Source organism: Halichoerus grypus, chromosome 5, assembly GCF_964656455.1.
Source record: "Halichoerus grypus chromosome 5, mHalGry1.hap1.1, whole genome shotgun sequence".
NCBI classification, from domain to species: domain Eukaryota; kingdom Metazoa; phylum Chordata; class Mammalia; order Carnivora; family Phocidae; genus Halichoerus; species Halichoerus grypus.
In genome coordinates, this window is record NC_135716.1 from 83,618,673 (window position 1) to 83,690,761 (window position 72,089).

The 72,089-nt window shown below is 41.3% G+C and overlaps 3 protein-coding genes and 1 long non-coding RNA gene across 4 annotated transcripts; 1 reads left to right on the forward strand and 3 right to left on the reverse strand.

Annotated features, from left to right (window-relative positions):
* The first annotated feature begins 8,177 nt into the window (after positions 1-8,177).
* LOC144381748 (late cornified envelope protein 1B-like) lies at positions 8,178-10,082 on the forward strand. Its single transcript, XM_078071693.1, has 2 exons — positions 8,178-8,329; positions 9,410-10,082. Exon 2 carries the CDS (start codon positions 9,431-9,433, stop codon positions 9,767-9,769), a length of 339 nt encoding a protein of 112 aa, XP_077927819.1. The 5' UTR covers positions 8,178-8,329; positions 9,410-9,430; the 3' UTR covers positions 9,770-10,082.
* Positions 10,083-25,305: 15,223 nt separating this feature from the next.
* LOC118526166 (uncharacterized) lies at positions 25,306-27,037 on the reverse strand. Its single transcript, XR_004912492.2, has 2 exons — positions 26,945-27,037; positions 25,306-25,932 (listed from the first exon to the last, which is right to left on the reverse strand). It is a non-coding gene; the product is annotated as an uncharacterized LOC118526166 (long non-coding RNA).
* Positions 27,038-49,465: 22,428 nt separating this feature from the next.
* Positions 49,466-51,353, reverse strand: LOC118526148 (uncharacterized). Its single transcript, XM_078071696.1, has 2 exons — positions 51,233-51,353; positions 49,466-50,123 (listed from the first exon to the last, which is right to left on the reverse strand). The coding sequence occupies exon 2, from the start codon at positions 50,100-50,102 to the stop codon at positions 49,764-49,766; it is 339 nt and encodes a 112-aa protein (XP_077927822.1). The 5' UTR covers positions 50,103-50,123; positions 51,233-51,353; the 3' UTR covers positions 49,466-49,763.
* An 11,389-nt stretch (positions 51,354-62,742) lies between these two features.
* On the reverse strand, positions 62,743-66,772 carry KPRP (keratinocyte proline rich protein). Its single transcript, XM_036077179.2, has 2 exons — positions 66,750-66,772; positions 62,743-65,269 (listed from the first exon to the last, which is right to left on the reverse strand). Exon 2 carries the CDS (start codon positions 65,239-65,241, stop codon positions 63,472-63,474), a length of 1,770 nt encoding a protein of 589 aa, XP_035933072.2. The 5' UTR covers positions 65,242-65,269; positions 66,750-66,772; the 3' UTR covers positions 62,743-63,471.
* Positions 66,773-72,089: the final 5,317 nt, after the last annotated feature.

Consider the following 72,089-nt stretch of genomic DNA (forward strand, 5'->3'; position numbering starts at 1 on the left):
CAGGCAACATGATGATAATTAATTCATATCTTTCAATAGTCACTCTCAACGTGAATGGCCTAAATGCTCCCATAAAACGGCACAGGGTTGCAGATTGGATAAAAAGACAGGACCCATCCATATGCTGTCTACAAGAGACTCATTTGGAACCTAAAGATACATCCAGACTGAAAGTGAAAGGATGGAGATCCATCTTCCATGCCAGCAGACCTCAAAAGAAAGCTAGGGTAGCAATTCTTATATCAGACAAAGTAGATTTTAAACTGAAGTCTGTAATTAGAGACACAGAAGGACACTATACCATTCTTAAAGGGTCTATCCAACAAGAAGATCTAACAATCCTAAATATCTATGCCCCCAACATGGGAGCAGCCATCTACATAAGCCAACTGTTAACCAAAATAAAGAGTCATGTTGATAACAATACGTTAATTGTAGGAGACCTCAATACTCCACTCTCAGCAATGGACAGATCATCTAAGCAGAAAATCAACAAGGAAACCAGAGCTTTGAACGATACAGTGGACCAGATGGACCTCATAGATATTTACAGAACATTCCACCCTAAAACAACAGAATACTTATTCTTCTCGAGCGCACATGGAACTTTCTCCAGAATAGACCACATACTGGGTCACAAATCAGGTCTCAACCAGTACCAAAAGATTGAGATTATTCCCTGCATATTCTCAGACCACAATGCTCTAAAACTGGAACTCAATCACAAGAAAAAATTTGGCAGAAATTCAAACACTTGGAAGCTAAAGACCACTATGCTCGAGAATGTTTGGGTCAACCAGAAAATCAAAGAAGAACTTAAACAATTCATGGAAATCAATGAGAATGAAAACACATCGGTCCAAAACCTATAAGATACTGCAAAGGCGGTCCTAAGGGGGAAATACATAGCCATCCAAGCCTCACTCAAAAAAATAGAAAAATCCCAAATTCACCAGCTAACTCTACACCTTAAAGAACCAGAGCAAAAGCAACAAACGATGCCTAAGCCACACATTAGAAGAGAAATAATTAAAATTAGAGCAGACGTCAATGAATTAGAAACCAGAAACACAGTAGATCAGATCAACGAAACTAGAAGTTGGTTCTTTGAAAGAATTAATAAGATCGATAAACCACTGGCCAGACCTATCCAAAAGAAAAGAGAAAGGACCCAAATTGATAACATTATGAATGAAAGGGGAGAGATCATGACTAACACCGAGGAAATAGAAACAATTATTAGAAATTATTATCAACAACTATATGCCAATAAACTGAGCAATCTGGATGAAATGGAGGCCTTCCTGGAAACCTATAAGCTGCCAAGACTGAAACAGGAAGAAATTGACAACCTGAATAGGCCAATAACCAGTAACGAGATTGAAGCAGTGATCAAAAACCTCCCAAAAAACAAGAGTCCAGGGCCTTTTGGATTCCCTGGAGAATTCTACCAAACGTTCAAAGAAGAAATAATACCTATTCTACTGAAGCTGTTTCAAAAAAGAGAAACAGAAGGAAAACTTCCAAACTCATTCTATGAGGCCAGCATTACCTTAATCCCCAAACCAGGCAAAGACCCCATCAAAAAGGAGAATTTCAGACCAATATCCCTGATGAATATGGAGTCCAAAATCCTCAACAAAATCCTAGCTAATAGGATCCAACAATACATTGAAAGGATCATCCACCACGACCAAGTGGGATTTATCCCCGGGATGCAAGGGTGGTTCAACATTCACAAATCAATCAGTGTGGTAGAACACATTAATAAGAGGAGGGAGAAGAACCATATGGTCCTCTCAATTGACTCAGAAAAAGCATTTGACAAAAATACAACATCCTTTCCTGATTAAAACTCTTCAGAGTATAGGGATAGAGGGAACATTCCTCAAGTTCATAAAATCCATCTATGAAAAACCCACAGCGAATATCATCCTCAATGGGGAAAAGCTGAGAGCCTTTCCCTTAAGATCAGGAACACGTCAAGGATGCCCACTCTCGCCACTGTTGTTCAACATAGTACTAGAAGTCCTAGCAACAGCACTCAGACAACAAAAAGAAATAAAAGGTATTCAAATTGGCAAAGAAGAAGTCAAACTCTCTCTTTTCGCAGACGACATGATACTTTATGTGGAAAACCCAAAAGACTCCACCCCCAAATTACTAGAACTCATACGGCAATTCAGTAATGTGAAAAAACTTCAAATCAGTTGCTTTCTTATACACTAACAACACAACTGTAGAAAGAGAAATGAGAGAAACGATTCCATTTACAATAGCACCAAAAACCATAAGATACCTCGGAATAAACCTAACCAAAGAGGTAAAGGATCTATACTCTAGGAACTACAGAACACTCATGAAAGAAATTGAAGAAGACACAAAAAGATGGAAAAATATTCTATGCTCATGGATCGGAAGAATAAACATTGTTAAAATGTCTATGCTACCCAGAGCAATCTATACCTTCAATGCCATCCCGATCAAAATTCCAATGACATTTTTCAAAGTGCTGGAACGAACAATCCTAAAATTTGTATGGAATCAGAAAAGACCCCGAATCGCCAAGGAAATGTTGGAAAAGAAAAACAAAGCTGGGGGCATCACGTTGCCCGATTTCAAGCTATATGACAAAGCTGTGATCACCACGACAGCATGGTACTGGCACAAAAACAGACATATAGACCAATGGAACAGAATAGAGAACCCAGATATGGACCCTCAACTCTATGGTCAACTAATCTTTGACAAAGCCGGAAAAAACATGCAATGGAAAAAAGACAGTCTCTTCAATAAATGGTGCTGGGAAAATTGGACAGCCACATGCAGAAGAACGAAACGCGACCATTCTCTAACACCATTCACAAAGATAACCTCAAAGTGGATGAAAGACCTCAATGTGAGACGGGAATCCATCAAAATCCTAGAGGAGAACATAGGCAGTAACCTCTTTGACATCGCCCACAGCAACGTCTTTCAAAATACATCTCCAAAAGCTAGTGAAACAAAAGCAAAAATGAACTTTTGGGACTTCATCAAGATAAAAAGCTTCTGCACAGCAAAGGAAACAGTCAACAAAACAAAGAGGCAACCCACAGAATGGGAGAAGGTATTTGCAAATGACACTACAGAGAAAGGGCTGGTATCCAAGATCTATAAAGAACTTCTCAAACTCAACACCCAAAAAACAAATAATCAAGTCAAAAAGTGGGCAGAAGATATGAAAAGACATTTCTCTGAAGGAGACATACAAATGGCTAACAGACACATGAAAAAATGTTCATCATCATTAGCCATCAGGGAAATCCAAATCAAAACCACATTGAGATACCACCCTACACCAGTTAGAATGGCAAAAATGGACAGGGATAGAAACAACAAATGTTGGAGAGGTTGTGGAGAAAGGGGAACCCTCTTACACTGTTGGTGGGAATGCAAGTTGGTACAGCCACTTTGGAAAACAGTGTGGATGTTCCTCAAAAATTTAAAAATAGAGCTACCCGATGACCCAGCAATTGCACTCCTGGGTATTTACCCCAAAGACACAGATGTACTGAAAAGAAGGGCCCTATGCACCCCAATGTTCATAGCAGCGATGTCCGCAATAGCCAAACTGTGGAAAGAGCCGAGATGCCCTTCAACAGACGAATGGATAAAGAAGATGTGGTCCATATATACAATGGAATATTACTCAGCCATCACAAAGGATGAATACCCAACTTTTACATCAACATGGATGGGACTGGAGGAGATTATGCTAAGTGAAATAAGTCAAGCAGAGAAAGTCAATTATCATATGGTTTCACTTATTTGTGGAACATAAGGAATAGCATGGAGGACATTAGGAGAAGGAAGGGTAAAATGGGGGGGGGGAATTGGAGGGAGAGATGAACCATGAGAGACTATGGACTCTGAGAAACAAACAGGGTTTTAGAGGGGAGAGGGGAGGGGGGATTGGTTAGCCCGGTGACGGGTATTAAGGAGGGCACGTACTGCATGGAGCACTGGGTGTTATATGAAAACAATGGATCGTGGATCACCACATCAAAAACCAATGATGAATTTATGGTGACTAACATAACATAACAAAATTTTTTTAAAAATTGACAAATTTCACCACATAGAAAAAAATTCTGTATGACAGAACACATCCTTTTTTTCAAAGATGGAAAAATTAACCAAGTAAGGAAAAATAAAATACATAGGTCAGTAATAGAATTAAAATTCATAATAAACAGTAAGTTCTTGCAATTTTATAGAAAATAAGTAAAACTACAAAGTTATGGGCAAAGCACATGAACAAATAGCTTAGAGAGAAATATAAGTGACTAATAGATTTTAAAATGTATTGTTTTATGTTTATGCATACAAATAACCAAAGAACTACATATAAAACAATGATGACTTTTCAGGAATGAGTTCTATTAGATTTATTCCTTTATACTGAACTGGAAAAAACTTAAGACAGATAACAAAGCTCAGTATTGTTGAAGGTGATCAGAAATGGGTCTTAGTGTTGTTGGAAATATAAATTGCCATAACCATCCGGGTGGAAATTTGGCGATTCATTATTCAACACATAATTGTTATGCATACAAATTAAAATTTAAAATGAGCATGCTTTAAAATGAGCATAATCGCTTTTATATAACAATTGAGCTTCTAAGAATGTAACCCAAGGAGAAAGAAAAGCTTTGATAAAAAAAAATCATGTGCATAAGAATGATTACCACAAGAAGTAAAAATAATAGTAAGAGTTAGAAAAGTGGTAAGATATAAGAGCATAATACAGAATAAATTAGATTTATATTTATTTACCAGAATAAATAATTCAAACTTATAATTTTAAAAGTTGCTATTTAAGATAGCAAAAATTGGGCGCCTGGGTGGCTCAGATGGTTAAGCGTCTGCCTTCGGCTCAGGTCATGATCTCAGGGTCCTGGGATCGAGTCCCACATCGGGCTCCCTGCTCCTTGGGAGTCTGCTTCTCCCTCTGCCTCTCTCTCTCTCTCTCTCTCTGTCTCTCATGAATAAATAAATAAAATCTTTAAAAAAAAAAAAAAAAAAAAAAAGATAGCAAAAATTATAGTGTCTAAAACATTAGTGTAAAATATTTTTGATAAAATGAGGAGACGTTACTGAAAGGCATTGCAGAATACCAAAAGAGAGATATACCATATTCAAGGATGGTTCAAAAGGAAAATTATGGAAAAAAATCTTACAATCCTTCATTTATAAATGCATATATTTAGTGATATTTCTATCAAAATTCTAAAGATATTTTGTTTTCTTGATTTTCATTTGTGTCAAATGACAAGCTGCCTCTAAATTTTATATGAAAGAGCAAAGGTCTAGTAATCACCAAGACAATCTTAAGGGGGGGGGGCAAAGTTATGGAACCTATGTGATATCACAATTGATTACATACCTATAGTAATTAAGGCAGCAGGATATTATCACTGGGATAAACAAATTGGCAGTGAAAAGAATGATCAGGCCAGTTACAGAGCTACACAAATGTGGAAACTCAGTTATGACTGAGGAGGTATTTCAAATTACTGGGGAAAATAAAATATTTGATTATGATAGACAACTGATTATCCATTTGGAAAAGAATGTTAAAATAAACATAAAATGTACAAAACTTCCATTCTGGGTTAAAGAAAAACCTTGATTTTAAAAAGAAAATTAGTCTTTACTACTTTTTTTAAGAAAGCAGAAAAGAACAGATTTCTGAGCTTATGAATGGTTGAGACTTCGTAAAGTCATGAAAAGTGCAAATAGCTTTGTTAATGATGCAAAGACAGAGCTATATTAAAAATAAATTACCTGCTCATAAATGATCCATTAAAAAGCAAACAAGAGGAAAGATGTTCACAACTCATTTAATAATGCTGCACTAGACCTAGACACATCGCTAAAGGCAAGGGAAGCAAAGGCAAAAAGGAACGATTGGGACTTCATCAAGATAAAAAGCTTTTGCACAGCAAAGGAAACAGTCAACAAAACCAAAAGACAACCAACAGAATGGGAGAAGATATTTGCAAATGACATATCAGAGAAAGGGCTAGTAACCAAAATCTATAAAGAACTTATCAAACTCAACACCCAAAGAACAAATAATCCAATCAAGAAATGGGCAGAAGACATGAACAGACATTTTTCCAAAGAAGACATCCAAATGGACAACAGACACATGAAAAAGTGCTCAACATCGCTCGGCATCAGGGAAATCCAAATTAAAACCTCACACCAGTCAGAATGGCTAAAATGAACAAGTCAGGAAAGGACAGATGTTGGCGAGGATGCGGAGAAAGGGGAACCCTCCTACACTGTTGGTGGGAATGCAAGCTGGTGCAGCCACTCTGGAAAACAGTACGGAGGTTCCTCAAAAAGTTGAAAATAGAGCGACCATACGACCCGGCAATTGCACTACTGGGTATTTACCCCAAAGATACAAATGTAGGGATCCGAAGGGCTACGTGCACCCCAATGTTTATAGTAGCAATGTCCACAATAGCCAAACTATAGAAAGAGCCAAGATGTCCATCCACAGATGAATGGATAAAGAAGAAGTGGTGTATATATATACAATGGAATATTATGTAGCCATCAAAAAAAAACGAGTTCTTGCCATTTGCAACAATGTGGATGGGACTAGAGGGTATTATGATGAGCGAAATAAGTCAATCAGAGAAAGACATGTATCATATGACCTCACTGATATGAGGAATTCTTAATCTCAGGAAACAAACTGAGGGTTGCTCGAGTGGTGGGGGGTGGGAGGGATGGGGTGGCTGGGTGATAGACATTGGGGAGGGTATTGCTATGGTGAGTGTTGTGAATTGTGTAAGACTGTTGAATCACAGACCTGTACCTCTGAAACAAATAATACATTATATGTTAAAAAAAAAGAAGAAGAAGAAGAAGAAGAAGAAGAAGAAGAAGAAGAAGAAGAAGAAGAAGAAGAAGAAGAAGATAGTAGGAAGGGAAAAATGAAGGGGGGGGAAATTGGAGGGGGAGAAAAACCATGAGAGACTATGGACTCTGAGAAACAAACTGAGGGTTCTAGAGGGAAGGGGGTGGGGGGATGGGTTAGCCTGGTGATGGGTATTAAAGAGAGCACGTATTGAATGGAGCACTGGGTGTTATACACAAACAATGAATCATGGAATACTACATCAAAAACAAATGATGTAATGTATGGTGATTAACATAACATAATAAAATAAAATTTTAAAAAATGCTGCACTAGAAACCAGAATATGTGAAGAACTTACAGATCCTAACAAAAAGAGGCAAATAGAAATTTGTTTAAAAGAACAGATAATTCATAGAAAAGTAAACAAAAATGATCAACAAACATGAAAAGATGGTCATGATTATTACTAAGCAGGAAACACATTAAAAAAGTACAAGGGAACATCAATTAACATACATCAAATGGCAGTTATTTAAGTTTAGCAACAATGTACAGAAAGAGTGATTCTTATAAACCGTAAGTGGAAACAGAAATTGACAAGAGCAAATTGGAGGGATGGGTATGATCGAAAATTCAACGCTTCCACTTATAGATGATTAACTTGGAGATCCTCTCCAACACATATGCAAGCAGACACACACAAATATCCCCAAAACTGCAATATTTATAGAGCAAGTAGTGCAAACAACTTGAATGCACATCCCAAAGAGACAGGATATCAAAATCACACTGTGCTCATAAGATGGATACTATAAGGTTGTAAAAATGAATAAATGACAGCTACACAGATCAACTTGAATAATATACAAAAATAATGTTTAAAGAAGAGAGCAAGTTGCAGATGAGAACCTCAAGTATGATGCCATTTCTACAAAATTGAAACCACACACACTATAATATTGAACATATCAGGATTACCAGCATGGAATAAAACATGAAGGAATATATTAAAATTTTGGCTTAAACCAGGTTGATTGTAATCATTAAATTAACATTTGGGAGCAAAGAAAGGAAGTTGGGGTTAGGAGTATGGGTTCCAAGAATGAGAGGCTAGAGTACTGACTGATAGATAGTGGTAGGAATTTACCCTCTACCCCATTTCTAAGCAGCCCTATTCCAAGCTGGGAGCAGCTGCTCTGAGCCCCATGGAAGGAGGCAGGAAGGAGCTGCCAGTCACCACCTGTCACAGGACCTCGTGGGTGGCAGGAGGCAGTCCCCTCGTGCCCAGGTCCTGTCTCACGGGCTGAGGGCCGAGCCCAAAGCCGGGATAAAAGGGCTTCAGAGTCAGAGCACCTCCATACACTCCTCTCCTGAGGTGCTGACAGACCCAGTGCTGCCTGTGCACCGGTAAGTGTCCCCTGGGACTGAGAGCAGAGCCTTCCACGGAGGGAGCTCAAAGCAGAGCAGGAGGTGGGGGGTGGGGGGCAGAGCCTTTGCAGTGCGTGTGTGTGTGTGTGTGTGTGTGTGTGTGTGTGTGTGTGTGTGTATGGTGGGTGGCAGTGAGAAGAAGATGAGGTTGGGTTCACATTAGCAAAGAACAAGTCGCAGGGACACTGAGGGAGGGGCAAGGAGCTAGGAAGGCTGGGAACATGAGTAGAAGGAACTGTGTGAGTGTGACAGTACACTAGAAAAAACAAACTGATCTGTAGTTGTTGGTCTCTGGTTGGAAGGATTTGCAACACTGACCACCATACCAACCTATAACTGTTGTCAAAAGGGAGGTTTATCTTTGAAAGCATAACTGTCCCTCCAGGGAAAAGTAAAGATGGGAACAGTGACACTCAGCCAGCAGAGAGGAAATCACAACTGACTGACTTATTTTAAGCACTCAGACAAAAGGCCTTCAGAGTTGAGTAGGAACAACTCAGATCTTGATGCTGAGGTGTTAGTTTGAGGGGAGCGTCTGCAAGATGCCAGGGCAGCGGGGCCCAGTCAGGGGCCTGGTGCAAGTCCCAGCTTACAGTAGATGATCTTTTCCCTCAGCTCATTCTTCCAGCCAATCTGCAATGTCCTTTGCGGGTGTGAACTTCTATGTCCCTACAGGACAAGGATATCTAGAAAGTTCTGCAAGAGGGAATGACTGTTTTCCCTAAAGAAACGATTTCATTTCTAAACTGTCACCTAGATTTACTATTTCCGTGATTTTTGCTGTAGAATATCTCCTCTAGATGTTTGATTTTGAGCACTTTTTCTTAACATATTTTGGCTTCAGTTCTCTAATTATGTAACAGATGAAGCACTTCAGAGATGATGTGAGAGCATTTGGGGAACTATTAGAAATAATGAAAGTTTCTCTGTTGAATTATCAAGGACTCCATTTAAACAGTTCATGAAATAAAGGCACTAGAAATGATGTTGAGGACAGGAAGGGGTGGGGCAGGGGGGCTCTGGGTCCTGGGTCTGACTCGCTGTGTGACTCTCCCTCAGCTCCTGACCCCGCCAGCCGAGATGTCCTGGCAGCAGAACCAGCAGCAGTGCCAGCCCCCTCCCAAGTGCCCCGCGCCCAAGTGCCCCCCAAAGTGCCCCCCCAAGTGCCCCCCAAACTGCCCCCCCAAGTGCCCCCCAGTCTCTCCCTGCTGCGGCTCCAGCTCTGGGGGCGGCGGCTGCTGTAGCTCTGGGGGCGGCGGCTGCTGTAGCTCCGGGGGCGGCGGCTGCTGCCTGAGCCACCACAGGCGACGCAGTTGCCACCGTCACAGACACCAGAGCCCTGGCTGCTGCAGCCAGCCCTCGGGGGGCTCCAGCTGCTGTGGAGGGGGCAGCGGTCAGTCGTCTGGAGGCTGCTGCTGAAGTGGACCCTGAGCCAAGGAGCGCAGGCTTGGGGACAGCGAGTGGCCAAAGCCTTCCTCCTGTTCCTGCTCCCCCTGCTGGGCCTGCCCAAGGGGCTGAGGGGTCTGAGTGCAACCTTGAGCTCCGGCCCAGAGGATCCCTGTGCCCTGGTGCCCAGAAGCCACAACCGCTCCCCCAAACCCATTTACTCACCTCCTCCCCCATATGTGTGGCTGCCCTGGGAACCCAAAGCACAGACCCTACGTCCTTCAGGAGCTTACCTTGTTGTAAACCCAGCCTGATGTGAAACAATAAAACTAGAAATCTTCATGCCCTCTTGCCTTGATTGTTGTTTTCTTTTTATTCCTACATTACCTTTTTATACTCTGTCCTCAACTCCTGCTTCCCCTGAGGCCTCAGTGTCTACAGAACTTACTCAGATTTGCCACTTGCACCACTAATGTCCTTAAGAGCAAAACAAATTTTTATTGGTTCAGAATCCAATCCAGGAACCAACACTGGCTTTTTGTCTTCTATGATTTGAAGATTTTTAAACAGTTGTTGGTTTTTGTAGAATGCCTGTCAATTTAGGTTTGTTTGATGTTTCTGCCTGACTAGGTTCAGTGATGCATTTTTGCAAGGAGTGTCCTTCTGAGAGCCGATACCATGCCTCACATGATATCTAGTTGTCTCATCCCTGGAGTCCTGAAAATTGGAATAGAGACATTTGGGAACTTCCTGATAAAGTTGAGACATTGAATTTCTAAATTCCATGCCACCAGGTTGTGTCTTTTGCCAGTAGAAGCAGCCTTTTCATCCCCCTCTGAGGAGGTTAACCATGCATTTCCTGAGGAAGCTGAAAGGCCTCCTGGAAGTGGTTGCCTTGCAGTGCACCGTTGGTTCTCTTCAGAACCCATCCCACCATCTCTCTTTGCTTCTAGACATGCACCTCGACTCAAGTCCCAGTAGGCCCCAAAAGGTGATGTAGAAAGTGTGACCCATAAACAGGTACACTGCACTCCAAAAGAACTACATGATTCTTTCTAATTTATACAGATATAAACCCAGGGAATATGTGTGGGATGGATATTAAGGGTACGAGATAATTGTGGAAGGGACATAAAGTTGGATCAGGCCGAACTTATTCATGCAAGTCTGCTTGGACGGGGCTCTAACAGTTTGTTGGGTTGGTTGGCTGAAACATGGACCAAAAGGTGGCTGACACTAAATGAAAATGAGATGCCAGGACTTCCTTAGTAAATTATAGAGGAAGGGGTCCAAAGGCTTATTGGAATGTTAGAGTGGAGTTATCAGTTGACATCTGCTCATCTCCTCTGGAAGGGCCCAGAGGACTTATCTTTCAGGGCTATGAGAAATAAACTTGTGAGGAGACCACAGCATCCTTGAAGAGCTATGTGATTGGTCTTCTCTGTAGGTTAGAAATTACAGTGGAATCTGATGCCACTGAATTGGGAAACCTAAATGCAATAAGGATAATTGGATACCATTGGCAGCACTCAGGCACCAAAGGCAAAGTGGGTGTGGTTACTATCGTGGACAGCAGAGTCAAAGCAGTAATCGGAACATCCTGACTCACAGAGAGCTGTGGCTCTGGCTAGTTCATCATGGTGGTTTGGAAGTGAAATTGATGGGGAGTCTACTACATTCTTACTTTATATGTATAAGAGGAAAAATTCTAAGTGAACAAACCTCTGAACCACAAAAAGAGAGAATAATGCTCCCTCAATCAATTCCCAACTCTGAGCTGGTTTGTAGACACGGAACCCCTCGAATGAAGGGGAGGATGGGTCCTCTGGAGGAAGAACTCTTGAACTCCGCCAAAGAGTTATACTATTAATCTTTCCCCCAGCCTTCCCCAAAGGAACTTACGGCGCTTTACCAGGGTAATTGTGCACTGGGGAAAAGAAAATAATCAGACTTTGGGGCTAACGGACACTGGCTCTGGATTGACGCTAATTCCAGGAGACTCAAAACATCACTTTGGTCCACTTTGGTCCCTATTTGGTAGGATAGGAGCTTATGGAGGTCGGGTGATCAATGGAGTTTTAGCTCAGTTTTTTCATCTCACCGTAGGCCCAGTGGGTCCTGAACCCACCCTGTGGTTGTTTCCCTGGTTCCAGAATGTATGATTGGAACAGACATACACAACAACTGGCAGAATCCCCACTTTGGTTCTCTGATCGGTAGAGTGAGGGCTCTTATGATGGGGAGGTCAAGTAGGAGCCATTAGAACTATCTCCACCTAGGAAAATAATAAATCAAAAGCAACACCACATCCCTGAAGGCATTGCAGAGATTAGTGATACCATGAATGATCTGAAGGATGCAGGGGTGGTGATTCTCACCACATCCCTATTTAACTTGCCTATTTGGTTTGTGCAGAAAACAGATGGGTCTTGGAGAATGACACTGGGTTATTGTAAGCTGAAGCCAGTGGTGAGTCCCCTTGTAGCTGCTGTACCAGATGTGGTTTTGTTACTTGAGCAAGTTAGCACATCCCCTGGTAACTGGCATGCAGCTAGTGATCTGGAAAATGTTCTTCTTCTTCTTCTTTTTTTTTTTTTTTTTTTTTGCCTTCATATCTGTCAGTAAAGACCACCAGAAGCAGTTTATTTTCAGTTGGAAAGGCCAGCAATATACCTTTACTGTCCTTCCTCAGGAGTAGGACAATTCTGCTACTCTATGTCGTAATTTAGTTCTCAGCAATCCTGATTGTCCTTCCCTTCGACAAGTCATCACACTGGTCCATTTTGTCAATGATATTATGCTGATAGTACCTAACAAGTAAGAAGTAGCAGCTACTCTAGACTTACTGGCAAGACATTTGTGTGTCAGACGGTAGGAAATAACTCTGACAAAAACTCAGGGGCCTTCTACCTTGGTGGAATTTCTAGGGGTCCAGTGGTACAGGGCATGTTGAGATATGCCTTCTAAAGTGAAACAGAAGTAGTTGCATCTGGCCCCTCCTACAATAAAAAATGAGGCACAACACCTAGTGTGCCTCTTTGGATTTTGGAAGTAACATATTTTTCATTTGGGTGTGCTACGCTAGCCCATTAACTGAGTAACCCCAAACCTGCTAGTTTTGAACGGGGTCCAGAATAGGAGAAGGCACCAGGAGACAGAATGATTCCATTGAACTGGAAGTTAAGACTGCCACTTGGCTACTTTGGCCTCCTCAGGACTCTGAATCAACAGGCGAAGAAGGTAGCTACTGAGCTCAGTGGGGCGATTGATCCTGATTACCACTGAGAAATTAAACTGCTACTCACAGCGGAGGTAAAGAAGAGTACGTGTGGAATACAAGGGGTCCCTTAGGGTGACTCTTAGTTCTGCCACGCCCTTCGATTAAAGTCCACGGGAAACTCGAAGAACCCAATTCAGACAGGACGATTCATGGCCCACACCCTTCAGGAATGAATATTGGGTCACCTCACCAGCTAAAAGGCCCAGACCCTTCAGGAATGAATATTGGGTCACCATGGCCAGAACTATGGGCATTTCTTACTATGAGCATGTTTACTTCCTTACTTTGTTATGAGTGTGTGTGTGGGGTGTGTGTGTGTGTGTGTGTGTGTGTGTGTGTGTGTGTGTGAAGTACCTTTGGTTTCCTCCCATTCTATCACATAACATAAGATGTATTGACTGATATAGTTCAGTATTGTTCAACATTACATAATAAAAGTTAAGTTAAGGATATCAAGGAGAAGAGTCAACATCATTGAAGGACTTTACATCCTTTTCTGGAGAAAGGGTTTTTGCATTATCTGCTAGACAGAGCCTAACTGCATCATGTTAGCTGGCAGTATGGCCTTGTCATTGTCTTTATTTGGCGGTTAAATATTGTTTAAGGAGATGTGTATGGGTGCCAAGTTGACAAGGGGTGAACTGTGATGGTTAATTTTATGTGTGAACTTGGCTAGGCCATGGCACCCAGATTTTAAATCAAACACTCAACGTAGATGTTGGTGTGAAGGTATTCTTTTTTTTTTTTAGATGTGATTCACATTTAAATCAGTTGACTTTGAGTAAAACAGATTACCCTCCATAATGTGGATGGACCTCAACCAGTCAGTGGAAAGAATTAGGAAAAAAGACTGAGGGCTGCCCAAGAAGAAGGAATTCTGCCTGCAGGCTGCCTTCAGACTGGCGGCTGTACCATCAACACTCCCGGGTTCTCTAGCCTGCCAGCCTGCTCTGCAGTTCTCAAACTTGCCAGCTCCCGCAGCTGTGTGGGCCAGTCCCTTAAAATAAATCTCTCTGTATATAGGGACACATCTTACTGGTTCTGTTTCTCTGGAAAACCCGGACTAACACAACGTGTGTGGATATGTGTGGGTATGAGGGAAATAATGAGGTGGGGAGAGGGAGGGATTAGGAAAGGGTTCTTTGTGTCCTTTACTCATTTCATTGTGTATGTGTATTTACTTTTGAATTTGTAATATGTATTTATATATTAGGGCTATCAACTTCTTACCAGGCATATGTGTTATATTGTTCTGTAGTTATTTGTCCTTTTACCTTATATATGATACTTTATGCTGTATAAAACTTATATTTTTTCTGGACTTTAATTAATCAACTCTTTTCTTTATATATTATGGGGTTTGTGCCATTATTATTGCACCTTCCCCCATCAATAAGTAAGCAACAATCATCTATATTTTCTATTGATTTTAGAATGTTGATTTCAGAGATGAAGGAAACTATAATTTGTTAAGTGCTCATTTGTAGCTCAGAAGGGAGCTGAGTGGGAAGGCACAGAGGAAAATTAATTCAGTCTGAATTGCTTCCCATATGATCTCAGCAGTGCCCCCTCCAGCTCCCTGAGAGATGAGAGAATGACCACGTAAGAGACAGGACCCCTTGGGTGAATAGGCCACCTCAGAAGGCCTCCAGTAGTCAAACATGTCTACTGAATGGTCCCAAAGCCACTGGTAGCGAATATCCAAAGCCAAAGTGTCAGTCCAAGTGATATGGTTGCAACCACGTGGCTGACTCATCACTAAGGCCAAGCAGGTGGATAATTTGAGTGCCGCCCTGCCTGGAGGCAGAGGCATGGACCAGATGGACTCCTTACCCCATCATTCTAAGAATCAGGAGCTGAGCTCCCATGTGAGCCAAGGCATGAATATCCTGGCCACTCCCCCATAAGTAAGCCCACTGGAACAACTTGAACAAATGTCATGGTCAGGTGAGACAGTGGCTGACTTCTGAAGAGGGGTGTGGCCATCACACCTCACTGGGCCTGTCTTGGAGTGTGGTCTCTCATGAGGGTGACCGGAGTCACAGGGAACAGCTGTTCGCAAACTGCCAAGTCAGTGCTAATGCTAATGAAAGGGTTTTTAAAAGTCTATTAACCACCCATGCATGCATAAGCGTGTACTAGCTGCTGAAGGGGAGTGAGAAATATGAGGCACAGTTGTGTTGTTAAAGGGTTTATTAAAATCTCCTTTGTAAGATAATGTTACGTAAAGGATACTGAGCAAGTGGGACTTGGACGGCATTGTCTCAGAAAGGAAAATATCATGGAATAAAGCATAGGAGTGGGGAAGGGAGAGACATGTAGCCAATGTGCCAGTTCTTCTTGGGACGCCAACAGAGAAACTGGAATAGTTGCACAGAGTCATACTGCACAGAGCCTTGACTGTCTCTAAAAAATGCCGGCCTTGATCCTGAACACACTGGAGCCCTGGACGAGGCTTCCTTAAGGTCAGGGGTAATGATTTCTGGAGTGGGAGATGGTGGAGAGAAACATGTGTGCACCCCAGTGAAGAGCAGCATTAAGGAGAAACCATTACAGATGAGAGGCTGTGGGGCACCGGGGAAGGCCACGTACTTTGAGATATCTGATGGTGAGAGTAACAGACAAGGTGGACTCTTTCTCCCTCTCTGTCTTTCTCTCTCTCTCTCTACTTATATCTGTATCTGTGTCTGTGTCTACATCTACATCCATATCTGTATCTGTGCTTATATCTACATCTCTATCTATGTCTACATAATATATATAATTATCCACATATGTAATACACACACAGATATATCAGTTAAACAGTCTAACATATCCACAGTCATGTGCACATGTACATTTCACCAGCTATTGGTTCTCCTGGCCCGTTATGACCCAGCTATGGATATTTTTGAGTCATGTGGGGCTCATCTCAGGCTCTGGAGAATTATTTTGGACACTTCTGGGGGGAGGACTTTCTTCTCATAATTCCTCAGGTCTAATTTGTCTTTATCTAATTAATTTGCTTATTTTTTAAATATGTTGCCCTCCAGACATGGAAGGAACACCTGCTATATGCCAAATTGACATTTGTCTTTATCTTACTCTCCTAAAAATATTTCCAAAAATCCCTTCAAAGAACCTCGTGTCCACGTAGAAGCAAAGCAGCGATGCTGGAGGTTCCTACTGAATCCCAAGCCCTCCTGTTCTATGACGTCTTCCCGCCTCCTCAGCCCCAGGGGCTCCTGCCCTTGCGGTCCTCCCCACAGACACCCACACCCCAGCCTAGAACCCTCTCGCTGTCTCTTCCCCTTCCTGCTTTCTCATCCACGGGCTCACCCTCCCCCTGCCTGGAAGACCCCTGGAAAACAGATTCTCATTGTCCCATGCAAGGCAGCGCGGCTTTTCTCTCTGGCTCCTCCACAGGGATATCGTTATATGAAAACGTATGAAAGACCTCCGTGGAAAAAAATGGTCATTTTAAAAGTCAGATGCAGCTCACCTGGAAAATAGCTGTGATCTGAAAACAATCCATTCCTTTTTAATTATCGATGGATAGATAGCTCACATCTGAGGGTCCACTGGGTTTCCCTTCCATGACGCTACGGACCCCCGTGACACCATTGAGAGTCATTTTTACCGCCTGTTTTAAAGTTGAGGAAACCGAGAATGAGAAAAGTTAGGTGATTTTCACAAGATCACATGGCTAACAAGTGGCAGGCCCAGGATTCTGTCCCAGGTGGATCTCACTCACTTCTAATCCAGACGTTTAACCATGATGGCGCGGACGTGCATGTACACGCATACACATGCACACACCTGTGCGCGCGCGCACACACACACACACACACACACACGCGCGCGCGCGCGCGCGCGATCTGCCAGGGTGGCGGGGACACAAGCAGAGACACGTAGAGGTTTCTGGGGGTCTTCTTCCAGAGCAGGCTGTCAAGGCATTAGGACAGGAGGGGCTGGGGGGCCAGGCTCCAAGAAGGATGTGTGAGGGACAGGCAGCTGTAAGGAGAATGAAGTGGCACTGATGGTGGCAATGTCTGGGCCCTGCGGGGAGGCAGGGAGCAGCTGCCAGGCACCACCTGTCACAGGACCATGTGGGTGGCAGGAGGTGGTCCCTGCACGCCCAGGTCCTGTCTCACAAGCTGGGAGCTGAGCCCAAGACTGGGATAAGAGGACCCCCTTGAATCTGTCCACTATGAGATCCAAGAAAATCTCTCCTATCTCCATAAACAATTAACCACAAACCGTTAACGTCTTTTTCAGAATGCACACTATTATGGGAGGCATTCCAAAATCCTACTATGAAACATGAATCTATGTTCTATCTGAAGTTTAAGCATTTGTCACCTACCTTAGAAATATTCTGAAACGGATGGACATTATTTCTGAACTTTGATTATGCCTCTCCCTATATTGCATGCCATGCTGTTGCCCTGTCATGATGGGGCAGCTCAAACCCCACCTGCTGTTTTATGTGTCATGTGACATATCACTCCAATGAAGTTATAATAAGTTCCTTAACATTCTGGCTTGGATCTTATATTTGTTACCTCCATTGGTTCATACAGGGCTATGCACAGAGTGAGCAGTTAATGATCTTAAAATCCTATTACTAGCATTAGCATTGATTTTTCAAGTGACAAATACCTAATCCTGATGAATAAGCTCATTCCTATAGGATACCACTCTCTGAAACAGGCTCAGTGGGGTGGGTTGGCCACATTTTCCTGAGAGATTTGTTCTCCTGCTCAGTGTTGGGGTGGTCATCAAGAGGATGTAGCTGCTGTTTGACCCATGAGCTGGATGGACCCTGGCAATTGAAGACTTCTCACCCCTTCCCCATCCTTGGGATGTGGGTTCTGCTTACCTTCCCCAGAGGCTGCCCTAAGGACACCGCCTTGAGATGGTGATGTGGTGTTGAGACCATCTGGGCATTACATGTGACTGAGCCCAGTTAAATCCTCGGCATAATTTTTTAAGATTTGAAGGAGGAGGTGTGGAGATCTACCTGTCTTGCAGCTACCCAGTGCAAGCCTCCTGAGTAAGTTTCCTTGTTCATCAAACCTGCTTCCTACCAACCTGAGGCCTTCTTTGCTCTCTCCCTGTTCTCTGCCAATAGGAGCCACTTTTGGTTTACAGCAGGGAAGTTCCTAAGCAGCTTGGAGCCAACATTCAGGCTGTTCCAAAGACTTGGTAATGGGGAAGTGGTCAAGACATGGATTCCTGCTCCTGATTTGTGGGATGATGGGGTTGAAATGCCATCTGATCCATGCCTCTGCCTCTATGCAGGGCAATGCCCAAACTGTCAATTGACCTGACTTAGATGTAGGCAGTGAGTCAGCAGCATAGTTGTATCATGAAGACAGGATTTTAAGCCTTGGCTAAAATTCTCATGGCTTTACTAACAGTCCAATATATAAACATTTTGACCATCAAAGCATTGGCTTTCTGAGGTTTCCCATTTGTCAAGGTGTCTGTTGCACCCTCTTCTTTTTGTCAAGCCGAGTACCATGCACAGGTTACCAATCCCAGGGGAGCACTCTAAACACTTCTGCCCACTGCATCTCAGTATCAGAGTTGCCAAGGAAAATACAGTACAGTCAAGCACTAGATGGAAAAACACTTCACTCACATAGAGAAGAGACAGATCAAGACTGGCTTCCACAGTGGGCATTGATCCCCCATGGCCAGAGGCCACCCCTCTCAGGTGGCAGTGGAGGAACCTTGCCCTTCCTCCAAGGCAGAGATGCTACAGTGAGGGTGGCTAGATGCCAGCCTCTTTATCTCTTGGTGAGGAAGTGTTCCAGGCCCAAGGCCCATTCTATGCTGTTGAGAGGGGGTCAAAAGACTGTACCCACAAAACTTCTTTTCCCAGCACCTTTAGTTGTTAACTTTTCATTATCTCCCGGAATGAAGGAAGCATTGCTGAGATCTAACCAGAAACAATGCAGACTGAGAAACTGGTTTTTCTCTGTGCTCCGGAGCCAGCACCAAGCAAATCTGCAATCTTTGCTTTTTTTCTCCATCTCTACAAACCCTTTAAATCATATTAAATTAAATTATATATGTTGAAGCAATATTCTTAGAGTCTAGGTAAAAATTCAGTTACTATTTTAAATAGCATCTTTTTTTAAAGTTACATTTTCTGAGTCTTGCTACTAATTTTTTTATATTTACCTCATATTTGTCTCAACTGCGCTGGGCTCTCCCATTACTTCTGAATTATTGCAGTGGACATTCTTATGCATCTTTTCTTTCATTTTATTTTTTTAACTCATTTGCCTCAATGTCATAACAATGTTTATGTTATGTTATGAATGGTACATTCATTTTAAGCTTAATTCATCTTCCCCAATAAATATTTGTTGAATGAATTAATGAATCATCCAAATCTTTATGCTAATTTGCATTCTCAGGAACAAAGCATAAGTGACCATTTGCATATCACCTGGTGAGTTTTGTACCAACAACAAGTTTTGTGAGCTAATTTTTGAAAGGTATTATAAATCTGAAAGCTCCTTCCTAAAAAACGAATTCTGTTTCTTCTGTATGAGCGAGGTAGAATTGTTTTTCCAAATTAATTTCAGTGGTAACTACAAGTATTTATTATTTTTCTTTCTTATCTTTCTTTTTTTTTTTGAGATTTTATTTATTTCAGAGAGAGAGAGAGAGAGAGAGCACGAGCAGGGGAAAGGGCATAGGGAGAGGGAGAAGCAGACTCCCCACTGAGCAGGGAACTCAACACAGGGCTCTATCCCAGGGTCCTGGGATCACGACCTGAGCCGAAGGCAGACGCTTAACCAACTGAGTCACCCGGGTGCCCTTCTTTCTCTTTTTTTTAGAACCCATCATTCATGGCTTTTCCCAATCTTTTGTAAGAATGTTTACTTGTTTACTCTTAATTTATATGAACCCTATATTTATTAGAGATTTTAGTCCTATAACTGTCATTTGTAATCTATTTTCCCAAGATAAACCTTATTTGTTTAGAGCAGTTTTAGATTCATAGAAAAACTGGGAGGAAGGTACAGAGATTTCCCATATACCCCCTATGCCCATCTATGCGTAGCTTCCCCACTATCAACATCCCCCACAAGAGTGGTACATTTGTTACAATCCATGAACCTATATCGACACATCGTCATCCAAAGTCCATAGTTCACATTGCTGTTTACTCTTGTAATACACTCTATAGGTTTGGACAAATGCATAATGACATGTATCCATAATTATGGTATTATATGGAGTACTTTCACTGCCCTAAAAATCCTCGGTGTTCTGCCTACTCTTACCTTCCCTATCCTATCCTTAAACAACACCCTGATCTTAAAAGATTAAAAAAAACACTGACCTTTCACTGTCTCCACAGTTTTGTCTTTTCCATATGTCATATAGCTGGAGTCATACAGCATATAGCATTTTCAGATTGGCTTCTTTTATTTAGTAATATGTATTTATAGTTCCCCCATATCTTTTCATTGCTTGATAACTAATTTCTTTATACTGCCAAATAACATTTCTAGATATACCACAGTTTATTTATTCGTTTACCTCCTGAAGGACATGTTGGTTCCTTCTAAGATTTGGTAATTACGAATAAAGCTGCTCTAAATATCTGTGTGCAGGTTTTTGTGTATACATAAGTTTTCAACTCCTTTGGTTAAATACCATAAGATTGCTTGATCGCATGGTAAGAATGCATTTACTTTTGTAAGGAACCACCAAACCATCTTCCAAAGTGGCTATACCATTTTGCATTCCTACCTGCAATAAATGAGAGTTCCTATTGCTCCGTGTCTTTATCCGTATTTGGTGTTGCCAGTGTTCCAGATTTTGTCCATCCTAATAGGTGTATAGTGGCATCTCATTGTTGTTTTAATTTGCCTTCCCCTGATGACATATCATGTGGAGTGTCTTTTCAGATGCTAATTATTAGTCATCTGTGTATCTTCATCGGTGAGGTATTTGTTAAGGTCTTCTGTCCATTTTTTAGCTGAGTTATTTTTTTTCTTATTGTTGAGTTTTAAGAGTTATTTATATGTTTTGAATAGTCCTTCATCATATGTGCCCTTTGCAAATATTTTCTGATAGTCTGTGACTTGTTTTATCAGTCTCTTAACTTTGTCTTTTGCAGACCAGAAGCTTTTAATTTAATCAAGTCTAGTTTATCACTTATTTCTTTCCTGTATTGTGTATTTGGTGTTGTATTTAAAAAGTCATCACCAAACCCAAGTTAGTCTAGGTCTTCTTCAATAGTTATCTTCCCGGAGTTTTATAATGTTTCATTTTATATTTAGGTCTGTGATCCATTTGAGTTTATTTTTATAGTGAAAGGTATAAGGTTTGTGTTTAGATTAATCTTTTTTTGAATGCAGACGCCCACTTTAGCCAGCATTACTTGTTGAAAAGATTATCTTTGTTTCATTGTATTACTTTTGTTCTTTTGTCAAAGCTCAATTGACTATATTTATGGGTGTCTATTTCTGGCCTCTCTATTCTATTCCATCTATCTATTATCTATTTTCTATTATTTTCTTAATGTCAAATTGTCTTGATTATGTAGCTTTATACTAAGTCTTAAAGTTGGGTAGTGTCAGTCCTACAACTTTGTTTTTCTCCTTTATACTGTGATCTTTTGCCTCATCATATGAATTTTATAATCAGTTTCTTGATACCCAAAAAATAACTTGTGGGATTTTGACTGAGATTGCATTGAATCTATAGATCAAGTTGAGAAGAACTGACATCTTGACAATATTGATTCTTCCTATCCATGAACATAGAACATCCCTCCATTTATGTAGTTCTTATTTGATTTTGTTCGTGAGAGTTTTATAGTTTTCCTCATATTGATCTTATACATATTTTGTCAGATTTATACCTAAGTATTTTATTATAGGGTGGTGCTAATGTAAGTGGTATTGTATTTTTAATTTCAAATTCCACTTGTTCACTGGTATACAGGAAAATGATTGATTCTTGTGGATTAACCTTGTATCCTTCAATCTTGCTATAATTCCTTATTAGAGCCAGGAGGTTTGTTTGTCGATTCTTTCAGATTTTCTACAAGGATTATCAAATAATCTGCAAACAGAACAGTTTATTTCTTCCTTCCCAATCTGTATTCCCTTAATTAACTTTTCTTATCTTATTGTATTAGCTAAACTTCTAGTACTATGTTGAAAAGGAATGGTGAGAGGGGACATCCTTGCATTATACCTGATCTTAGAGGAAAAGCTTTGAGTTTCTCATGACATTAATTTTGTTTCTTTCCATCTTTTTTTTAATGGTGGTAATAATTCAAAATTACTCATTTATTACCAAGTATTAAAGGATTTTTAAAATTTTGAGTATAGTTTATATATATAAATAAATTTATTTGAGCATAGTTGGTTGATAAATATCTTTACATCGGACAATGTTACATTAGTTTTATTGTTAAAATATCCATACTACCCAAAGCAATCTATAGATTCAATACAATCCCTATCAAAACACCAACAGCATTTTTCACAAAACTAGAACAAATAATCCTAAGATTTTCAGGGAACCACAAAAGCCCTGAATAACCAAGGTAACCTTGGGAAAGAAAAACAAAGCTGGAAGTATCACAATTGCCAATTTCAAGATATACTACAAAGCTGTAGTAATCAAAACAGTATGGGACTGGCACAAAAACAGACACATAGATCCATGGAACAGAATAGAGAGCCTAGAAATAAACCCTAGCTTGTATGGTCAATTAATCTTCGGCAAAGGAGGCAAGAATGTACAATGGGAAAAAGTCTCTTCAATAAATGGTGCTGGGAAAACTCAACAGCTACATATAAAAGAATGAAATTGGACCACTTTCTAACAACATGCACAAAAATAAACCCCAAATGGACTAAAGACAGGGGTACCTGGGTGGCACAGTCCGTTAAGCATCCGACTCTTGGTTTTGGCTCTGGTCCTGATCTCAAGGTCGTGAGATCAAGCCCCGGGTCGGGCTCAGAGCAAAGCGTGAAGTCTGCTGAAGTTTCTCTCTCCCTCTCCCTCTCCCTCTGACCCTCCCCTCTGCACATTTGCATGCTCCCTCTCTCTAAAATAAATAAATAAATATTTTTAAAATTGACTAAAGACATAAATATGAGACCAGAAAACATAAAAATCCTAGAAGATAACACTGATAGTAATTTCTCTGACATTGGCCATAGCAACATTTTTCTAGATCCATCTCCTAAGGCAAGGGAAACAAAAGCAAAAATACTAATGTGTCTACATCAAGCTTTTGCACAAAAGAGGAAACAATCAACAAAATAAAAAGGCAACCTACTGAATGAGAGAAGATATATAAGAGAAGAAATGATATATCTGATAAGGGGTTAATATCCAAAATATATAAGAAACTTGTACAATTCAACATTAAAAAACCAATCTGATTAAAAAATGGGCAGAGAACATGAGTAGACATTTTTCTAAAGAAGACATACGATGGCCAACAGATACATGAAAACATCACTATTAGGGAAATGCAAATCAAAACCACAATGAGATATCACCTTACACCTGTCAGAATGGCTAAAATCAACAACACAGGAAACAACAAGCGTTGGCAACACTGCTGATGTGGAGAAAAAGGAGCCCTCATGCACTGTTGGAGGGAATATAAGTTGGTAGAGTCACTGTGGAAAACAGTATGGAAAGTCCTCAAAATATTAAAAATAGAAATACCATATGATTCAATAATCCCACCCAAAGAAAATAAAAATACTAATTCAAAAATGTATATGCACCCCTATGTTTATCACAGCATTATTGACAATAGCCAAGATGTGAAAGCAACTTAAGTGTCCATCAATAGAATGGATAAAGATGAAGAGGTATATATGTATATACATATATACATATACACACGCAATGGAATATTATGTGGCCATAGAAAAGAATGAGACTTGCTATTTACCACAACATGGATGGACCTAGAGGGTATTATGTTAAATAAAATAAACCACACTGAGAAAGACAAATAATCTTTATATCTTTTTAATAGTGCTTTCTACTATTTAAGAATTTATTTTTTCCACATTTAACCACATAGATTTCATATATCCACATGTCCCTTTATAAATTTTGGACTTTGTGTTATTCTTTAAATTTTCTCCAAATTATGATTAGCCACCAACTCCATTTTAAATTGCATTGATTGCATTTATGGTTACATAACTGCATATATTTGGCAAAAGTTATTGAATTGTATATTTAAAAATTAGTGAATTTTATTGTGTAAATTAATACAGTAATAAAATGATTCTAAAACTTAATAAGGGTTTATTGCATATATGCATTTGTGTGTGTGTGTGTGCATGTATATTTAAGCTGAAGGAGACTAACCAGGATCCCTGGAGTGAGGAGGTAATGGTAGGAAGAAGGGACAGAGTTAGACATCTGAAGGGAACCAAAAGATGAAAGAACAATGTTCACAATTAGTGCTGCTTCAGGGCTATTGTTTAAAGGGAAAGCAGGAGCGCCTGGGTGGCTCAGATGGTTAAGTGTCTGCCTTCGGCTCAGGTTTTGATCTCCGGGTCCTGGGATCAAGCCCCACCTCAGGCTCCTTGCTCAGTGGGGAGCCTGCTTCTCTCTCCCTCTACCTGCTGCTCCCCCTGCTTGTGCGCGCTCTCTCTCTCTCTGGCAAATAAAAAAATAAATAAAATCTTAAAACAAAAAGAAGAAAATCAATATTTTTTTTACAGAACATAGAGATGAAGTATTTGACCTGAAAAAACTGAACTTAGGACTCAGAGAGAAACAGGGGAGAAGTAACTGATTTTTTAAAATTCCCTAATTCCTTACAGGCATTTTTAATTTTTACAATCTTTGCTGCATGCTATATGGATGTTTCTAGTTAGAAACATCATGGTTGTTTCGTGGGCTATTTGTAGAAAATTCATGTATAATTTTCTAAATAAATTTTTTGGCTGAAGGAGAAAGAAATTTGAGGGTGAGTTGGGGCAATGGCACAATGGAGAAGGAGGAGGAGACCAGGGGAGGAATGGAATATGCATTGCCCTGGTGACTTGTTTGGACCCCAGAGGAAGTCCAAGTTCAAGTTCCAGAAGAGCTACATAGTATTTGTCTGAGAAATGGTGTCAGAGTAGGAGGCAGAGCCATTTTCTCTCCCCTCCTCCCATCACCAACCATGCAACTAGCACAAATTTGATTTCCAAGATCTCCGGGCAGCAAGAGAATGCATAGTGGTGGAAAAATAAAATACTGGGATGCAAGCAGGCCAGGAAGAGTCTAGAACAGGATGGTAAGCAGATTTCTTGTTTTATTGTTTCACTTGAGGAGCAGAGGGCAAGGAGAGTACCGGGGAGTGGATTAGAGTCTGTGGTTTGGGGATCCCAGGGCAAATAACACAGTTGGTGTCAGAGGTCAGCAGATGGAATTAGGGGAGAGGATTCAGCCTTCTGAATCCCAGGGCAGAGGGACCCACCAGCCCAGAGCTCAGAACCCTCACTGAGACAACTCAGCCCCTTGGGCAGGCCCAGCAGGGGGAGCAGGAACAGGAGGAAGGCTTTGGCCACTCGCTGTCCCCAAGCCTGCGCTCCTTGGCTCAGGGTCCACTTCAGCAGCAGCCTCCAGACGACTGACCGCTGCCCCCTCCACAGCAGCTGGAGCCCCCCGAGGGCTGGCTGCAGCAGCCAGGGCTCTGGTGTCTGTGACGGTGGCAACTGCGTCGCCTGTGGTGGCTCAGGCAGCAGCCGCCGCCCCCAGAGCTGGAGCCGCAGCAGGGAGAGACTGGGGGGCACTTGGGGGGGCAGTTTGGGGGGCACTTGGGGGGGCACTTTGGGGGGCACTTGGGCGCGGGGCACTTGGGAGGGGGCTGGCACTGCTGCTGGTTCTGCTGCCAGGACATCTCGGCTGGCGGGGTCAGGAGCTGAGGGAGATTCACACAATCAGATCCAGGACCCAGAGCTCTCCTGCCCCTCTCACCCTCTTAGCATCCCGTATAGTCATAGAAGCATCTCCATAATCCAGCAGCTGCACGACTTTCCTGTACTCTGGCATCATCTCTTTGGATTCTCAGTAGAGCCTTGTAAGTCAGACATGCAATTTCCTCCAGTATACAAGGTAGTAAACTAAGACCAAACCACAGTACTAAACATGTCCAAGGGTCTAAATCCTTGTAAGTGAAGATGGAACGCGTTCCAACCATGCCCTTCAAATCTGAAGTTGTTCAATTAATAGGCCACTTGAGGGGCTATTATTTCTTAAAGGAAACATACAGTAATTATTGCCTCTTGTCATAACTTCCAAGATGATTTTATTCTGTGAGGTCAGCATTGCAAAGGATCCTGGAGATGGCCTGCCTCAGTAAGCTCATTTAAAGAGACTAATAAGCGTCTCAGCTCCTGCAATGCTGGGACTTAAACCCAGCCCCCTGATCTCAGTCCAGAACCTAGGTCACCTCTCTCCACCACCTCATGCTGATAGGTTGGCAAGGTGATTCTCAGGCTTGCATTATCCTCATCAACACAGGAAGTTTGCAAACATGTTCCCAGACTCATGGATAGGCAGCTCAAAGGAGCCTGAGGTCCCTGTCCACAACCCCCCTTTGCAGGGAGGAGGAACAGGGCTATATTTTTAAAGGTGAGCTCCCTCCTGAAACCTGTCAGAGGAGAGCCCAGTGTCTGTGCTTCAGTGTCCCCATCTTGAGTGGCACACCACACAGCAGATCCATTTGCTTTCTCCAGAGCTCAAAGGCATAGCCACCTGGTTCTTCTTATGTGCCCAGGTGGTGCCAGACTCCTCCCTGCACTCCTTTCTCAAACATTCTTCCTCTGACATAATGGGTCCTTTTCCCCCAAATCTCCACTCCATCTGCCCCCCTGCTCTGCTTTGAGCTCCCTCTGTGAAAGGCACTGGTCCTGGTCCCAGGGAACACTTACCGGTGCACAGGCAGCACTGGATCTGTCAGCACCTCAGGAGAGGAGTGTATGGAGGTGCTCTGACCCTGAGGCCCTCTTATCCTGGCTTTGGGCTCTGCCCTCAGCCTGTGAGACAGGACCGGAGCATGAGGGGACTGCCTCCTGCCACCCACGAGGTCCTGTGACAAGTGGTGACTGGCAGCTCCTTCCTGCCTCCTTCCATGGGGCTCAGAGCAGCTACTCCCAGCTTAGAATAGGGCTGCTTAGAAACAAGGAATGACACAGTTGTGGAAAATTTACTTTGATCTTCTGCCTCATTCTCCTTGGCAAGTGCCACCTGGAAGGCCTCATAGTTCCTGTTTTGGACCTTGGGCCCCAGTCCCTCTTTCCTGTTTTTGTCATTATTCATACTTTATAATAGAGGAGACAGATAAACAAAACTAAAAAAGAGTCACTTTATGTACCTTTCACAAGGATGCACAGCTACCAGGTGGCAGAACCAGGATTGCATTCTAGGTCTGACTCTAGGCTCTTAAATGCAATGGAATACACCAGGGATCAGCAAATTTTTCAATAAGGGGCTAATGACTAAATATTTTAGGCTTTGGGAGCCATAAAGTCTTTGACTCAACTACTCAACTCTGCCATTGTACTGTGAAAATAGCTGTAGATAATAAAGAAATGAGCATGGATGGGCTCCAACTAAAATGTTTCAAGTGTGTCCCAGTTTGGATGGTGAATTATATAGTCACATTATCAGTAAATGAAGTTTTCTCAAGGGCCTTCACTGATTCAGGATAAAACCTAAATTCCTTGTCCTTGTATTCAAATACCTATGCAGTATGAAATTATTCTGTTTCTATGGTTTTTTCCTTTGCTCCGTTAAGAGAAGAAATCTTTCTCTGAAGCTGAATTGACCTATGAGCTCTACTTTGGACTGGCTACTTTGTGCTTTATCTTTATTTTACTTTATGTGACATATCTCTGAATTCTTCAGAGCGGGGTCTGGATCTGATGTTTGCATCCACCATCAGCATCTAGAGCCAAGATATGCATTTATAATCATTTCACCAGCATTTCATAGTACCTGAGAGTTTGCAAACAGCTTTTCCCTGTGATGTAATGCAATCAGATAAGACATGCACAGTGATGAGTGCTGACCATATCATCCTACAGAGATCTGAGTAAATTGGATAGACACCCTATACCATAAAAAGATGAGTTTTTTTTTATGATTAGTAATACTGAACATATTTTCAGTTACTTTTTGGCCATTTGTGTTTCTTCTCTGGTATGTGTATTGCCTGTTCCTGTCCTTTGTCCAATTGATTTATAAGAATTGCTTTTCTATATTCCTAGCAAATATGTTGTAATTTCCCCCAATGGGGAATTACAAGCAACATGCTTGTAATATCATGCAGAGTCATTTGTAAGCCATGGCTATTAGATTTCAATAGATTTATATTGATTTGGTATCCTTTCAACAGAAAAAAGTGTTTAGTGACAAGGATTTGGTTTTCTGAAGTCATCTACTCATCTGTCTCCTATGTCCTTTTAATCTCAAGGGATAGGAGGAAACACTGCTGAGATCCATGGGAAGTCATTAAAACAGTGCAAATTTTGCTCTTTTCCCTCTACCGTGCAGCCCTTTGCAGAGACAGAACCTTGAACATTGTTGACTTTTAGTGTGTTCTCCTCCCTTTCAAAAATTGATAAATATGGGGTGCCTGGGTGGCTCAGTCATTAAGCATCTGCCTTCAGCTCAGGTCATGATCCCAGGGTCCTGGGATCAAGCCCCGCATCGGGCTTCCTGCTCAGCTGGAAGCTGCTTCTCCCTCTCCCACTCCCCCTGCTTGTGTTCCCTCTCTCTCTGTGTCTCTCTCTGTCAAATAAATTTAAAAAATCTTTTAAAAAAATTGATAAATGTGTCTAATTTAAAAGTTAAAAATCTATGTAAAAAATAGCACCATAAATAAGACAAAAAGAAAAGTGATCCATTGGGGGAAATTACAACATATTTGCTAGGAATGTAGAAAACAATTCTTATAAATCAGTTAGACAAAGGACAGGAACAGGCAATACACATACCAGAGAAGAAACACAAATGGCCAAAAAGTAACTGAAATATGTTCAGTATTACTAATCATAAAAAAAAAACCTCATCTTTTTATGGTATAGGGTGTCTATCCAATTTACTCATTCATATCTGATTGGCAAAGATTGAGCGCCTAACAAATACTCAGTGTTGGAGAGGATGCAAGGAATTGGACACTCATGCTTCACTGGTATGAAAATAAATCAGCATACTGATTATGCATAACAATACGATGATTCATTGATTCAATACATACTTTATGGTGTGTAAATGAATTAGAATGTAAAATGAGAACATTCTTTTATACTGTTCAAATATCTAAGAATTTAGCCTTAGGAGATAATGTAACTAAACTCAAAGGGTTTGCAGCTTGTGGTGCATTAAATTGAACACAACCCAAGGAAGTGTTGAAAGCAAAGAACTTTTTATTACTTGTTACAAGTAAGGAGACAGGGAGATAGCTCTCAAAGCACTGTCTCTCCATGGGCTTAGTACAGGAAGCTTTTATTCAGTGCATTCGGGGTGAGGGCAGGGAGCTTGCATATACATTAAAGGAACTTATGGGGGTGCCTGGGTGGCTCAGTCATTGGGCGTCTGCCTTCATCTCAGGTCCTGATCCCAGGGTCCTGGGATTGAGCCCTGCATTGGGCTCCCTGCTCTGGGGAAGCCTGCTTCTCCCTCTCCCACTCCCCCTGCTTGTGTTCCCTCTCTTGCTGTGTCTCTCTCTGTCAAATAAATAAATAAAATCTTAAAAAAAAAATAAAAGAATTTATGCATATTTTATTACTTGGGCACTTCTGTTCAACTGTGCATACCTAGCATGCCAACATGCTAATGCATAAATCCTATGCTCAAAGAAATGTTGGACTCCCCCATAGGAGGAGACCTTAGTACTATAATGAGCTAATGGTAACTTCAGGACAACTCGGAGGGGCTTCTGCACAGGTCCTCATCTCCAGTCTGGCTCTAAGTGGCTCATGTAAGGGGCTATCAGGTGAAACATCTAGCTGGGCTTTCTCCCTGCTTTTGTCTTTTCCTCACCCTCCCTCCTGCTGATAGCTTTCAGCCCTCTGACCTGGATAACTCCTTGTGGCATCCTAGCTAACAATATGGGATGATAAGAAAACAATATATGCATAAACATATTCCTTGTAGAAAAATACAAGTAATAAGAGTACAGCAAATTGTCACATCAATATTTTTATACTTCTTTAAAAATAACAGAAGATAAAAAGATTTAAAAATGCTGTTTTAAAAAAGAGCAAAATACATAAGCTACATAATGTTTTTAAATGAACAAGATATTTATGTACAAAATGTTAAAACTTTACTGAAAGAAAAAAATTTAAAAACTTTATCGAAGGATACTAAAGAAGATCTAAGTAAATAAGATCTATACAGGAGGAGGAGCAAGATGGTGGAGGAGTAGGAGACCTAAATTTCAACCAGTCCCAGGAATTCAGCTAGATAGGTATCAAACCATTCTGAACACCTACGAACTCAACAGGAGATCGAAGAAAAGAATAGCAGCAACTCTCTGAACAGAAAAGAGACCACTTTCTGGAAGGTAGGATGTGCATAGAAGTGAATCTGAGGCGATATATGGGAAGATAGACTGGGGGTGGGGGAGCCTCCATCAGCCACTACTGGCAAGTGATAGAGCAGCAGAGCACAAAATTGGAACTTTTGGAAGTCTGCTCTGATGAGGGACATCGCTCCAGTGGCTAAGCGGGGGGTAAAACCCTCTCTGGGACAGTGTGGTCTCAGGACCCTCGGAGTCACAGAAAGAATGGGGGTGCCTGAGTGCGGCAGAGCTCCCAGGTATCAGAGCGGGAAAGCCGGCTGCAGAGAGGGAGCCAAGGAGTGGGCTCTCTGCTCGGGGTTGCCATAAACTGTTATCCGTGGCACAGTTGGGCCACTGCTCTTCCAGCAGGGCCCCAACAAGCAGCAGATCAGGGGAGACTCCCCTTTCTCCCCAGGGAGAAGTGGCGCGGGAGTGCACCGCAAGAATCGCTGGGTTTGGAGACTCCAAACAGGGTCCTGTGCCAGAGAGAGAAACGCTCGGTCACAGGCCAGGTGAGCACGGAGTGCAGCCGGAGACCAGGGAGACAGGCGTGATTGACTGCTTTTCCCTGGGGGCACACTGAGGAGTGGGGCCCCGAGCTCTCCACTCATCCGGAGGGGAGATTGGGAGGCTGCCATTTTCAAAGCTGTACAGAAAGCTTGCAGGGAAAAAGTGACCGAGAGCAAACCCAAGCAGATTACTTAGCCCGGACCCGGCAGGGCAGAGCAATTCCTCTTTCCACAAACACCTCTGATAATCACTGCAACAGTCCCCTCCCCCAGAAGATCAGCAAGAACAACCAGCGAAGACTAAGTTTACCGATCAATGAGAATGACAGAACTCCAGCACTAGGGGAATACAGCACATAGAACTCATGGCTTTTTTACCCATGATTCTTTAGTCTTTCAAAGTTAATTTTTTAATTTTCTTTTTTTTCTTTTTCTTTTTTTTGAATTTTTCTTTTTCCCTTTTCAACCAACATCTTATCAATCCCTTTTTTAAAAATCATTTTTATTCTTCATTTTTAGAGTCATATTCTATCCCTTCATGGTAGTTAACCTTAGTTTTGGTATATATATAAGTTGTTCTCTCTTTGAAATTTTGAGACACAGTTGCTTCTAATAGACCAAAATATACCCTAAATCTCTAGGGTATGGCTTTGTTCTAGTCTCCTGCCTGATCACATTCTCTCTCTGTCTTTTTTTTTTATTTCTCTTCCTGCTTTTTCCAACCAACTTCTTATCTTATCAATTCCTTTTATAAAATCTTTTATAATTTTCATCTTTGCAGTCATATTCCATCCCTTCATCATATTTACCCTTATTTTTCTACATATGTAAGTTTTTCTTTCTTATAAAATTTTGGGAGAGAGTTTCTTCTAACAAACCAAAATACATCCAAAATCTAGTGTGTGGCACTGATCTATGCACCAGCCTGATCATATTTGATCATATTCTTTTTTTTAAATCTTTTTCTTTTTTTTTTTTCTTTTTTCTTTCTTTCCTTTTCTTTTTACCCAGTATCAGGTCTCTTCTGATTTGTTTAGTAAATATTTTTCTGGGGTCATTGTTACCCTGTTAGCATTTTGTTCTCTCATTCATCTATTATCCCCTGGACAAATGACAAGACGGAAAAAATCACCTCAAAAAAAAAGAACAAAAGGCAGTACTGACTGCCAGGGACCTAATCAATACGGACATTAGTAAGAGGTCAGAACTAGAGTTCAGAATGATTATAAAGATATTAGCTGGGCTTGAAAAAAGCATGGAAGATACTAGAGAAACCCTTTCTGGAGAAATAAAAGAATTAAAATCTAACCAAGTTGAAATCAAAAAGGTTATTAATGAGGTGCAATCAAAAATGGAGTCTCTAACTGCTAGGATAAATGAGGCAGAAGAGAGAATTAGAGATATAGAAGACCAAATGATGGAGAATTAAAAAGCTGAGAAAAAGATAAACAAGAATCATACCACAAGGGCAAAATTAGAGAGATAAGTGATATGATAAGATGAAACAATATTAGAATAATTGGGATCCCAGAAGAAGAAGAAAGAGAGAGGGGGGCAGAAGGTATCTTGGAGCAAATTATAGCAGAAAACTTCCCTAATTTGGGGAAAGAAACAGGCATCAAAATCCAGGAAGCACAGAGAACTCCCCTCAAAATCAATAAAAAATAGGTCAACACCCCAACATCCAGTAGTAAAACTTACAAAGCTCAGAGACAAAGAGAAAATCCCGAAAGCAGCTCAGGACAAGAGGTCTGTAACCTACAATGGTAGAAACATTAGATTGGCAACAGACCTATGCAGCCAAGAATACTATACCCAGCTCGGCTGTCACTGAAAACAGAAGGAGAGATAAAAAGATTCCAAGACAAACAAAACTAAAAGAATTTGCAAACAAGAAACCAGCCATACAAGAAATATTGAAAGGGGTCCTCTAAGAAAAAGAGAGAGCCTAAAAGTAACATAGACCAGAAAGGAACAGAGACAATATACAGTAACAGTCACCTTACAGGCAATACAATGGCACTAAATTCATATCTTTCAATAGTTACCCTGAATGTAAATGGGCTAAATGCCCCAATCAAAAGACACAGGCTATCAGATTGGATTTAAAAAAAAAAAAAAAGACCCATTGATATGCTATCTGCAGGAGACTCATTTCAGACCCAAAGACATCTCCAGATTGAAAGTGAAGGGGTGGAAAACCATTTACCATGCTCATGGACACCAAAAGAAAGCTGGGGTGGCAATTCTTACATCAGACAAATTAGATTTTAAACCAAAGACTATAATAAGAGATGAGGAAGGACATTATATCATACTTAAAGGGTCTATCCAACAAGAATATCTAACAATTGTAAATTTCTATGCCCCTAACATGGGAGCAGCCAATTATATACAATTAATAACAAAATCAAAGAAACACATTGACAATAATACAATAATAGTAGGGAACTTTAACACCCTCCTCACAGAAATGGACAGATCATCTAAGCAAAAGATCAACAAGGAAATAAAGACTTTAAATGACACACTAGACAAATGAACTTCACAGATATATTCAGAACATTCAACCCAAAGCAACAGAATACACATTCTTCTCTAGTGCCCATGGAACCTTCTCCAGAATAGATCACATCCTAGGTCACAAATCAGGTCTCAACTGGTACCAAAAGATTGGGATCATTCCCTGCCTATTTTCAGAGCACAATGCTTTGAAACTAGAACTCAATCACAAGAGGAAAGTTGGAAAGAACTCAAATACATGGAGGCTAAAGAGCATCCTACTAAAGAATGAATGGGTCAACCAGAAATTAAAGAAGAATTTTAAAAATTCATGGAAACAAATGAAAATGAAAACACAACTGTCCAAAATCTTTGGGATGCAGCAAAGGCGGTCCTAAGAGGAAAGTATATAGCAATACAAGCCTTTCTCAAGAAACAAGAAAGGTCTCAAATACACAACCTAACCCTACACCTAAAGGAGCTGGAGAAAAAACAGCAAATAAAGCCTAAACCCAGCAAGAGAAGAGAAATAATAAAGATCAGAGCAAAAATCAATGAAATAGAAACCAAAAGAACAGTAGAACAGATCACCGAAACTAGGAGCTGGTTCTTTGAAAGAATTAATAAGATTGATAAACCCCTGGCCAGACTTATCAAAAAGAAAAGAGAAATGACCCAAATAAATAAAGTCATGAATGAAAGAGGAGAGATCACAACCAACACCAAAGAAATACAAACAATTATAAGAACATATTATGAGCAACTATATGCCAGCTAATTAGATAATCTGGAAGAAATGGATGCATTCCTAGAGATATATAAACTACCAAAACTGAACCAGGAAGAAATAGAAAACCTGAACAGACCTATAACCACTAAGGAAATTGAAGCAGTCATCAAAAATCTCCCAACAAACAAGAGCCCAGGGCCAGATGGCTTCCCAGGGGAATTCTACCAAACAGTTAAAGAAGAATTAATACCTATTCCTCTGAAACTGTTCCAAAAAATAGAAAGGAAGGAAAATTTCCAAACTCATTTTATGAGGTCAGCATTACCTTGATCCCAAAACCAGACCAAGACCCCATCAAAAAGGAGAATTACAGACCAATATCCCTGATGAACATGGATGCAAAAATTCTCACCAAAATACTAGCCAATAGGATCCAACAGTACATTAAAAGGATTATTCACAATGACCAAGTGGGATTTAACCCTGGGCTGCAAAGTTGGTTCAACATCTGCAAATCAATCAAGGTGATACAATACATGAATAAAAGGAAAAACAAGAACCATATGATCCTCTGAATAGATGCAGAAAAAGCATTTGACAAAGTACAGCATCTTTTCTTGATCAAAACTCTTCAGAGTGTAGGGAGAGAGGGTACATACATCAATATCATAAAAGCCATCTATGAAAAATCTACAGCGAATATCATTCTCAATGGGGAAAAACTGAGAGCTTTCCCCATAAGGTCAGGAACATGGCAGGGATGTCCACTATCATCACTGCTATTCAAGATAGTATTAGAAGTCCTAGCCACAGCAATCAGACAACAAAAAGAAATAAAAGGCATCCAAATTGGCAAAGAAGAAGTCAAACACTCACTCTTTGCAGATGATATGATGCTTTACGTGGAAAACCCAAAAGAGTCCACCCCAAACCCGCTAGAACTCATACCGGAATTCAGTAAATTGGCAGGATATAAAATCAATGCACAGAAATCTGTTGCATTTCTATACACCAACAACAAGACAGAAGAAAGAGAAATTATGGAGTCGATCCCATTTACAATTGCACCCAAAACCATACGATACCTAGGAATAAATCTAATCAAAGAGGCAAAGAATCTGTACTCAGAAAACTCTAAAATACTCATGAAAGAAATTGAGGAAGACACAAAGAAATGGAAAAACGTTCCATGCTCATGGATTGGAAGAACAAATATTGTGAAGATCTCAATGCTACCTAGAACAATCTACACATTCAATGCAATCCCTATCAAAAGACCATCCACTTTTTTCAGAGAAATGGAACAAATAATCCTAAAATTTGTATGGAACCAGAAAAGACCCCTAATAGCCAGACGAATGTTGAAAAAACAGAGCAAAGCTGGTGGCATCACAATTCTGGACTTCAAGCTCTGTTACAAAGCTGTCATCATCAATACAGTATGGTACTGGCACAAAAACAGACACATAGATCAATGAACAGAATAGAGAGCCCAGAAATGGACCCTCAATTCTATGGTCAACTAATCTTCGACAAAGCAGGATAGAATGTCCAATGGAAAAAAGACAGTCTCTTCAACAAATGGTGTTGGGAAAATTGGACAGCCACATGCAGAAGAATGAAACTGGACCATTTCCTTACACCACACACAAAAATAGACTCAAAATGGATGAAAGACCTAAATGTGAGACAGGAGTCCATCAAAATCCTTGAGGAGAACACAAGCAGCAACCTCTTCGACTTCAGCCGCAGCAACTTCTTCCTAGAAACATCGCCAAAGGCAAGGGAAGCAAGGGCAAAAATGAACTAGTGGGACTTCATCAAGATAAATAGCTTTTGCACAGGAAAGGAAACAGTCAACAAAACCAAAAGACAACCGACAGAATGGGAGAAGATATTTGCAAATGACATATCAGATAAAGGGCTAGTATCCAAAATCTATAAAGAACTTACCAAACTCAACACCAAAGAACAAATAATCCAATCAAGAAATGGGCAGAAGACATGAACAGACACTTTTCCAAAGAAGACATCCAAATAGCCAACAGACACATGAAAAAGTGTTCAACATCGCTCAGCATCAGGGAAATCCAAATCAAAACCTCAATGAGCTACTATCTCACACAAGTCAGAATGGCTAAAATTAACAAGTCAGGAAACGACAGATGTTGGTGAGGATGTGGAGAAAAGGAAACCCTCCTGCACTGTTGGTGGGAATGCCAGCTGGTGCAGCCACTCTGGAAAACAGTATGGAGGTTCCTTAAAAAATTCAAAATAGAGCTACTGTACGACCCAGCAATTGCACTACTGGGTATTTACCCCAAAGATACAAATGTAGTGATCCGAAAGGGTACATGCACCCCAATGTTTATAGCAACAATGTCCACAATAGCCAAACTATGGAAACAGCCAAGGTGTCCATCAACAGATGAATGGATAAAGAAGAAGTGGTATATATATACAGTGGAATATTATGCAGCCATCAAAAAAAAAAAAAAAACCCAAAATCTTGCCATTTGCAACAACATGGTTGGAACTAGAGGGTATTATGCTGAGCGAAATAAGTCAATCAGAGAAAGACATGTATCATATGATCTCACTGATATGAGGAATTCTTAATCTCAGGAAACAAACTGAGGGTTGCTGGAATGGTGGTGGGTGGGAAGGATGGGGTGTCTGGGTGATAGGCATTGGGGAGAGTATGTGTTATGGTGAGCACTGTGAAGACTGTTGAATCACAGACCTGTACCTCTGAAATAAATAATACATTATATGTTAAAAAAAAATAGTAGGAAGGGAAAAATGAAGGGGGAAATCGGAAGGGGAGATGAACCATGAGAGACTATGGACTCTGAAAAACAAACTGAGGGTTCTAGAGGGGAGGGGGCTGCGAGGATGGGTTAGCCTGGTGATGGGTATTAAAGAAGGCACTTATTGAATGGAGCACTGAGTGTTATATGCAAACAATGAACCATGAAAGACTACATCAAAAACAAATGATGTAATGTATGGTGAGTAACATAACATAATAAAATAAAATAAAAACAAATAAGATCTATACATATGTTCATGATATAATGGAAAGAAAAAATAAATATCACAAAATGAAAACTGCCTTAATCTTATTATATATATTTAATACAATACCACAAAGAATTCTCACAAATCAAATGAATAAAAAATATTCCTAAGGTAAGAAAGAGCAATTTACAAAAGAAGAAAACGTTCAAAATATATGAATAGATGCTCAAGACCACTTATGATCAGGAAAATGGATAACACAGCAACAATGAAATATACACAAAAAATATAGAATGAGTATTTCATCCACACTGAACAATTATATAAACATCTGATATCACAAAGTGTTGCCAGAATGAAGCAACAGGAACTCTTTTATACTAACAGAGGGATTGTAAACTGGAGACGCATGTGACAATATATTGTAAGGTTAAAAATGAGCATATCTATAATCTGACCATGCAATTCCTAGATAGATAGATATAAATATAGATACATATCCTTGAGAGGCTGTCCTCCACATAGACAATATGTAGAGATTTTTTAATAATGAAATTGTTTAGAATTGCAAAATAATTAGAAGCAACGTAAATGTTCTTTGATAAGAACTGATTAAATAAATAGTGTGGTTGTAAGGTGGAGTACAATATAGCAGTAAAAAATAAACTAAATGACACTGATTAACATGAATATCTCACAAATGATTCTGTGATAGAAAAGCAAGTTTACACAAGTGAATCAAATATGTAATATTTAAGTTAAACTATGTAAACAATTCCACATATTTTAAGGAAATTTAAAATGTACTAAAATATAAGGAAATACATAGGAATACTTAAACTCCGGATGAGTCAGGCTAATGAATTAGGTCTGGAGGGAAGGAAGAAAATAGACATCAAATGTATGAAATTTTTTTATCTCAGTATGGATAATGGGCAAGAAATTATTTATTAAATAAATATTCTTTAAATATCAATTTTTCACAATAAATTTAAAATATTTTAATTTAAAATTATTTAAACTATGTTTAAAATATTTAATTCAAAGTTTTTCAAAAAATTTAATTCAACATGGAACACTACATCAAAAACTAATGATATACTGTATGGTGACTAAAATAACCTAATAAATTTTAAAAACTTTAATTCAAAATTAAAACTTAAAATTCTTTATAATTATATTTTATTGTATATTATATAATATTTATATATATAAATTATATATAACATAAATATAATATATGAATATTATATATAAATATATTATTTCATTATATATAAATATATTTCATATAAATATATTTAAATATAATACATAATCTGTATAAATATATTTATTATGTAATATTTATATAATTATTATAATCAAAAATTAAATAATTTAATTTAAAATTTAATTTGGTTTAAAATGTAATGGTATGATCTCAGTATTTTTGTACTCGTTGAGGCCTGATTTGTAACCCAGTATGTGATCTATTCTGGAGAACGTCCCATGTGTACTTGAAAAGAATGTGTATTCTGCTGCTTTAGGATGAAATGTTCTGAATATATATGCTAAGTCCATTTGGCCCAGTGTGTCATTTGAAGCCCTTGTTTCCTTGTTGATTTTCTGCTTAGATGATGTGTCCATTGCAGTATGTGGGGTGTTAAAGCCCCTACTATTATTGCATTATTATCAATGAATTTGTTTATGTTTGTTATTAATTGTTTCATGAATGTGGGTGCTCCCAAGTTGGGGGCATATATATTTACAATTGTTAGATCTTCTTGTTGTAGATCTAGACTCCTTTATTACGATATAGTGCCCTTCTTTATCTCTTGTTATAGTCTGGTTTAAAATCTAGTTTGTCTGAAACCATAAAATACCTAGAAATAAACTAACAAAAGAGGTAAAAGATCTATAGTCTGAAAACTATAAAACACTGATGAAAGAAATTTAAGCTGACACAAAAAAAATGGAAAAACATTCTACACTCATGGATTGGAAGAACAAACATTGTTAAAAATATTTATACTACCCAAAGCAATCTATACATTTAGTGCAATCCCTATCAAAATATCACCAGCATTTTTCACAGAGCTAGAAAAACAATCCTAAAATTTGTATGGAACCACAAAATATCCTGAATAGTCAAAGCAATCCTGAAAAAACAAAGCAAAGCTGGAGGCATCACAATTCCAGACTGTAGTGATTAAAACAATATGGTACTGGCACAAAAGCAGACACATAAGTCAATGGAACAGAATAGAAAACCCAGAAATGTACCCACAACTATATGGTCAACTAATCTTTGACAAAGCAAGAAGGAATATCCAATGGGAAAAAGACAATCTCCTCAACAAATGGTGCTGGGAAAACTGGACAGCAACATGCAAAAGAATGAAACTGGACCACTTTCTTATACCAGACACACAGACACACAGACACACACACACACACACACACACACACACACACACACACACACATATTCAAAATGGATGAAAGACCTAAAGGTGAGACAGGAAACCATTAAAATCCTAGAGGAGAACATAGGCAGTAACCTCTTTGACATCAGCCATAACAACTTCTTGCTAGACCCGTCTCTTGGAGCAAGGGAAACAAAGCAAAAATGAACTATTGGTACTTCATCAAGATAAAAAGCATCTGCACAATGAAGGAAACAATCAACAAAATTAAAAGACAACCTTTGGAATAGGAGAAGATATTTGCAAATGACATATCATATATAGGGCTAGTATCGAAAATCTATAAAGGTCTTATAAAACTCAACACCCAAAAAACAAATAATCCAGTTAAAAAATGGGCAGAAGACATGAAGAGACATTTTTCCAAAGAAGACATACAGATGGCCAACAGACACATGAAAAGATGCTCAACATCACTCATCATCAAGGGAATACAAATCAAAACTACAATGAGATATCACCTCACACCCAACAGAATGGCTAAAATTAACAACATAGGAAACAATAGGTGTTGGCAAGGATGTAGAGAAAGGGGAACACTCTTATACTGTTGATGGCAATGCAAACTAGTGCAGCCACTATGGAAAACAATATGCAGTTTCCTCAAAAAGTTAACAATAGCCTGGTGATGGGTATTAAGGAAGGCACGTATTACATGGGGCATTGGGTGTTATACACAAACAATAAATTATGGAACACTACATCAAAAACTAATGATGTACTGTATGGTGACTAACAATAAAATTAAAACAATTTTTTTTAATTTTTTTAAAAGTTAACAATAGAACTACTTTGGGATGCCTGAGTGGCTCAGTCATTAAGTGTCTGCCTTCAGCTCAGGTCCTGATCCCAGGGTCCTGGGATCGAGCCCCGCATCGGGCTCCCTGCTCAGTGGGAAGCCTGCTTCTCCCTCCCCCACTCCCCCTGCTTGTGTTCCTGCTCTTCCTGTCTCTCTCTGCCAAATAAATAAATAAAATCTTTAAAAAACCAACAACAATAGAACTACCTTATGATCTAGGAATTGCACTACTAGGTATTTACCAAAAGGACACAAAAATACTGATTCAAAGGGGTACATGCACCCCTGAAGTTTATAGCACCAAATTATGGAAAGAACCCAAATGTCCATCCACTGATGAATGGATAAAGAAGATATGGTATACACACACACACACACACACACACACACACACACACAAAGGAATATTACTCAGCCATAACAAATGAATGAAATCTTGCCATTTGCAATGATGTGAATGGAGCTAGAGCGTATTATGCTAAGTGAAATAAGTCAGTCACAGAAAGACAAATACCATATGATTTCATTCAGATGAGGAATTTAAGAAACAAAACAAATGAACATAGTTGGGAAAAAGAGAAGCAAACCATAAAACAGACTCTTAACTATAAAGAACAAGCTGAAGGTTGCCAGATGGGTGGTGGGTGGAAGGATGGGTTAAATGGGTGATGGGGATTAAGAAGGGCATTTGTTGTGATGACCACTGGGCTAGGTGTCGTATGTAAGTGATGAATCACTAAATTCTACTCCTGAAACTAATATTACACTATATGATAACAAACTGGAATTTAAATAAAAACTTGATGAAGTCCCAGTAGTTCATTTTCGCCCTTGCTTCCATTGCCTTTGGCGATGTTTCTAGGAAAAAGTTGCTGCAGCTGAGGTCGAAGAGGTTGCTGCCTGTGTTCTCCTTTAGGATTTTGATGGACTCCTGTCTCACATTGAGGTCTTTCAACCATTTTGAGTCTATTTTTGTGTGTGGTGTAAGGAAATGGTCCAGTTTCATTCTTCTGCATGTAGCTGTCCAATTTTCCCAACACCATTTGTTGAAGAGACTGTCTTTTTTCCACTGGACATTCTTTCCTGCTTTGTCAAAGATGAGTTGACCATAGAGTTGAGGGTCCATTTCTGGGCTCTCTATTCTGTTCCATTGATCTATGTGTCTGTTTTTGATAAAAAGCTTTTGCACAGCAAAGGAAACAGTCAACAAAACCAAAAGACAACCAACAGAATGGGAGAATTATTTGCAAATGACATGTCAGATAAAGGGCTAGTATCCAAAATCTATGAAGAACTTATCTAACTCAACCCCCAAAGAACAAATGATCCAATCAAGAAATGAGCAGAAGACATGAACAGACATTTTTCCAAAGAAGACATCCAAATGGACAACAGACACATGAAAAAGTGTTCAACATCGCTCAGCATCAGGGAAATCCAAATCAAAACCTCAATGAGATACCACATCACACCAGTCAGAATGGCTAAAATTAACAAGTCAGGAAACGACAGATGTTGGCAGGGATGCGGAGAAAGGGGAACCCTCCTACACTGTTGGTGGGAATGCCAGCTGGTGCAGCCACTCTGGAAAACAGTATGGAAGTTCCTCAAAAAGTTGAAAATAGAACTACCATATGACCCAGCAATTGCACTACTGGGTATTAACCCCAAAGATACAAATGTAGTGATCTGAAGGGGTACGTGCACCCCGATGTTTATAGCAACAATGTCCACAATAGCCAAACTATAGAAAGAGCCAAGATGTCCATCGACAGATGAATGGATAAAGAAGAAGTGGTATATATATACAATGGAATATTATGCAGCCATCAAAAGGAATGAAATCTTGCCATTTGCAACAATGTGGATGGAACTAGAGGGTATTATGATGAGCAAAATAAGTCAATCAGAGAAAGACATGTATCATATGACCTCACTGATATGAGGAATTCTTAATGTCAGGAAACAAACTGAGGGTTGCTCGAGTGGTGGGGGGTGGGAGGGATGGGGTGGCTGGGTGATAGACATTGGGGAGGGTATGTGCTATGGTGAGTGCTGTGAATTGTGTAAGACTGTTGAATCACAGACCTGTACCTCTGAAACAAATAATACATTGTATGTTAAAAAAGAGAAGATAGTAGGAAGGGTAAAATGAAGGGAGGGAAATCAGAGGGGGAGACGAACCATGAGAGACTATGGACTCTGAGAAACAAACTGAGGGTTCTAGAGGAGAGGGGGGTGGGGGGATGGGTTAGCCTGGTGATGGGTATTAAAGAGGGCACATATTGAATGGAGCACTGGGTATTATATGCAAACAATGAATCATGGAAGACTACATCAAAAACTAATGATGTAATGTATGGTGACTAACATAACATAATAAAATTAAAATAAATAAATAAATAAATATCAAAAAATAAATAAATAAAAACTTGAAAAAAGAAAAAAATAAAATGTAATGAAAAATTTGGAATAAAAATTTAAACATCAGAGCTTTATACACACATATTGAATTATATTTTATTACATGAAGCTTCTGAAATAGTTCTCACTAAAAATCTTTCAATTAAATCAAGTCCATGAGGGCAGAAATCTTTTTTTCTGTTTGTTCACTAATTTCTCTCAACTGCCTAAATAAACAACTGGATATATTAGGTACTTAATAAATATTCATTGAGTGCTTTAGATATGGTACTTTGGCTTTCTCTTTTGCTTTGTTTATGTGATTTTGGATGTGCTGAAATTTTATTTTGATGGAATCAGTTTTATTAAAATTTCTCTTTGACATTTGTTCTGTTTCTTTTATATGTGAAATATTTCTCCATTGTGAGTTGTACTTAGTGATTAGATTAACAATTTACTCTTTAATCCACTTGAAACTCATTTTATTATAGAACATGATGTGGTTCCCTTATTTAAATGTATTTTAAATTCTTTCATACAAAAGGGTCTCTGTACTATTTATTTTGCCTCACTAATTATATTTGTCCCAGTCTCTTCTTTCACTAGAGATTTTATTGTGCAAAATCATAAGGTTTTTAAAACAATCACTTTCAGCAGGCTGGAATCAGTGGAGATGAAGAATTAGTCGTGAATGTGGAGAGCCAAGGGAGGGACGGGGAATTAGAGGACTTTGCAGCTACCCAGTCAGGACCCTGTGTTTGTCTTTCCAGGTGAGAGCCATTACATACACCAGCAAACCACCCCAGAAGCCCACCCTCCCAATTTCATCCCTGGGCCTCCGTGTTGATGTAATAAAACTTTGGTTTTATCTTCCATTAATCTGTTTCAAATAAATTAAATTCTTAGCCCAGCTGCAAGACCTTGAAGGATATAAAAGAATTTTTCCTTCCTTTCAGTTGGCATGGTCAGGAGGACACTTTAATTCACTGGACACTGCTCTGTCTGGATGTTGCAGCTAAACAATTCTGGGACATCTGACCTTATTGTCAGCAGAAGGTAAGACTTCTTACCATGTCAGCATCCCAAATTTCTGTCTGCACGGTCCGGTGGAGTGAGAGGGGTGAGAGTCTTTTTCTCTCTCTCTAAATTCAGAACATAACTGTGTAGCTGGTTCCTTGGGCTTAATGACTCTCAGTAAAAATTTAGTAGAGTACTCTTTGGGTACTGATCCATTTCCTCACAGAGATGGTCTTTGTTTTTCTTTGTGTCTTTTATGTTGTTTGTCATAAAAAGGAATTATCATAGGACAGAACGCAGATGTAAGTCCTATAAACCTGCTGTTCAAGCCAGTTCCACAGATTGATGAGTTCACGGTTCTCATCAGACCAGCGTCTGTTTGGACAAATTTTGCTGTGGGTTAATGTGCACATGAGGCAAAGGCAGTTGCTAAGAAACACCTTGGAAGTCAAAACTACAAAATTGGTGGGCAAGGGTCTAGCACTTAAAAGCTGTTAGAGCGCTCACCACCTAACCCAAAGTCTCCTATGTCAGGATAAGTTGATCAAGACTAGATTGACACTAGGTCATCTGCCAAGACAAACTTCTGTGCATCAAGGTACACAGTAAAAAAAACACAAAATCCCCAACTCTTTGACACATCCCTCTTAGGTATTACCATGGCTCCAAGACACACAAGGCTTGGCCAAAGCTATTAGTGTGCATATAAGAAAAATCAGATGAGGTTTTCCTTTTCATCTTATTCTATGTCTTAAGATGTTGGCTTTGTGACCAGTGAGAATATTTTCCCTGGTCTCTGCCATCTGGAGGGTGCACTTACCACTTATGGGGGTGTACCCCAGTGACCAGTAGAATAGACTGGGGATCCAAGGCATGCAGTTACAAGGAGCTGTTGGCCATGGAAGCTCTCGAGGTTTGTCATAAGGGGTTCCAGCCCATAAGGGGTCTTTGTCATCCCAACCTTCATTGCTTGTTAGTGCAGGAAAAATCCCATTCCAATTCCAGTAGCACTGAGGTAACTGGGTATCATAGATCAGCAGATCTGTGACTGGAGGTGTCTCTCATTTGTGGGATACCAGAGACACTGGAGACACCACATCATTCTTACCATCTGTGTAATGGAGGTCTTTGCATTCTTTGACTATTCTTGGAGTAAACTTCGTGTCATGGGGGCTACATCATCTATGCCCTCTTCGGACACTTCTTGCATCCATGGCAAAGATTTATACTAAGCCTGGAAAGTTGCCTCTGGGTCTTTCCATAGAGAGGCTTATTGGATTGAGTTACTATTGGAATAAATATACTAATGCTGATCCCACTTTTTAGTGGCCAGATGGTGGATCTTTTGAATTGGAAAAACTTCTATATTTGAAAAAAATTTTAGAGACTTCTCATTCTAAGCAATACCTTATTGGTTTTTATGGGAAGATCAATTTGGAAATCCCTTGGATTCTTAACTTCTGCAGGTACTCTCATTGTTAATGGGCATGTAATTGCTGTTACAAGCTGTTCCCCTCCCTTCTAAAATTGCCAATGCTCACTGATCAGACCATATACAGAGGAAACTGATGGTACATCTTTATGAAATGGTAGAGCTGACAGCTGCCCAAAACACAGCTCCAGATGGACCCCCTTATCCTCTCTCCATCCAGTTTCTAACCCAACCTATATCCCTGACTGATATTAATCATTAGACAAATGCCCCAAATCTGAAAAAGATGCTTGGACACAAAAGGGTGCCAAGAAATTATCAGATGGATCATATATTGGGCCAAACTGGACTCCTACATCCCCTTTTCTTTTAACCTTTTGGCTTGCACTTAGCTCCCACAAATGGGACATATGTGCAAATGGGGGATAATTAAAGAAGTAAGACAATTGGCTTTGCCCTGACACCCACAAAATTTATGACCAAATCATTTCCCAGTGCACTACTTATAAATCTCACCAAATCTCTGGAAGAAATCAATATACCCCAGAAAGACCTCCTGGGCCCACACTGCCCTTTGCAGATTTCAAATGGATTTTATAGACTTGACCCCAACCTTGGCTGTTCCCACTGGTTGATCATTGTCTGAATGTCTAGTGGATGGACTGAATGCTATCTGACTAGACATGCTGATGCCACAACAGTGGTAAAAAAAAATTAATAACTGAGATTATTCCTTATTTTGGCAGTCCTTTAGTGATTAAGTTAGACCAAGGAACTCACTTTACAGCAGAGATAAACCACATGCTTGCAAAAACTCTGGAGTACTCATTAAAATCCTCAATCACCAAGGCAAGTGGACTGTAAAAAATCTTTACATAAAAAGGAACTGAGGAAGGATTTGTCAAGAAACTGGACTTAAATGGCCAAAAGCATTGCCCTTGGCCCTTATTAATAATATTCCAAATAGGAGGCATGGATTGACACCTTTTGAAATAGTGTTTGGTTGTCCAATGCCTACTGGCACCTCTAAACTTTTCACTCGGGCATTAAGTGAGCAATGTGATGCTATGACTAACTATATACAAGGACTAACAAGTATACATGAAGCATATCATCAACAGGTAAATGAGCATGGCCTCCATCAACTTATGGGCCCTTTCAACCAGGGACAGGGTCTACATCCAGGTCTTTAGAAGAAAACACTGGCTGGCACCTTGCTGGGAAGGGTTCTATGAGGTGCTGCTGATGATCTACACTGCCACCAGAATAAAAGAGAAATCCTCTGGATTCATGAGAACCATACCAAAATAGACACAGATCAACAGCTGCAAGACAACTGGGAGACCACCCCCTACAGGTGACCTGAAAATAAGGATTTCCAGGCTCAAGTCCCAGGTCCCAGAAGCATGCCATGATGTAGACAGCTTTTCCCAAAATCACAATCAAAAAACTTCTCTTTTCCCTACTCCTCCTTTTTAAAACTCATGTATATATATGTATTCCTATATATAAATTTATATATAATATATACTATATGTTATATTATCATATAATGTAAATTTATATATAATATAAATTATTTATATAAGCATATTATAATATATATAATACTAACAAAATACTATATATATACTTTTTAATACTTTTTCCCCATTTATAGATTATTTGTTGGAAGGCTAACTGGAGAGTGCTTTTCTATCCTACTTCCCCTCTTTAAGTCTCCACTATGGATTCCTTTCCAACCTGTGTCTTGCTCTTACTAACCCTCTCTTTTTCAATAGGTCAGGCACAGACCAAACACTTCCGTATGCCAGTTTACCTGGCCACACTTATAAATCAGTCTGACTATTGGCTATGTCAACATCTAGATAATGCAAAAGAACCTGAAATGGTCTTCATTCCTGCAGATGTGAACACCTGGTTGTCTGAACATGGTAGATGGATAGATTGCAAGGTATGGTATCTACAGCCAGAAGAATATCACTCACTCTGCCTTTTTGCCTGGTGAACTACTTGGGCTCCAGAAAATCTCTACAGAATCTCAAGGACTATCAAGAAACTTCTCTTTTCCTACCCCCACTCCTAAAAAATTTCTGAAAAATGTTTCTGAAAAAAAAATAACTGAAAAATTTCCCTTTTGCATTGAAAACAGACGTCTGTTTCAATGGACCGGGACTGGACTTCTCCTGAGAGATACACCAAAACTTTATAGCTACCTAATCCTGTGGTTTGATACTAAAAATATCATCTTTAAACTTGGCAAGGAGATTAAAAATAACTCTAGCATAGACATTTGCCAAATCACCAGATGTTTTACAGATCAACGTACAAAGTGAGGTATGTTAGCTACCCCCCTTGTTAGACTACCGAATTCCACAAACTATATTTGGGTCAATCAAAATTCTGGACTTACTTGGCTAGGTGACAAAACTAAGCTTTATCACTGCCAGAACCAAACTACGGGCCTCCTACATCAGCTACTCTCATATACTGACAGGACCACATGAAAAATGGAGATGTATGAATGTATGAATATTAACATTATCAAAGGTCATGGAGCACTCCACACTTGAAAGTTCCAAACTAACCTTGTCTATAAACCACACTGGTCTTATTTTATGTGGCAAAAAGGTCTACAAAATATTCCCACCTACGTGGTCAGGACGATGCAGACTTGGATACCTGGCTCCATTTGTTCCTAAGTATTCCACCCTAAATGCCAGCCAATTACAAACTTGGGCTTCTTTGTTCATAAAATTGTGCTACATAAACGTGCCCATCAAGAAATTGTAGAAAATCCACTGTCATATCATAATTCCAAGTTCTTTCAGTGTTAAGGCTCTTATTCCCAAATTTTGGGGATTATAAATTAGAAAAAGCAATCCTAAATCTCTCTGTGGTGATGGGACAAGAATTCAATACCACTATGCAAACTTTGAAAATACTCCAATCAGAAGTTAAGAGCTTAGCCTCTGTGGTACTCCAAAATCATCATGCTCCAGATCCACTGAGTGCCTCTGCAATCATTGGTGAAAAGTTTTGCTTCTATGTAAACCAAATGGGACAAATAATATCTAACATGAATCAGTTAAAAGAAAGAATTAACATTTTTCATTAGATAAATGAAGCACAGACTTTCTATTAGACCAATCTATTTCCGGGTTTAGGGAATTCGGTTTAATGGGATGTGGGGAAGTGTGCTCCATTTGTTCTTTTCTGCTTATTCATCCTCATTCTAGTCTGTGGCCTTTCTCTTCTTTGGAGATCTCTTAATCTTTGCAGATCGGTTTCTTCCTCCTCAGTCACCAGCTCAGCTTTAATATGAGAAACTTGCAGAGAAACATCCAGAGGATGGAACTGTAGGGGCCCAGGGTAGGCTACCCCCAAATATACCACAATGGTAGATTGATTACTTCAAATTAAAGCTACTTAAATAACAGCCTGTGCTAGAAGGACACTCAGACTCTCCTCCATCCCCCTGAAAGCAGGAAATAATTCTCCATGTGAAAAGTACCCTCCCTGTAGCAGGAGGTAAAGAGACACCCTTATCACCAGAGGTGGGAAATTTAGAGCAGAGAAGTCTGTCTAAACAACTCTTGTTACTTTTTACTAATTTACCACCCCTGCCCAAACTCTGCTTAGAATCCCTTACTAATTGAAGCTCCTAAAGTTGTTTTCTTTGTCTTGTTAATGCCTGTCTAAAATGAGTAAAAACTGCCTGCATTGGTCACTTCTTTGGGCCTCGGTGTCATTCCTGGGCCTCCGTGCACATGTAATAAAACTTTGACTTTTTCTCCTGTTAATCTGTCTCGTGTTGATTTAATTCTAGGTCCAGCTGGAAGAACTTCTACTCTTGAAGGGTAGAAAATAATTTTTCCAGCCCATCAAAAACAAGCAGTGCTACATCAGGGCCCAGATGACAAGGGGAGACTGAGCTGAGATCAGACATGCTCATCTTTCCCAGTACATTTACAAGCAAGGGAAAAGCAGGCTAGAACAAGATGGTGAGCAGATTATTTTATTGTTTTGCTTCAGGTAGGGGACTGCCAAGGAAATTATCTGTGGAATGGCATAGGAATTACTATCTGGGGTTCCCAGGGCAGGCTGCAAACATGGGATCAGAATTCAGAAGATGAGTTTTTAAGAGAGGACACAGATATCTGGATTTCAGGTAAGAAGGATCCTCAAGAACAGAGTTTGAAGTCTTCACTAAAATGTCTCAGCAGCACAGGTAGAGCAACGGAAGATGACCTTGCCCCTTTCTGCCTCTATTTCTGCACTCCTTGGCTCAGGGTCCACTTCAGCAGCAGCCTCCAGACGACTGACCGCTGCCCCCTCCACAGCAGCTGGAGCCCCCCGAGGGCTGGCTGCAGCAGCCAGGGCTCTGGTGTCTGTGACGGTGGCAACTGCGTCGCCTGTGGTGGCTCAGGCAGCAGCCGCCGCCCCCAGAGCTGCAGCAGCTGCCGCCCCCAGAGCTGCAGCAGCCGCCGCCCCCAGAGCTGGAGCCGCAGCAGGGAGAGACTGGGGGGCACTTGGGGGGGCAGCTTGGGGGGCACTTGGGGGGGCACTTTGGGGGGCACTTGGGCGCAGGACACTTGGGAGGGGGCTGGCACTGCTGCTGGTTCTGCTGGCAGGACATCTCGGCTGGCGGGGTCAGGAGCTGAGGGAGAGTCACACAGCGAGTCAGACCTAGGACACACAGAGCCCTCCTGCCCCTTCCTGTTCTTAGCATCACTTCTAGCACCCTTATTGTGAAAGTCTTGAAATCAGACATAGGAAAATCATTTCTGACAATTTTATCACTCTTACTGGTGTACCATGTGCCTTGTTTCACAGAGTCACGTTTCAGTCCCATTTGGAATGTTGTCAACAATATCATGCCCAAATATGTAGAGAAAATTGATGCTTATTAACATTTCCTTAGTGTCAGAGAAAAGACCAGAAAATAAATTGGCTCCAGGCCAGCTTTCATTTTCTCACATCACTAAGAATCTTGCAGATATCTAGTGTAGAGACCATTTTAGCACTGAATGCCTCTTAAAGGAAAAGGCAAAAGCATTCTCTCTTGGAAGGATTTCTGATATGTTTTGGTTTTGCAGAATATAGAAAATCATAACTGCAAAGGCCTTGGAGTCAATTTGTCCCAACCAATTCAATTTATAAATGAAGAAACTGGAAGGAAAAAAGGCAAATTCACTGGCCCAGTGCTAGTCACTAGTTTGTCTCAGTTCTGTTCCCAGACTCCCTGACTCCTAACCCAGGGCTCTAATGCACATAGTCCTTCTCCTAAGGACTGCTTCCCAGGCAAACCCCAGGGTTTCTCAGCTCCAGTGTGCCCCCGGTTCCCACTATGGACCTTCTTGTTGGAGTCTAAACAGATCCACAGGTGTCTCTGATTCTCTCTTCTGTTAAGTACCAACATCCTCAACACACTGTCTCTGCAACTGGGTCTGGCTGTATTTCCAAAACTATATTCCCACTATGCAACCACTCCAGCATAATCTAGCCATCAGTGTTTTCATTCACTAAAACAAGAGAAACATACCCAGCAACTGCGAACAATCTGCTGTTTCCAAAACTCTAACATACAGCACACAAATCTCTTCCTAGTTGCTCTGGGTCTCTCTCACCCATCCCACCCTGGCCCTCCTGATTCAGATTTTCTTGGTCCTCATCCTTCCAACCACAGCCCAAGGCCTTGTCTGCCCCCTGCTCTGGTCTGAGCTCCCTCTATGGAAGACTCTGCTCTCAGTCCCAGGGGGCACTTACTGGTGCACAAGCAGCACTGGATCCGTCAACACCTCAGGAGAGGAGTGCTTGGAAGGGCTCTGGCCCCAAGGCCCTTTATCCTGGCCTTGGGCTCTGCCTCCAGCCTGTGAGACAGGGCCCCAGTATGACATGACCCACCTCCTGCCACCACATGGTCCTGTGACAGGTAATGACTGGCAGCTCCTCCCTGCCTCCATCTAGAGACCTCAAGGCATCTCCTCCCAGCTAGGAAAGTACCTGCTTACAATGAGGACTGTGGTAGGTCAAAATGAACATCCCCATTCCTGGAGTCCTCTGTTGTATTTTTTTTCTATGGAAGGCGTCTTTTTTTCTATGGAAGGCCTTCTAGTCACATTTATGGACCTGGTCACATAGCCCCTCCTTTCTTTCCACCCTAGATAGTAATTTTTCACCTGGACCTTTGGGGTTTTTTTTTTTAAGTTTTTATTTAAATTTCAGTTAGTTAATATACAATGTTATAATTGGTTTCAGGTGTACAATATGGTGATTCAGTACTTCCATATATCACTCAATACTCATCACAAGTGCCCTTCTTAATCCCCATCACCTATTTCACCCATCCCCCCACCCACCTCCCCTCTGGTAACCATTAGTTTGTTCTCTATAGTTAAGAGTCTGTTTCTTGCTTTCTCTCTCTATCTCTCTCCCTCTCTTCTTCTCTCTTATTTTTTCCCTTTGCTTGTTTGTTTTGTTTCTTAAATTCCACAGATGAGTGAAATCATATGGTTTCATCTAAACCTTTGAATCTACATGGCTTGTGAGGGGTGGTGTGTATAGCATAGTGGTTGAGAAAATAGGCTTTAGGACCTCACCAAAGTATTCAACTTCTTTGAACCTCACAATATAGATCTTTTAAATGTAGATAATGATAGAAATGTCTTTTTTGCAGGATCTACATATTAGTTAAGACGGCAAAGGGGAAGTAGGCAAGATAGTATGTGGTACTTGGTGACACTCAGGAAATAGATAGATGGATAGATAGACCAAAAAAAAGAGAGAAATAGATGCAAACATGGATTTTTAATGGACAGGGAATTTTTTAGGCCATGGACACCTTTAGTAGCTACATCTTGTTCAAACTAAATGCCATTTTTTCCTCCCATGTATCTCAATGAGTTTGGTTTGATGAATGTAGATCAGGAAAGGGATACTGAAGGTGAGCATATTGCCCATAATACCTGACAATTATAGCCTGAAAAGAATTCACAGTTTCCTGGAGGCAAATTGAAGGGAGGAGGTAAAATAAAAATGGAAAGGGTGAAGAGAAGAGAGCAGCCCAAGAGGTGACCTGATAGCACTACTTGAAGTGGTGCTGGTCTACCTGGCATACCTAAGAACAGACACACTCAATATTCAAGTTAAAATTGTTTACATTGTTGCAATATGAATTACCTGTGTTTCCATGCTCAAAAATAACCAACTGGAAATTCTAAAAATGAAAAACATAGTCTCTGAAAAATTAAATGTGTTCAAAATTAAATACAGTGTCAAAAATTTATTGGATGGTCTTAGTAGATTGTAAACAGCAGAAGAACAGATTGGTAAATTTCAACTTGAAGAATTGAATTGAAAAGAGGAGAAAAACACAAAACAATGAACAGATGAATAGTTATCTGTTGAATTATAGCAAATAGTCCAACACTCACATATTTAGAGTTTCTGAAAGAGAATAAAGAGAGTGGGGGATATATTTTTAAATAATGATCAATTTTCCAAATTTCATGTAAACTATCAAAATGCAGGCAGGCCAGGTCTGAAGACCCAGAGGGGGTCCCACATGACCAGCTGAGAGGATCCCTGGCTACACACAGGATAGAAATCAAATGTGAGGCAGGAGGAAGGGAAAGCAGAGTTTATTGAAGGCATAGAGCGAGTGCAGGTACAGACAGAGTGTCTAGGAGACTCAGAAAGGAGAGAGAGTCTCATCTTTGTCCAGGGTCTGGTATACATGTCCTGTCAGGTATCCAGGAACTGACTGGAACAAAGGTGATGGCCCAACTGTTATTCCTTGGAGCCAGGGTGTCTTGGCATCAAGATGTCTAGCACTAGTGGTCTAAAATATTCATATGATGGCTTTATCCAGTCATCCTCACCTGGTCCTTCCTTAGATGTTATCTGTTCTAAATAAATCATTAACTCCTTGCCCCTTAGGAGGAGGACATATGCATTCTGAGGCATGTACAAAGTGAGGTGGTGATGCAGGTCCTAGCAAGAATAGAAACAGGAAAAGGAGCAAAAAGCAGAATTTTATGGAGACCTTCAGTTTCCCTATCTCAATAGGACTAAAAAACTAATACATCCCAAGCAGGATAAAAAAAAGAAATACAATAAGTGGTACAACATGTCCAGAAAAAGGATACAACTTAGTCTTGGAAAAGACGTGAGTGAGGGGAATTCTAAGGAAGGGTGTCTGGGAAAGATTTGTCAAAGGGGCTTTGACCCATGGAGGCTGGCGGTTGGAGGTCGGAGGACATTCCAGGGAGAAGCAGCAGTGTGAGAATAGATACAGGCAACAGGATGCAGGTGGTCTTTTGTGAGTGGTGAGCGATCCAGCCTGACTGGAATGTAGGGCATGTGTGCTGGAGCTGGGAGAAAGAGTGAGGACAGGGGAAGGCTAAAGAGAAATAAATGGAAGGCTGGGTGGTAGGGAGACCTTTGCCAGGGTCAGTCACTTGGGTTTTATTGAATGTTTACCAGAAATCCATGGAAGGTCTTAGTTTAATTTTATTATTGCAAGATATATGGTTGTCATTTTAGCAGGTAAGGATAATCACATTAGCACTGGGTCCCAATACAGAAGGGGACTGTGTAAGAGACCCTGGGACAGAGGACAACAGCAGCAGGGATCGAGATGAGAAAATACCACTGCCACAATCCCCTAAATGTTACTGCAGATTCACGATCCCTTATTCCATCCAAAGGTCTCTGGAAATGAATTTCTTGTCCAATTGTTGATGACACCCATTTGGTGGCAAAAAACTGACCTGACCTGACAGTGAGATGGCTTCACCTTACTGTGAATATTCATGTGTTTTGTTGCAGAGGTATTAATGGCCTTCTCAAAGGGGCAGGAGTCCTGAAGCCATGAGTTTGGGGGATCTGAACAACACACTGTGCCTACCCAAGATGTGGTAGACTCCTTGGTTTGAATTGCATGGTGTTGGGGTTGTGTATGGCTAAGTCTGAAGTATGCCTGTAGTGTTACTAATAAATTCTGTTCACTGCACTACCCCTCTTAAAAAAATAGTTCTGAACCTCATCTGGTACCAAGGGTACCAGAGGCTTGTTTTGTTCAGTCAGAAATCCAGGAAGTGTTTCCAGTGAGCATAGTCTGGAAGAGATTATGGTCTATAGTATTTACATTCTTTGGTCACTAGAGGAATACAGAAATCTAACATTTTCCAAGAGTATCAACTTATGGCTAATAATCACTTCTTTAACTAAGGAAGCCTTGCTATGCCAGTTTGTCCAAATTCTGAGTTGAGCAAGGCTCAGGTTCTCTCCATTTTTAACTGACAGCTCAAGATTTTCCCAACTCAATCACACCATCAACCTCAATTCATAATGCATTCTTATACAGTATTTTTTTTTTTTTTTTACTTATTCTCAACTATTGTATTGTATTCGGTGAGGAATCCAGGAAAACAGAAATGTGGGCATGCTTATTGAACACTTTCCTAAGGCCTTTGTACATTTTTCTCTCTTTTACCTATGAATCCTATTAACCAACCATCAATAAAAATTTAATCTTTTCGGGGCACCTGGGTGACTCAGTCGTTAAGCACCTGCCTTCAGCTCAGGTCATGATCCCAGGGTCCTGCGATAGAGCCCCGCATCGGGCTCCCTGCTCCGTGGGAAGCCTGCTTCTCCCTCTCCCACTCCCCCGCTTGTGTTCCCTCTCTCACTGTGTTTCTCTCTGTCAAATAAATAAAATAAAATCTTTAAAAAAATTTTTATTCTTTTTGTGTAAAAACGTCCTGTGTTCTTTTTTTTTTTTTTTAAGATTTTATTTATTTATTTAATTGACAGAGAGAGACACACAGAGCGAGAGAGGGAACACAAGCAGGGGGAGTGGGAGAGGGAGAAGCAGGCTTCCCGCCGAGCAGGGAGTCCGATGCGGGGCTCGATCCCAGGACTCTGGGATCATGACGCCGGCCGAAGGCAGTCGCCCAACCAACTGAGCCACCCAGGTGCCCCAAAATGTCCTGTGTTCTGATTTTTCAAGACAATGTAAATTCTTGCTTACAATTTTTTTCAGATTGCCACTGGCACTCCTTAGCAGACCCAGCAGAAGAGTTAGAAAGGGAGTATTCTGAGCTATTGGATAAATTTGCCAAAAAATTATAATGACAGTCACAGCCAGTCTACTCATAATCGCCCTAATAGCCAAGATAATCTACTCTTCCATAATCAATACTCAGTTCCCTCGATGAAAAATAAGAAGCTTTTGTGGATCCTTGAAGCTGGAATCCTTTGCCTGTACTCCTGCCTTACATCAACAGAACCTTTTTATTGTTAATGGATGGGAGTCTTTTGGGATGGAGGTGAGGGCAGGATAGCATTCTCCGTGGGACTGGGAATGTCTTAAGGGCAAGGCCAGAGTTTCTTTCCTCTAATTCAATGGTTCTTATTAAAGGATGATGGGTAGATTTTGTATACTCTTATCCCATGCCCCCAGGAGATTTGACAATCTGCAGAGGCCTTTAGTCATCACAGCTGGTGGGGAGGGGGTTGTGTTTGATACTGTCATCTAGTGGGTAGAGGCCAGGGATGCTACTTAATATCTTACAATGTGCTCCCATGACAAAGAATTATCCTTACCAAAATGTCACTAGTGCTGAGGGTGGGAAACCCTGCTTTGCTGCAGGAGGATTAAGACTATGCTCACTGGAAACACTTCCTGGATTTCTGACTGAACAAAACAAGCCCCTGAAGAATGTTGATGAGATGTTATGGAAAGAACTTATAATTTAAATGATTGCCCAATCCAGCCTTTTTATCCAGGCTGGGTCAAGTCAGAAAGCCTTTCAATGACTAAGGGCCCAATCTTGATTCAAGTCTTAAAAGTATTTCTGATTGATTGAGAGCCTCCACTCCCTGGTACTTCCTCTCCTGCTGGCTAACCTAAAGAACGATGTCATTGACAAACTGGCTGAATGGCATCAACACACTGATGACCATTTTTTATAGCAGCTCACCTCACTATCCTTGAAGCCAACATTCACCTTGGCATCTGAGCAAACTATCCCCAAATCTTTAATTCCTTCTAGATTCAGCTTCCCTCCTGAGCCATTTCCCACCACCCATCCCCCAACCCTCTTCTGTCTGCCCTCCCATGTCCCTTCACTCCTTCAATTCTGTCTCCTCCATGCCTCCCTTGACTTGCCCCAGCTGACCACATCCATTTCTGTTTGTGCTTCCCCTGTCTGCCTGTCCAGGCTTTCTTGGGCCTGGACTTGGCCTGCTTTTTTGGCCAACCTCCCTCATCAGATGGGCCAGTCATCATCTCTTCCCTGTACTTCTCCCCTTAGGGGTGAACATTTCACTGCTAAAGGCAGATATATTTGTAGTGTTTTATAATATGCAAAGTGTATGTAACTTAAATAACCTATTTAATCCTGTGTGACACAGACAGGGGTATATTACAGGGGTACATTTTTCTTTTAACCACATTTTATAAATGAAGGAACTACGTGTCAGGGAAACGGCCAAAGCTAAGACCTCTCTGCTAGTAAGTGGTGGAGTTGGGATCCAGCTCATACCTCATGATGGCTTTCCTATGCCCTTTCTATTCCTGCATGCTGGCTCACAGTTCCATACCACTCTGGGCCCCTTTCTCCCACACAGCAGCTCTGTCCTCTTCCCCTTCTTATGCTGTCTGTGATGCCTGCCCAGAATATCTCCATTGCTATATTTGTTCTTATTTCCAAAGCAGTTTGTATATTTTAATGTTACATATTTTTTTAAATATGTCCATTTTTTATCTGTTTTCCTCTGCTAGAATATCAGTTCCTTGAGAACAAGCATCTTTGTCTATTTCATTCATTAATATGTCTCAAGCATCCAGAATACTGCCTGACACATAGTAAAAACTCAGTATTTGAGTGTTTGTTGAATGCAGGAGTAACAGTGCATTCCATTTCCACACAGTTCTGATTATTAAATTATTCCCTTTATTTCTAGTCAGAAATTTCCATCCATTGGATTTAAGCTCTTGAGTTTTACTTTTTCTGAAAGAAAGCCTTTCAAATAATGGAAGAGAGAGAGCAACATGCTACTTCTTGGAAAATACATTAGGGGCACTTGGGTGGCTTAGTCGGTTAAGCATCTGACTCTTGATTTTGGCTCAGGTCATGATCTCAGGGTTGTGAGAAGGAGCCCCAGGTCAAGCTCCATATCCAGCCCCATGCTGGGCATGGAGCCTGCTTAAGATTCTCTCTCTCCCCCTCTCCCCCCACACCTTCCCTCCTCTCTCCTGCTCTCTAAAAAATAAAATAAAATATAACATTATTCTTCCTTCCACAGGAGGAAAAACCAAGTTTTGGAGCAAGATAAGCCTGGGCTTGGATTCTAGCATTATCAGGTCTTAGATGTGTGACCAGACAATCAGTAGATGTGTGTGTGACACACTGTCTATAAATTGGAGTAAATAATAGCATCTTTTCAAGTTGTGAGTATGAGGAAGGATGTAGGTTTCCTGTCTCAGGTGATGGCTGATGCATAATTGGCTGACACATCATCCTGCAGCCTCGCTCCCATTGGACCACTGTGGACCAAGGAGAGCAACACTATCATGACTAACTATGAAGAACAAGAGCTCATCACCATGTGCCACAGACAATCGCACACTTGCCCCATGCTAAGATTTTAATTAACCAAACTTTTCTCTATATGTGTGGCTCTGCATATATCTACTCATCTTCTACAAGTGCAGGAGACCTTTAACTTAACTCAGAATTTCACCTTTATCTTAATTACATTTTATCTTGTCAGATTAGGTCCATTATTCTAACCCATGTTGACAGACATGTTCTTCAATCCTCCCTCATAACTTGAAATCACTTGAAATTTTAGGTCAGTTTCCTCTCAAGTCTTACTCTAAAATATTGATAAGAAGTTCATTAGAGCAAGATGGACATGTTTGGAACTAGGAATGATGGTCATGTAAGGAGGAAATATTCCTCCCTGCATTGTCTGTCATTGATATCAGTTTAATGACAATGGCATACCTGTTATTGTCTCTTCCTGGAACTCTCTCCTCTTTCCTCCATTCATTAGATAACTCCCACCAATCTTTCACACCTCTGATTGTAGGCACCTCTTCTAGGCACTTGAGCCACTTAAGTGCCCCTCCTACAGGTTTCCATGGTGCCCTGTGCCTCCCATGTTCAAGCTCTCATAAACTCTATTGTCTCTCAAATTCAAGGTAGGCAAGACACTGCCTTACTCACCATTGTATTTCTAGGACCAAGCACAATTCCTGGCAGATAGCTAGGTCTCAATAAATTTTTGTAAAGTGAACGGATGTGTTAATATAAGTTGATAAATGGTTTTCTTCCTGACAGATATAACATTCGAGAACAGAGGAAAGATGTTACCCTAGCTCAGGGTTCCTATGACAAGATGTGGTAAGGAACATGATGGGTGGGTTTGGCATAGCTTGGGTTATTCCTAGCCTTCTAGATACTTCTAGTTTAGTCTTCCAGATCAGGAAGCTTCATCTTTTGAAGGAATGAGTTTGATGGTCCCCAGTGATGGGGAAGCCCATGGATCATCATGCATCACCCTCTCTTCCTAACTAGTTTCAAGCCACAGGCATGCGGATCCTCTGGACATCCAACTTGGCCAGAAATCAGGAGTATGATATGGCCAGGAACCAAGTCTTGTTCACCACCTGGCTATTCTCCTATATGTTGTGTACACTGTCTGTCTTCTGATTACTACTATCTACATATCTATTCCGTTATAAAGAGCTGAGCTATTCCCTTATGCATTACAGTTCTATTTGCTTATTCATCCAGGACCATTCTAGTCTGTAGGACAAACTATGGATTGTGGAATTCCTCCCTCTTAATGGTTAGGTAATGCCTGGTTAAAGGAGGTATATACCAAAACTAGGCCTATCTTCTCCCAGTAAAAATCTGTAACATATATCAGACAACCCCTTTCCCTCAGCCATGCACAAGAGTCTAATTCTGGGTTTTGGGGGTGGCAGTGGTTATGGATTTAACGGAGAGGAAAGAAGAGACTCTTTGGTCCTGAGGTGCTCCTAGACTGAGGAGTAGAAAATTGGACTCTCACATAGGGTAATTACATAAAACTTTTCATAAAAAACAGTTAGTGGTCAGCCCCATTTTTGCCACTGTGTCCACCTCCTTCTCGTGCTGTGGCCAGATGTGTGCAAGTTTCAATTCTCCTTGCAGATATTGAGTAAGCTCCCTCACACCCCTGGGTATCACTACAGCAATGGTTTCTATCTCAGCTGATCAGCATAATTTTCAGATGGAGGTCCCAGATTCTCTCTCTAGAGAATATTCACTTTAAATAGGTCTGGGGATGGATCTGGGGGTTCTGTGTCTTTAAGTGGGTTCCCAGGTCATTCCACCCTAGCCTAGTGCCTGTGACAAAGAGCAACTGTGGCTAGCCCACTTGGTCTGGAAGGAACTTCTGAGAACATCTAGTGCAATTCCCTCATTCTACAGTGAAGATGCTAATCCCAGGGAGGAAGGCTTAGAAAGAGGGAAAGGATAGAAAACTACACACAGATATAAGAAGGATTCCAGGGTGGGAGGCATGGTCTTTAGACCCAATCTCTCTTACATTCATTCAGACCAACTAGCCCCTCATCTCTGGAAGACAGGTCCTCGTATTGAATGCCAAGCCTAGGAGCATGCTTGACCTCTGTTTCATACTGTTTGTGATTTGCCTGAGGCACTGGCATTTCTGGGCAACAGTCTGTTCACCTGAAATGGAAACAACACCATGCAACCTGTGTACTGCTTCAGATTGTTAGTGTGATATTCAAAGAGGAGATTCTCTCACAGGTCTTTGAGCACCTTTAACAGGCTTTTATAAATAGTCTTTTTTACTCTTGAATTCCAATCCCTAGCCCTTCAAGTTTTGTTCAAATGGTTGATATAGAAGGAAAAGGCAGGTCAAGCATGAAAGGGTGGAGGCTGGGGAGTGGAAGGGGTGATTGGAAGAGCTGTCAAAAGCCAAGGCTGAAGGGCCATAGGAGATCTTAACCCATGCTCCTGGGGTTGCAATCCATCACCGCATATATTTTAGAAGCCCCACGCTTTACAGCATACAAACAGATACAGCAGACCCACACTCCTGGGCACTTCTTCCTTCAGAGCTGCCATATATGGCCTGTAGCTTTTCACAGGTGGCCTACCTAGAGGCTCAAACTTGAGCATGCTGTCAGAAGAGGTGAGAGGACTCAGTTCAGACTAGTGCCCCAGGAGAGAGGAGCACTGGGCTCTGAGCCTCTCTGGCTACAGAGATGGCACTGAGACTGGCTGGTGCACAGCCCTGGTCTATGAGGGAGCCCCAGGCCCAGCCTGACTCACCCAGAGACACTCTATTCTGCCATCATACAATATCTTTCCATATCCAAGCCTATTTATCCTGCGGAGCCAGAGTCGATCTCCAGAGAACAGAGCAGGTCATGGGTCATTGCCACAAAAAGCCTGTGTGGTGACCTGTACCCTGAACCTGAGGGGGCTGGGGCTTCCTAGGAAGGAATGCCCTTCTCTCCCACCCAGGTCTGTGTTTCTTCTGTGTCTTGAGGGGAAGGACTGCTCCCCACTCATCCTCCAGACAAGAGGGTCCTTGTTTAAGGGTATGTTTGAGAGAACATGGGGAGAGATCTAATGAGAATCCCCCTCTGGGTATTTCAAGCCTCTCTCCACCCCCACTCAGGGGCCTAGGTGATGGAGAAATAGGGGTGTCTCATAGGAGTCATTTGGGCCCTGCCAGGCCCCTGGGGGCTTGTGCCACGGAGCAGATAGAGTCCTAGAGCAGCCTGGATTTGAAAAGAAGAGGCAAAGGTAAAACTGGTAAAAATAACCTGTCCAATAAAAGTATGTTGGAAAAATGACTGGGTTGATACAGGAAGTATCTCTGGAAGAGATAGGGACTATGACTGAGATGACTTCCATGTGTAGTAGAAAAGAATGTAGGCTTGGAATTGAGTCTGGCTGTGTGGCTTTGGCCTGTGTGCTTAGGTTTCCAGCTCTGCAAAATGGTGAGATAATAATGCCTGTGTGATGGGTTATTCTGAAAATTAGAGAAGATACAGAAAATCACACACATACATATACATATATTCATGTTCTACATGTATAAGGTATTTTACTAAACTAGTAACAACCAAACATTCTTGGGCATCAGAAACACCTGAATGGCTGGTTAAAACCCGGCTTCCCAGGCCTCACCCCCAGAGTCTCTACTTCAGTAGGTCTGGGGTGATGCATTTGTATTTGTCACAAAGTCCTACGTTGGTGCTGACGCTGCTGGTCCAGGTACTACCCTGAGAACCAGTGCTCTCGGCTGTAAGCTCTCTGAGAGCAAAGAAGAGTTATTTCTGTCCCTTTTACTAGTGCCTACTTGGTAGGTAGGCAATGAATATTTGCCAGTAAAAAAAAGTAAATGAACGAATGGACTTTACATAAAGAACCTCAGTTTTCCTTTGCCAGGTGTCTCTTGGGTCTCTACCTCTGACACTGCAGGACCAGATCCCTGGGGCAAGGGAAAGACATCCTCAGAGCCAGGTCTTAGATCTGTGGTGCCCAACTGTGGAACTGAATCTGTGAAGCCAGGCCAGAGCCACCCCCTGCTGTCCTCTTAAGAGGATCCCCTTTATCCTCTACAGACCCTGGTGGCCTCGGGGCACTATCTCCATTTGGGGAAATGTTCTCCTCAAGAGCACTCATTCTACAGCACCCAACTCATAGGCAGTGAGTGGGGAAAAGAGGCACCCCTCTCTCTCCAGCCCCTCCAAGCCCCACCTTCATGCTGCCAAGACCACTCATGCCCAGTGGGATTCAGGAGCGATGGCAACCTTGGGTGCTCCCTTTTTTACAACGTCAAAAAAAAAAAGAAAAGGGCAAATAGTTTATTCTGAACAAAAGAAGAGTGTATCCTGTGGAATATCACAGAGAACTTCCAGTTCTCCTCAAGCTCCCCTCTCCCTCCTGACACCCACAGCTGGGTGACCTGCCCAACCTAGACCTGAGTCCTTTACCCCCAGATTGAGGAGCAAGAGTTATTCTTCTTGTTCCCTCATTCCTCCTGCCTTTTCATCCAGCTTCTCCCACCAGACGCCAGGAACACTGAGGGGAGACAGAAAATCCACAAGGAAGCTTACCCGGTTAAGGAAAGTTCAGATCACAGGTACAATACACTCAAGAAAAAAAAAAATTATAAAGAAGCTCATCCCAGAGAGTCAGGAAGGGTAAAAAACAGACATTCTGCAGGACTCAGACTATGAGGGTATCATCTTTATTGTTACATGGCCTCCTTCTCTCCCAGATCCTGGGGTTGCCTATCAGGATAGATCATGGCTCAAGCTGCCAACCCACAAGCTTTGCTGAGCAGCTGTTTGCCCCAGGAGAAGCATGGGACTTTAGGGATATTCTCACTCCACTCAAATGGGAGTTTACAACCTTATTGGTCAGGAAAAACAGACACATCTTAAAAGTGAGATAATTCAAGAGACATTGCAAGGCAGTTGCCAAATGGCTGGTATGGACAATGCAATGGGTTCTAGGAAGTCAGTGTAGGCTCCCGTGGGTAGGAACAAACAGAAAAGACTCCAAGGAAAAAGTCTTGAAAGATGGGTTGGATTTCAGAGGCTGGACACAGCAGAGAAGTGGTCTATGCAAGGAGGGTGGGAAGTGAGCAGAGGCTTGGAGGCAGGGACACCTAAGGTATGTTCTGGAGCACACCCATATGTGCCCTGGTGGCCAGACTGGTTTGGCTAGAACTGAGGATGTGTACAGGGGAGGAGCCAGATGTGAGGCTGGAGAGGTGCCTGAAACCCAGGTGTGGATCCTGAGATGACATGCGATGGAGTTTGGACATCACCTCTGCAGCAGGGAGACTGCGACTGTCTTTGGAGAGATGCACATAGAATGTGTTGGAAATTGAGGTTGCTGGGAAAGGAGGCGTGACATTTTCAGGGCAAGAGGTAGGGATGTGTCAACCATGCTTCCTTAAAAATAAGCCCCCCTTGTTCCAACAGAAGAACCTCGTTTCAGTCCAATACAGGTGCCTCCTTGGTCTCCACAATCACTGAAACCCTGTGGCTCTGGAATCCCATCACAAGGTCCAAAGCTGTCACCACTTCCTTGCCACTGGTTATAACCCGCTGGGCCACAGCTGGGGGCCTCAGTGTCTAGGCAGCATGGGCTGGACTCATGACAGCCTAGGTCTCCTCGGCATGGGATTGGATTTGGTCCCGAACATGGGCTGGGACAGCGCCGAGGCTCCACACAGGGCTCTGGGCTCGGGCAGGGTGCCGAAAGGGGAATTGGCTCTGGAAGTAAATAACGTTCTGGGAGCTCACAGGGCTGTGGACATGGACGTGACTCGGGAAATTCACGCTGCACTGGTCTAAGATGTGGGACTGCGCACGGGGCTGGACGTGGTTCTGGACACAGACAGGGTTCGGAACATTGCCGCGGTGGAGGACATGGGCGGGGCTCTGGTCTTGCACGTGGTTCTGGGCGTGGATATGGCCGTGGAGCAGGATGTAGACATGAACGTGGGGCAGGAAGTGGGCATCGCTGCAGTGATCTCTCTGGACTTTGGTCCAGACGCCGTGGTGGACAGAAACTTGGGAGTGGACGTGACTCTACACGTGGCCTCAGCTCCGGGCAGGAGGCACCCCAGGAGGGTCGTGGGGCACAACTCTCAGAGCAGCGTCTGATGGGGGGAATCTGAACCGGACACTTTTGCGGGGGGACCTGCCTGGGGCAGCAGGGGGAGGAAATCTCTATCCGGCACTTGGGACCACATCTCCGAGAGCAGCCTGAAGTGGGACCCCGAGGACAGCCACTGCTATAGATGGGCTCAGAGCGGCGCGGTGGGGTGCAGTAGTTATAGGAACTCGAAGAACATGCTGATGGCAGCCAGCTGCTGTAGCAGGGCTCAGACCGTCGTGGAGGGGAACAGCTGTGGTAAGAAGGTTGCAGCTGGCGAGGACGGAGGCATCTGCTGGTGCTCTGGGAGCGACGCTGGGCGGGGAAGCTCCCATAAGAGCCTCGGGCCTGGCACTGGGGTGCGCAAGTGCTAAATGAAGCCCGGGACTGACGCTGGGGGGCGCAGTTGCTGTAGTAAGTCCCGGATTGGAACTGTGGGGCGCAGTTGCTGTAGGAAGCCGGGGACTGACGCTGCAAGACGTATCTGCCATGGGAGCCCTGATACTGGCACGGGGTTGAGAATCTTCCCTGAGTCTGGGAAACTGGGGGACAAGCCACGTAAGTCTGGACAGGCTGAGGAGCTGGACGGGGTACAAAGGTCTGGCCTGGGCATTCCACATAAGTTTCTGTATAACAAACTGGAGTACATTCTACATAGCAGGTCTGAACAGGGCATGGAGCTTCACATTGCACACAGGACACCTCAGGCTGGCATGGAGCCTGGCATTGAACACAGGAAATTTGAGACTGGCATGGAGCCTGGCACTTCACCTGGGTGGTCTTAGACTGGCTTGAGGCCTGGCACTTTGCTTGGGTGGTCTTAGACTGGCATGGAGCCTGGCACTTCACCTGCGTAGTCTGGGACTGGCATGGAGCCTGGCATTTTACCTGGGAAACTTGAACTGGGCATGATGTGGGACACTCCACAATTTGCATCTCACAAGGGGCTTGGACCACCACCTGGCTCTTGGCACTGGGGAACTGGGAGGGGTAGAAGGAGGAACCCTTCACACAGCACTGGGGGAGGGGCAGGCAACACTGAATCTGCTGCTGGTCACCCATGGTTCTGATGCAGGCAGGTGAGTGAGACCTGATGGTAGAAAAATCAATGTCAGGAGGGTGAGTTGTTGGGAAGAAGCGTCTAGGACCAAGGGGAAGACACCCTGCTTCTCCCCTGTACTTTCATCCCCAACTCTCAACCTTTACCCTAGAACACTTACTGAGTTAGATGGACCCAATATTAGTCACCACTGCCCATGAGACCTGTCTTGGATCTACCAAAGGACCTAACTGAAGTCCTGATCTGAGGGAACTTCAAAGGCACAGCCAGGGGTGCAGGCATCCAGGGTCTCCCCCTGGAGGGTGGGCATACCAGTGTCCGACACAAGAGGGTGTTGAAGACAACGGGATTCCTTGTCCTAAGTGGCAGGAGAGCACTCTATAGGAGGTAGAGGTGCTTCTAAGGCTGCAGCCCAAAGTGGGGTTTCCACACCCACAGGAGCTTGGTATCCTCACATACATGCAGTGGCAACACACACATGTGCAATCATGTAAAAATGAACATATGGGAGCAAGCATTCAGGCACCATTTGCTCTCAAAACATCCACTGGAAAGTAAAGGATCCAGTCAGTTATTGGGCAGCTCAAACCCAACATATCTACATTCAATATTTTTAGGTGAATTTGTTTAAATGACCCTCATGGACATAGGCAAAAATCACACAGACAAAACACACCAGCCTTGGAAAGAACCACCATGGCAACTTGCCCAGACAGGTTGTTGTTGTAAATCACCTGAAGTTGGACAATCTGCTGGCTTCAGAAATATTTTACCCCAGCCACTCTTAAAGGCAGGGAATGACTGCCTAAGATGGAGTAACCCAAAAAGTGCAAGATTCCTAAATCACAAGACTGGCATTCAGGCACACATAAACCCCTACACAACAGGAGCATTACAAACGTACTTGGGGGATTCAGGCATACTTTCTAACACTACACTTATCCAGGGAGAAACAGAGGGCAGTCTCCATTCCTCTGCCCTCCCTAAATTCACCTGCTCATATACAGGCAGCCCAGTGACCAGCACAGCAGGGTGGCTGATTTAACAATTAACTCATCTAACAAAACACTTCTCAATAAGCTCCAGATATACTGAAAATGCTTCTAATGAAAGGCAAAGCCTTCCATTCTCCATTAATAAAGAATATCTAAAAACACATGCCCTTAGGGAAAGTAACCCCCCTATACACATCTCTGCTCACAAAGTGTAAATTACTCATGCATCTTTTCCAGGGTGAGATGTCCTGATGTGGGAAAATGGTACCTGAGCAGGAAGCCAGCATTATCAAAGGCAAATACACTGACTTCAGACCCTCAGTTCTTCACACAAACTTCACAGATATTCTTCTTATGTCCTCTAAAAGTCTACCAGACTTTTCTCCTCAGGTTTATGTACCACTCTTCCTCTGCTTGCAACTCCCCCCTCCCTCACTATGCCTCACCCTTGTGAATCTGGGCATCCCCTGAGACACATCCCTACCCCAATCCCAGGACCCAAACTCAAGACTCACCCTCCTCACAGCAGGCAGACATTCAGGCTGAAGCATCTGGACAGAGGGCTGTCTTTATATAAAGGGTTCTGGGTCTGGCTTACACAATGAGACAGCTGGTTGGCATCTGCATGTTTCATCACCCAGGTTGGCATTCCAGCAGCCAGTCCCCTCCCTGTATGTCTGTCCTTGCAGTCACCTACAGAATGTAGGAGTGTCTCACGTCAATGTCAAAGCTTCTGGACCATGAAGGAGCAGATTCTTGTTTTCTTCCTCCTTCTTCACCCTATTGGTTTCTTCTCCATCCTTAGGAGACCTGGTGGTGGGGATAATGAGGGGTGGCAAAGGTATCATCTGTCCTAAAAGATGATTCCAGGCCCCTGACTTCCTCCTTATGTCAGGTTCTCATCAGATAAATATAAAAGAGGAAAAATTCCCTAACTTGAAGCAATTAAAGTCACCTGAAAGATGCAACACTACAGAATGAAGAGAACATGGTCAGACCTGAAGCTAACATCACAGGTTGGCTACTTATGGCTGGGTGACCTTTAAAATCAACCTGAATATTAATATACTCAACTGAAAAATGAAGATAATTAAATCTTTTTATGAGAGTCATGGAGGAGGACCCAGAGTTGTTGTGTGGGTTAAGGCAATTATTTTATGCAAAAGCATCCAGCCAAGAATGATATTCAAAATCTAACATCCACTCAGAGTAAATGCTGACCATAAGCAACAAGCACAGCATTTACTCCTACTCCTGAGCTGAGCAGCCTGGTGGCTTTACAGCAGGTACTCAGCTAATGCTATGGAGTAGTCCTTGAAGACAGCATAGTGCAGGACAAAAGTACTAACTTGGCATCCTGTGAGCCAGATACAGTCAGGATGAGACATCTTTTTATTTTTTGCCTACATAATTTTTGTTTATATAATTTAGTAAGTAATTATAAATATTTAGAAATAGAGAAATTATACTTAAGATTCTAGACATCCAGCTTTTCCTCTAATATCAAAAGATATGTCATAGGTGAGCCTAATTTCCATAAACCCAATAATTAATAGTGCCCCTCTTAGATAGGGCATATATTTTTATGTTCTACATCTACTTCCATGTTCTACAATTCTCCATCATTCTATAATATATCTGCGATGCAATGCAAAGTATAGTTTCTTTTTATTATTTTACTTATGCTCTTGTTTTTCTTTGGTGAGATTAAAGGAAAGTAGAATAATCCTTCTGCCTGGATCATTTCACTTTTTTATGTAACCTTCCAACCTCTCTAGGCATTAAAGATTCTGACCAAGCTTATGAGCACAGACTTTAGACAGATTTGGGATTGAATCTGAACTCTAGTACTTGTTAATGGGTGAAAGCTACTTAACCTCCATAAACCTCAGATTGCTTATCTATAAAACGGAAACAAGAAGAAGAAGGTGAAGAGGAGGAAAAAGAAATAAGAAGAGAAATAAAGAAGAGGAAGAAGAATTGGAAAAGCCATAGGATTATCATGTGACTTAAATGAGACAGCTGATCTAAAGTAGTTAGCACTCAGTTACCCAATTAGCTCTCTGGGCTTTAGTTTCCTCATATGAAGATGGGAGTAAAAATGCCTCACTAGGTTCTCATGAAGATAAAATCAGATAATGGGTATGAAAGTGCTTTGTGACCTACAGTGCACATACCAGTCCCTCCTATGGAGAAGTCTCTGCCCAGGTCCACCTGACTTCAGAGTCCAAGTTCTGGGTCCCAACACTCATTCCAAAGGGGGTCTCCAGATATCATTTCAAACTTGTGTATGATCATAGACTTTCAGAAGGTCAAAGCAACAAGGGTCCCCAGAAATTTTCCAGTCCCACCCTGTCATTCTACAGCTGAGGACTCCGAAGCCCAGAAAGATGAACCTCTCTGGGGCTTAAAGCTAATGGCTTTCTTGGAGAGATAAGACTCCAGGTAGCTCTAGTCCCAGATCAGGACTCTTTCCACTACAACAGAGAAAGTAGTTCTCTGATCACACAATTTGGCCAAGGTGCTCTGAACTTGTATAACCCTGGGCTTGATATTGGCCTAGAAGGTATTCAGGAAATCAGTGAAGAAGAAAAACTGAAAACATAGACCAGCTGGCCTCACCAGAATGTGAATTATTGAATCCCAGAGTCTCCCTCACTCATCTCTTGATAGGATGTACACTTCCTGAAGGGAATATTTCTATCTTTTTCATCTTTGTATCTCTAGATTCCTGAATTAATATCAGTGTGTTCATGGACGGGTAGAGAGATGAATGGAAGAATGGCATGAAATTGGGCTTGTTTCACACATCTTAAACCACTGGAGAATGAATTGATATTGTCCGATCCAAAGACCAAAGAGCACTGTGACCCTTGTTACTTCCTGCTTCCTGCTTTTTTTCAGAGAGAGGTGGGATGAGAGTCATGGAGGAGGACCCTGTGGGTAAGTCTTGCAAATGACCAGGAGGTCAGGTGTTAGTTTTCAACAATATCTATAGATAGATGGGGCTATTTAGAAATATACATGGCTAGACATATAACCATATAAACCTAGGAACAGGTGATAACAATGTAGTGATTTATAAAATTGATATAAAGATATCAAAAGAGAGCTGAGTAGATATCTACAAAAATGATAAAAATAGAGGTAGATAAAATGAAATACAGAGCAAAAGATAGAGATGAGTTAGAGATTAAAAACATACAGAAGTATAAATTGTACAAGCTGGGAGTGAAATAGGTCATGTGAAAGAGACACAGAGGCACAGGGATAGCAGCATGTATGGGTGCATTAATTTAAAAAGATGGAGGCAACTCAAAAGGCATGCATAAATCCAGAGATAACTGACTGAGCACTTGCTATATAACTGTCACTTGGCTAAGAATTTGACATATATTAACTCTCTTCATCTTTAAAATAGCCCTGGTGATAATAAAATAATTATCATTATTTTATAGCTGAGAAAATCAAAGTTCAAAGTAGTAGTAAATTGTTGGTGGTCACAAGCTTGGAAATGGCAGAACCAGGATTCAAAGCCAAGTTATCTAGAGATAGAGGCTCAGGAAGTAGATATACAATGAGACAAAGTTACCTTGAGTTACAGATACATAGAGAGGCACTCTATGTTTTGTTGTACTATGAGACCCTTTTTAGGAGTTATGATCCTTTGGGGCCCAGGCTTGCTGAACCTTAACAGAATTCACTGGTGTGTTAGGATGAGTTGATCCTAAGAGCTAGAATAAATACTTATCCTCGCTTTTCAAAGATGTATGTTTTTAAACTGATTTGATAAAACTTCTCCCTTTGTATTATTCACATTCTTCTTTTCATTTGAGTCCCCTCCTATCACTATAATACTGGAGGTGCAGGGACTCACCCCTGAAATGGAGGTGATATTTGTCATCTCAGATACCTTTCAATCTTTCCATATAAATTATCAGTATCTTATGACCTCTACCCTCAAAATTGGAGTAATCAGGGTTTTATCCTATCTCCAGGATACTACTGAGGTCCTCCCTAAGTCCAGTTTCAGTGGATCAGATGTGTATTTAAACCACATAGTACCTAATGTGTCAACTAGGGTAAAGGTAAAGGCACAAAATACTATCATAGATTGTCACCAAATGGCTGTTTAATAGATAAAGAAATAAGAACACCTCTCTGTGTGAGAGAGAACAAAGAAAAGTTAATACTAAACAGATCAGAAGAGCTCCCCAGTTCTGTATGCAACCACCTTTAACAGAGACATTAAAAATAAAAGAGGAAGCAAGCACAAGAGGGATGGTGATTGGGAACATCAAAAGGACATACAAGGAGATGTAAAGATGTAGATGGACACAGAGAGAGGCTGGAGTTGGAAATTCATGAACAGAAAATGTGTAGAAACCAGGAAGTAGGTATAAGACCCAAAGTAGAGTTATATATCTACTTTAACTCTTTTTCACATTTTGCAAATTTGATAATGTTGCCTCAATTAAATTTAATAGTAATATATGTACGTTTCCTCAGCAGAATAAAAGCTAGGCTAGACAACTCGTACTCCTGCTTATACAGAAAATTTGGGGCCTCTGAAAGTGTTACTGACTATCTTGTAACACTCATACCATCAAACAGTAATACTCTGAGTCTAGTGCAGAACTAAACCAACTACTCTTTTAATCACAGTAAACTCTGACAGTTGTCACCATGGCGAATGGACAGTCCTGCTTCATCAGATGCTCAGCCTTGTAGAATATAATCAGTGTAGCATCGTTGGGTTATCAATATCCAGTGATTTAGAGAAGTGTAAAAGGGGTTTGCTGGCAAAGATACATCAAATGCCAAGCTGTCTTTGGTTACAGAGAAACCTTTTGCCACATCCTGCTGCTCAGTTATGTGCTCCCATTGTAAGCTGGTGCTTCATGTCTGATGCCTTTTCTCAGAATTCTTTCCTCTGCTCAGAACACTGTCTCCTGACCCTCTCTCCCCACCCACCCCATTCCCCTGTGTGCCAGACATCTGCTAGAATTAGTATCACTCCAAGGTCTCCATAAGCCTCACTTAGCTCTACTATTACCATTGCCCCAGGTGAACTGAGCCACACTGGGGCCCCAACAGTCTTCTTTTATGGGACCTACAAATAATGCACATCTTTACCAAAGGGTCTGTTTTTTTCACTAGATGATGAGTATCTTGGTGGCAGAAGACTGTGTCTAGCAGAAAGCCATGTTCCTAGAAAGTGTCCACTAAATGTTTGTTGAATGACATTATGAAAATCAGTCTAGTAGTAAGTCCCAGGAGCCAATTAAAAGAGTTGGTTGCCTGATAGGATACCAAGAAAGACTTCAGTAGATATAAGTTGGCTAGAAAGAAGATGAGATTTCACTAACTAAATTGAATATAAAGATATAGATTCCTCTTTTATGTTTGAATTACTTGTTTGCTGTGGGTTTCAGAGATAAACTACCTTCCAGTTTAGAGACTGGAACCTTATTATATATATGTTTTTGCCGAAATATAATCTTGAGGTTAACTTATTACTGTAAAATTCCTTTATTCATTATAAATCTCTTTTATTAACACAAAGAAGACATTAAAATTTGTGTGGCTTCCAGCAAAATCACTTAAATTCTCTGGGTCTCAGTTGAACTGGTAAATTCTGAAGTTACTTCTGGTTCTAATAATTGATTCAAATTATAAAGATAGAAATAGAATGAGAAAGAGAAAGAGAGAGAAAATTATAGATTGAGGTGGAACAATGAAATAAATAAATATAGAGCTGTGATAATAGTGTCAGCATTAGATATATATACAGAAAGATGAGAGGATAAATTTGTATAATAATGTTCATAAGAGTACACAGGTGAAATTAAGAT

Coding starts and splice junctions, on each gene's coding strand:
- LOC144381748 (XM_078071693.1), top strand. CDS start 9,431: ATGTCCTGGCAGCAGAACCAGCAGCAGTGCCAGCCCCCTCCCAAGTGC.
- LOC118526148 (XM_078071696.1), bottom strand. CDS start 50,102: ATGTCCTGCCAGCAGAACCAGCAGCAGTGCCAGCCCCCTCCCAAGTGT.
- KPRP (XM_036077179.2), bottom strand. CDS start 65,241: ATGGGTGACCAGCAGCAGATTCAGTGTTGCCTGCCCCTCCCCCAGTGC.